Source organism: Pelobates fuscus, chromosome 13, assembly GCF_036172605.1.
Source record: "Pelobates fuscus isolate aPelFus1 chromosome 13, aPelFus1.pri, whole genome shotgun sequence".
In the NCBI taxonomy this organism is placed as follows: domain Eukaryota; kingdom Metazoa; phylum Chordata; class Amphibia; order Anura; family Pelobatidae; genus Pelobates; species Pelobates fuscus.
The window spans coordinates 87,794,088-87,866,176 of record NC_086329.1 but is presented as its reverse complement, the minus strand read 5'-3'; the positions used below and the strand labels follow the sequence as shown (position 1 = coordinate 87,866,176).

General features: G+C 44.7%; 1 protein-coding gene across 1 annotated transcript; it reads right to left on the bottom strand.

Moving 5' to 3' along the window:
- Window positions 1-44,281: 44,281 nt before the first annotated feature.
- SNX27 (sorting nexin 27) lies at window positions 44,282-71,050 on the bottom strand. Its single transcript, XM_063440134.1, has 13 exons — window positions 70,731-71,050; window positions 57,727-57,958; window positions 57,256-57,448; window positions 56,819-56,883; window positions 56,629-56,733; window positions 56,475-56,553; window positions 55,375-55,538; window positions 53,347-53,436; window positions 48,602-48,751; window positions 48,388-48,516; window positions 47,821-47,880; window positions 47,330-47,392; window positions 44,282-46,887 (listed from the first exon to the last, which is right to left on the bottom strand). The coding sequence occupies exons 1-13, from the start codon at window positions 70,994-70,996 to the stop codon at window positions 46,840-46,842; spliced, it is 1,644 nt and encodes a 547-aa protein (XP_063296204.1). The 5' UTR covers window positions 70,997-71,050; the 3' UTR covers window positions 44,282-46,839.
- Window positions 71,051-72,089: the final 1,039 nt, after the last annotated feature.

Sequence of the window (72,089 nt, the reverse complement as noted above, 5' to 3'; positions counted from 1 at the left end):
AATGCATTGAAAACCAATTAATCCATTCCGGAGATCAGAAAAAAGTCAAAATGAGCTGGCATAGAAACCAACCCACAATGCAGAACACACAGTAAAAGGCATGCAATCGACGAAGCTCAGCTCTCTACCTTTCCACCACTTGAGAAATGCTCCCAAAAAGTCCCAAAACCAATGCAAAACAATTCCAGAATGGCTACAAAACTCGATGCTAAAACACCTCCACACTCTACGCCACGTGCTACCCACAGACTCCAACATGCACGGGGGCGGTGCTATAAACCTCCCAGGCGCAATGCATCCTGGGAAAACTTGCTTCGTATTGTGAAAAAAAATTGTAAACTGAGGCATTATTTTCAATGGATTTTCATTTGTAAACTGAAAATTATGTTAACAGAGGCGTTTGTAAACCGAGGTACCAGTGTATATGATAACTACGTTCATATAGCCTGAGAACATGTAGCATAATCCCATATTTATTCGTCACCTATTATTTGTAAATTAAATATCACAAACATTGTCATCTAAATCTTGTTAGGGGCTCAAGCCAGTTTATGCCTTTGATGTAGATTAATTTAGAAATAAACAAATATGTTTAAATATCTATCTGTTCCTGTCCAAATCTGAGATGATTAAATTGCGTATACGCAAAAGTAAATTCACACTGACACACGGAGTTCAGGTTAAAATAACTTCGAGAAAATGTAATGGCATCTGATTAAAAGCGGGCTCGCAGACCCTTATAAGAGCAAAATTACATCATCATTGGATATCAAGATATCAGTGAATAAACATCATTAATTGGATTAAATGTTAAGTGGCTATGTCAATGTCCACCCATCAATATTATTAATTGGCTCAAGAACTAAGTGGTTAGCTAGGTGTCCTCCCACCGGGAGGTGGTATTGTTCTGGACACGGGTGTGGACAGATGGCTCAAGCGCCATCTTACCCAGCACGAGGCTTACTCGGTGGGAAGGGGGGCTTGGGCGTCATTTTGCGTAGTTAGTGATGTCAGACTCGTGGTCAGGTTCAGGGTTCTTTTTATGAATAGAACATTTCATTAGGCCAGCTTCCCATGGCCTTGGCTATACTTTGTTGCATGTTACAGGAGATTCAATAATTCCGGGGTTAGTCATGTCTTTATAGAAAATACAGTCTCTATTCATTACACTAAATGCTGTTAGGAAATTCTGTCATGTAATGTAGTTTAAAATGGAGGATCTGTCAGGTAATGTGGTTTAAAATGGAGTTAGTGCAAATATTCAACACAGGTTCAATACAGGTTCTTAATAATTCTACATCAGTCCCCCCTATGAAATGTTAGATTCTAAAAAGATAAACTTTATTTGTTAATACCAGAAGACGTGTTAGCCCAAAGGCACAGAAACCCCGTGGCCGCTAGCTAGGTGTTAATGCAAAGTGCAATTCTGTCCCTTTATCTGACCCTAGTAGGCTAACTCATCCGTCAGCATGGCTCTCGAACGCTTCACTCCCATGGGTGGCCCACACTTCTCCACACAGGAAACTTTACCCATTACAGACGGATGCTGTCCCTAAGATGGTCCCTACCTAGAACTCTTGCACTTTAACAAAAAAAGGAATAGTTTGCAGCGGTATACAGGGTGAGTCGAGATCTTGAAAATCTTGGTCATCAACTGCCAGATGTGCAAAAGTTGGTGTTGCTTGGTCTACAGTCTTCTGTAGGAATTTTCTCAGACAAGGGAGGACACAACAAACGAGAAGAGCAAAGATAAAAAGAGAAATTAGTATTGCTATACCAATATGCATTAAAGCTTTTTGCCATCCTGTCATCCAACCAAACCATCTTTCCCAGGGATCTTTTATCCCAGAATTCCTTTTTAACTCTTCAGAGAGCTCATTTAATTTTTCTATGGCTAAGGTGACTTTACCGTTAGGGCCTGTGTTTTCTGGGATGTAAGTACAACATGTCATGGTGTCGGGCAAAATTTTACATACACCCCCTTTTTCAGCTAGAATCATGTCTAAGGCCATTCTATTCTGGAAGGACATTTGGGATGTAGCCTGCAGCTGTTCGGCTAATCCCTGGAGGGCATCCCTGGTGTAGTTAACAAAGCGTTGTTGGTTGTAATAAATGTAATTTATCCAATTCAAATTCTTGTTTGCAGTAACTATGGTAAAAAGTGATTCAAATCCTGCAGCAACTTCATCTCTTGCTTTAAATTCATTGGGCACCCCCCTAGGCACCCCAATGGCATCAATATAAATGTGAGGGTCAAAACTGCCTTTCACTGGGGCTTCACGCTTAACCTTGGTTGGTGTGTGTTTGGACTCATGTATGTCAGGGTGTGTGTCAGAGATAATATGTATAGGCATGATGGCTTTAGCCAGAGTACACTCCCCCCACCATTCCTTGTCCATCCTGGATCTTAGCTGTAAATCCCCACACAACCAGTAAATATCCCCCAATGACCTAGTATGGAATTGCAGCAGGTTCATGGAGACAGTTCTGTAGGTGGCACAATACCCTTTGGAGAAGTTACCCAAGAATTTACCAATTCCATCATAATTAGCATAACAGGTGTAATTACCTTTATAGACTGTAACACCGTCTGGGGGTTTGACATCCTTGGCTAAGAGAGGATATTCCACTGTCCATGCTTTGCAGAGGGACCTATTGAAATTGTAGTGATAGGCAAAAAGACTCAAAACACATTCTTCTATATCTACTGGCAAGGTTAAAGGTACGGTGCCGAGGTGAGGCCGGGCACCACCACACACATAGCATGCGGTTCTGTTATGTTTGTTGGCATTATATTTCATCCATTCCAACCATAGATTAACATCATTAAAACCTGTTTCAGCGGCCATGGTATCTTCAAAGGTGGGGTTTGCAATGGCCATCATGTCTTTAAAGGACTGGATGTGTGGTTTTAATGGATTTGAGACCATATGGGTGGCCCCTTGCCACTCTGGAGAGTGGCACATATCTTTAAGGTAGAAGTGCCCTAGCTTGTTATAGGAACCTTTCTTCCAATACATTCCCATTACATACTGATCTGCATCTGTTGGACTGGGATGCTCAATATTTAGGATTAATTTCATGGGTGTGCCTCCTCCAGGCTTCCTTAGGGTCATTCTTTGGAGGAGGGATCTACCATGATCATCTACTTTAGATAAGGCACTTTTTGGTTTGTAACCCCAGGCAGGCCCGGCATTCCATGCCGCCGCCCCCCAATGGTTACAATTGTGCCCCCATTGTTTGTCAACTACACAAACATAGGGGTCCTTTGAATGAGGGATATCTCTATAGATATTTTGAATCTGTGATGTAGGGAACGGGCATTCTACAATGTCACAGTAATCAAAAGTATAAGTAGCCACACGGGTACATGAAGAATTGTACCAGAAGGTATACCCACTGGCATCTTTGGTGATGGCTACTTGCTGGGTCTTAGTTAGGCTAACTAAGGAGAAGATGTACCAGAGGTACATGGTTGTGCGGTATCCGCTTCCTCTGGGGCAGGAGCTTTCTTGCAATGGGAAGCGTGGATCCAATGTGGCCTGCCGGCCAACTTGACGGAGGTTGCAGTGATCAGGAGAACTTGGAATGGCCCGTCAAATCTTGGTTCCAGGGTATGTTTCCGCACAAATTTCTTGACCAGAACCCAATCTCCGGGAAGCAGGTTGTGGGTACCCGTTTCAGATTCGGGATCTGGAATTGAAGAGAAAACTTGGGCATGTATTTTGTTTAAGGCACTTGCAAGTTCAGTTACATAGTCTACTAAAACATCAGTTTGAAGCTGCAACTGTTGCGGGTAATAACAACCTAGTCTGGGTGCAGTCCCAAATAGAATCTCATATGGGGATAGTGAGTGCTTCCCTCTAGGTGTGTGCCTAACGCTGAATAAAGCTATTGACAGGCTTTCTGGCCAGGGCATCTTTGTTTCTTGTGACATTTTTAGCATTCTGGCTTTTAGGGTGCCATTCATGCGTTCTACTTTGCCACTACTTTGTGGGTGGTAAGGGGTGTGAAAAGCTAGGGTCACCCCCAGAGCAGTCCAAATTTATTTAGTCACTGTTGCTGTAAAGGCTGGGCCCTGTTCACTCTCAATGACTTCTGGAAGTCCAAATCTACATACAATATCTGTAAGTAGGCGTTTTGCTGTTGTTTTGGCAGTGATATTAGCCACTGGATAGGCTTCTGGCCAGCCTGAAAACATGTCCACTATTACTAGTGCATATTCATGAGGCCCACTCTTGGGCATTTGTATGTGATCAATCTGAATTCTCTGGAATGGGTACATGGGCTTAGCCAGGTGTTTCAAAGGCACTTTGGTTGGCTTTCCTGGGTTGCATTTTGCACAAATGACACAGGCCCTACAGAAGCTGTTGATCAATGTTGTGATTCCAGGTGCTTCATAATACTTTTGTATGAGGGCGGCCATTAAGTCTTTTGACAGATGTGCAGGTCCATGTGCCCATTGGACAACTGCTGGATATAAATTCTTAGGAAGGCAGAATCTAAAGTTGTTGTAATATACTCCATCCTTTAGGACTGCTCCTTTCTTCTTCCACTTCTGTATTTCTTCGGGGGTAGTTGTAGCTTGCTGTTCCCGTAAGATTCTTAGGTCAGTAGGAAGGGTCTGCAAGGCAAAAATAGGAATTTCTTCGTGTCCGGACACTTCTTCATCCACTTCCTGCAATTTTCTTGCCGCTTGCTTAGCAGCCTGATCAGCCAAGTGGTTGCCCTTTGCTTCATCTGTATCCAACTTCCCATGTGCCTTCACTTTCAAGATGGCCACTTCTTCAGGGAGTAGGAGGGCATCCATTAGTTCCTTGATTGCAGAGCTGTGTTTGACTGGTGTACCGGCAGTGGTAAGAAATCCTCTTGTTTTCCAAATTAGGCCGAAGTCATGTGCCACACCCAGAGCGTATCTTGAATCTGTGTAGATGTTGGCACGTTTTCCTTCGGAGATTTTGCATGCTGAAGTCAGGGCTTGCAATTCAGCTTCTTGTGCAGACATTGCTGGTGGTAAAGATGATGATTTGCTAACTTCATCTGTTGTGGTTACGGCATATCCTGTGTGGTATTTTCCTTCTTCATCAGCATACCTTGAACCGTCCACAAACAGAGTGAAATCAGGATTTGTTAATGGATTCTCATGTACAGTTGGTAAGTGTATTGTTTCCATTTTCATCTGTTCAAAACAGTCATGAGGTGTCTCTGGGTCATAATCATTCACTATGACCAGATCTTGAAATTCATTTTCCAGGAAGTGGCGTGGCCATGCTTCAAGATGGTCAGTTGTTGGGTATTTGACAATGCCATTTTCCTGTAGCTGTGATTCATCCATGGTGGCCCATAATTTTTCCATGGGCCCAAGAACATTCCATGATTTTGTTTTCAACTTGGTGACAGGGACATGTGGAATAGCAGTATCCCAATGATGGTACAAGTATTTGAGTTCTGAAGGCAGTTGAATCAAGACCATGCTGTTGCCTTCAGAGTCACAGTAGAAGTCTTGTGCAGTGAGTTTCACCTCCACCAGATGATAGAGTTCATCTTCATAGCAAGGTTCAGGAGTGATGTTTGGCTTGTACCACATGGTACAGAAGGCATATCCTGCTCCCTCGCAGAGAGGTGTTTGTCCATCATGAAAGGATAAATCAGGATGCATTTTCTTAATGGTACCAGTAAGAAGGTAGATGTAGGTTTCATCCATGATAAACCCATAGTGGATACCTCCCTCAGGTAGTGGGAGAAGAGTGGACGGATTGAGAACTTGACATCTTTGTATGGTAATGTTGTCAGGTAACAAGAGATGACATTGGAGGCGTAGGTGTCTTGCAGGAGACACATGCTTGAGTTGTACTTGGTTGATGATGGCAGAAATGTCATGAGGGGCCAAGACAACTAGAGGGTGGCCAAGGACCAGGTCTGCAGTTCTTTCAATGAGTTCTCTTGCTGCAAAAACGGCCCTAAGGCAAGAAGGGGTCCCTCTGGCCACGATATCCAGCTGGCAGGAGAAAAATCCAATAGGCCTTTGACGGCCTCTTAAGTCATTTGTTTGTAGCATGGCCTTGTCTTTCAGAGACAAACAATTTGAAGGGTTTGGTATAGTCTGGTAGGCCTAGAGCAGGAGCAGATGCAATGGCACATTTTAGTGTATTGAAATTATCCAGTGCTTCATTGGTCAGGCAGAATGGGTCTGACTTGAGTGCATCATAGAGTGGTTGCATGAGCAGAGAGGCTTCTGGGATCCATGCTCGGCAGTAGGAAATGAGGCCTAAGAAGGCATGTAGAGATTTTGAAGTCCTTGGAGGTGGAATATCCAGTACTGCTCTAACTCGGTCACGAGTGAGATGTCTGGTGCCTTGAGATAGACAATGTCCAAGGAAGATTACTGTAGGTTGACAGAATTGCAGCTTGAGAAGAGAAGCTTTGCATCCTTGTTCTGCTAAATAGCAAAGGAGACTAATTGAACATTCTTCAGTTGTAGGTATGTCATCTCCACAGAGCAGTAAATCATCCACATACTGGAGCAGGACTACTTTTGGATGGTCTGCTTGCCATGGATCAAGGATAGAGCACATGGCCTTTGCAAACTGACTTGGAGAGTTTTGTGCCCCTTGGGGCATGACAGTCCATGTGTACTGTTGCATTTCATGTGTGAAAGCGAACAGGTATTGGCAAATTGGATCCAGTGGTACACTGAAGAAGGCATTGGCCAAATCAATGACTGTGAAGTATTTTGCAGAAGGTGGGACCCCAGAGAGCAGAGTGTGTGGGTTTGGCACAATAGGGGTGTCCAGGACTGTTGCTTCATTCACTGCACGGAGATCCTGAACCATTCTATACTTCTCTGGTTCACCTTTTGGAGTTTTCTTCTTCACAGGAAATAATGGGGTGTTTGATTCACATTTCACGAGAGCACCCTTCTCCAAGAGTGCTTTGATTTGAATTGAAATAGCTGCAGCTTGAGCTGGTTTTAAAGGATATTGTGGTTTTCTTGGTAACTTTGCTCCTGGAATGAGCTTTACCACCACAGGTGGAACTTTTAGGTGACCTATGTCCTCTGGGCCTGAGGACCATAGTTTTGCAGGTACCTTTGTCTTTAGGGCATCTGGAAAATTGGACCTCTGTTCCTTTGCTTCCCCATGGGGTTCTTCTAAATGCAGCATCAGAGGCAGGGAGCACAAGGCTGAGGTGTCTGATACAGATAGAGGGGTAGATAGTTCTACCTGTCCATCTGGAGTGAAGATGATAGATGCCTGCAGGCGTGAGAGGACATCAGCGCCTAACAGGTTAATTGGGCATGTGGAGGATACCACAAAACGAGCAAGCAAGCTAGGGTAGTTGCCAACTCGTAATGGAGTTGTTAAGGGATTGTGTCTTGGTTGGCCATCCACTCCTACACAAGAGACATCGATATTTGACAGAAATGATGGGTCTGGCAGGTCTTGTTCTCGTAGAACACTTCGGGCTGCACCTGTGTCAACAAGAAATGTAGTAGGTTGTCCTTCAATTGGTAGAGTCACAGTGGCAAGTGGCCCCCCCTTATCCCCTGAAGACACTGCCATGACAGGGGTTAATGACACAGGCTTGACAATTTCCTAATCATCAGGTTCCTCAACTATTGGAACTGTTTTTGAGGCCTTGGGGCTAGCTGTAGGCTTGGACATCTTCTTGGGTTCAGGGCAGTCATTTTTGAAATGTCCTTTAGCTTTGCAATTGAAGCAATATCCATCCTCGGGTTTGGTGCCTTTTGGGACAGGTCCAGTGCGGGACACCATGAGAGGAGCTGAATTGGGCCTTCTAGGAGTCTGGGCAGATTCCAGACCCCTAGCAACTAAGAGTAAGGTATCCAGAGGGACTACCTTATATTCAGGGCGTGCAGCAATGATTCCCTTGCGTATGGAGTCTTTAACACCTTGGACAAATGCACCAGACAGCATTTGAGAATGGATCTTGTCTGTAAGATCAAATCCCAAATCTGTAAACATTTGAAACAGTCTTGCATGAAACCTTTCCACTGATTCTCCTTTGTCTTGCACAATATCAGTAAGGCCAGCAGCCTGATCTGCAAGTTTGTCCTTTGCCCACTCCTTTAGTTGGTTGCAAAAAGTTACTCCGGAGGGGTAATCAATGTCACTTATAAGCAGATCTGTACTGAGGTGGCGGGCCATGCTGGGCCAGTATGCATCCCCGGCTTTAATAGCACAAATGCTCAGTAAATCACGCCATGCTGCAGAATAAGTCTTTTGAATCTGAACTATTCCTCTGTAAAAAGGCATAGGTTGCTTTTCTGGGTCAGGGAGTGATTTAATCAGGGCACTAGCCTGAGTAGGATTAAAAGCTACATATTTAGGAGGGGCCCGATCCCCCCGGCCCGTATGTCCGAAAGGATCATCGAGGGAACGGCGGGGTGGGGGCCCCGTGGCATCCTGTGAGCCCTGGGATCCCTCCTCATACTCATCTTCATCTGTGACCTGGTCCCCTCTGAGTAATGGGGCCATTTGAGGTGTCAGAACCGGGGGAAATGAGGGAATCCCAGAAGCTGGAGTGGCCAGTGGATTATGAGCTTGGGGTGAGTAATCACCGGGAAGTACCGGCATTAGGGGTGCTGGATGACTGGGGGCCGCCATATTGGAGGCGTGAAAGGAAGCTGCGTTAGGGTTAAGGGAAGAAGTGGCGGCCATGTTGGATGTGGGCACATCCGGGGCAGACTGTGCCGGATTGGGCATGACCGGGGTCTGGGTCATGCCCAATCCGGCACAGGCTTGGTTTGGATGGGGCAGGGCCAAGGGGTAAGGGAAGGGGTAGGGCCAAGACAACTGGGTAGGGGTTTGGGCGGAACCTGGGGAGGGTGGGTTAGTTGGGCAGGGATTAGGGAAGGAGGTGGGACATCCGGGGTATGGATATGAAACTGAAGGGGTGGGAACCTGGGCTGTGGGAGGAGTGGGAAGGGGAGAGAACGGAGAGGGATTAGCAGAGGCAGGTGTAGTAGGAGAAGCCGGAGCGGGTGTAGTAGGATTGACAGTAGCAAGGGAGGAGGGGTTAGTGAACTGGGTGGATGCAGACGGGAGGGTAGGATTATTGACGGAGAGAGAGCGTAGAGAAGGAATGGCGGATGAAATGCTTGGATTAGGTGGAGAAGGTAGTGCAGGGATGGATGAGGATGATGGGAATGTTAGGGATGATGATGGGGAAAATAATGATCCATCAGAATTCAGGACCGGACAAACAGGGGAAATGACGGGATGGGTGATGGGAGGATTGGGAGTGGGGAACATGGTCAGCTGGCTGTCACTTATTGCTGACTGAACCTTGGGGATGGACATCCCCTGGGCGCCATTTTGGGGCGCTGGCTGAGGGAATGCCCCAGCAACACAATTATTATGATACACAAACAATTTTACACCTTTGTGATCTATTTCTTCCTCAACCCAACCTTCCTGCTGAATAGCCTTCGCTACTCTGTACCATGCTTCAGCAGTACGTAATAAATCATTATCTGTAAGCTTGCCTTTCTTCTCTGTCAGTAATCTACGCCAGTTTTCTGGCTGCAATCTACCACATGAAGGTACAGCAATTTTACACACTTTAGCAATCTTTTCAACTCCTTTAACCATCTCTTCACCCTCTCTATCCTCAACTAGATCACACGCTAACCAGCCCTTACCGGGCTTACTCAGTCCCTGTCCCATATCCCCCTATAAAAGGCGTCCCAGATATAGGGAAAGGAAAATGAAACAGAACGTCTACAATGCTCGACTGCCACTCGGGAGGGTGGGTCCCCCCAAGTGCGTCTTCCCAAAACATCACTAATCCCGCCTAGGAGCGAGGTGAGAAGTGTGTGACCAATCACTTCTCTCACAAGAGAAAATAGGAGTGGATAGTGTAAATAATACAGGAAGTAGAGTAAAAGTAAAGTGAAATTTAGAGACAGACACAGGAGTTTGAATGACTCCCAATTAAACAAAAAACAACAATTCAGGGGGGCGGGGCCGGACCGCCGAGCTGGATGGTCGCACTCGACACCAGCTCCTGCAAATTAGGCCCAAATAAGCAACGAAAATGCGATTTTGGGCAGACAGCCGTCCAGCATCGGTGGCCCCCAGCGGGCAGAGAGCCCTGGATCCAGGGAGAGGCTGGCCGAACGGGCTTCAGTCCCCAGGAGGAGGGTTCCTCATTGGCACCTTAAGGCCTACTCTGGAGGTGAGCGGGGTGGACGGCCGCTGCCCCGCTGCCTGCCGATCAGCACCCTGCCATGAGTCGGTCCCGTGGGGAACTGGCCCCGTACCCCCCCCCCCTACTTGGACCGGGGGGGTGATCCCGGTCCCCACCCTCAGGCCCCGAATACCGCGAAACACCGGCGGTGCCGTAGCAGGGCCCCCAAGACCTGTAACCCAAGCACTGAAATAAAGATGTCGGAGGGCATGTGCGATAACATCGGGACCACAAGCAGACCGGGACTACCAGCTTACACTCTCAAACCCAAACACGCTACTCACCTCTGCTACGACCGGAGTCTCGGAGGCCTTCTCAGCGCCACACTCAACATGGCGGACACCGCGTGGTCTCCACGATCCAGAGCTGGCCTAGCAGACATCCTCTCCAAGCTGAACCGGCACTTCACCGATTTTTGGCGGAGGTTGAAATGGCAGATGAGCTGTCCTGCCTCTCCACCAACGAGTACCACCTGCATAATGCGACGCACCTTCCTACCAGCGGGAAAATCACCAACATGGCGGCGGATCAAGCACCATTCCTCTCTGAAGCACACAGCGGCACTATGGAGGCGACTTCAAGGGCGCCAAACACGCTGAAACCGTAGCCCGAAACGCAGGGGACCGCAGAGGCGACCAACATGCCTGCAATCAGGGACAATGTCCTGCAGTGTGACTGCTCGAGAAGGGACCATGCGGTACCCCTGGCTGGCATAGGATAGCCTGGGAGCCAGGACTGAGATACGAGTTAGGCCCTTTGCCGCTCACCGTCACTACCAGCCCTCGTGGTGGTGCTGGAGCCTACTAATCCATAAATAGTGATGTTACTTATGATGAACAATAAGCAGTCTAATTAGAGGCCATGCAATTGTACCCTTCGTAATATATGCTTAATGTCTGTTTAGCATGCAACCTAACGTTTACTAATTAACCTGTCCCAATCGAGTACAGCCTTGCATGTAATCTAGCTTAATGTCTATCCAGCATGTAACCTAACGTTTATTCAGCAGGTAACCTAACGCTTAATACACAGTGACATAAGCCTGAACAACTAGCCTGCAAACTTACCTACTTTTCTCATAACACATCTTAAGCTAATCCTGTTTCTTACTTTTGCTAGTAATCAGTTTGAATACAATTCTGTGTCAAGCGTTAATAACTTAAAAAAAATGTGCAAAGTTTTTTCACTGCCTAACCAATGCAACTCTTTGTTTGACTTTACATGCTCTGACTGTTGTGGCAGGGTACGTTATATGTGATCTTCCATGCACAAATAAAATAAAGAATTAAAAAAAAAAAAAAAAAAAAAAAAAAAAACAACAATTCAATTGAAATACAGTGCATGCATCATAGTTCAAATAAAATCAACAGTAATCCCTTTCCTTTACTCATGTGGCCAAAGCCACCTCCCTCAACCTCGTAGTGTCCCCGCTCGGAGAACAACTTTCGTAAGTCTCACTACCAGCGGCCAAGGATAACAACTGACACCGGCCCGAAATCCATATGCCTCCCTCGTTACAGCAGTCCACTAAGTGTGGCCACCACTATCCTCACCCTAGTAGCGCCCCTATGAACCCACTCATAAGTCTCACTACCCCGTGGTGATGGAGACAGCAATGCCTGCCCGAATCCACGCACCACAAATAAAAATTGGAATGCCACCAGCCTCAGCGCTCGAAGCTGGAGGGTACCACCTCTCTGCAAGCAGAGCTATGTGCACAATGAGGCTAGCTAGGCTATCAAAGTGACACCATGGGGAATCCCCAGGAAGCAATGAGTCTACACCCCCTCCACAGATTCCCCCAACCTCTTTTTCCTTACTGCTGCAGCTACCCAGCACCTAAAAGAGGTAAACAGGCAAAGAAGACCCCCAGGAAAACTTCCACAGGTCCACCCCCCTTTTTCCCTACAGCCACAGCCACGTGGCTCCTAAAAGGAGTAAACAGGCAACAGAGGACCCCAGGCACACACCCCCAGGTCCACCCCCCTTTATCCCAAAAGGGGTAAACAGACAAACAGAGGACCCCCAGGCAAACTACCACAGGTCCACCCCCCTTGAACCCAAAAGGGGTACACAGATAAACACTCTACCCGGGCACTTAAGCTAAAGACAGACCAATACCAACACACCCAGGCAACAGATAGACTAAATGCAGGTAAACAGGTGGGTAACAACAAGACACCGGGCAAGATATTACCTGTCTTTGATGTCCTCCCGGTAGCAGTCACAGACACGTGGACGGGTCAATCAAAGGGGCTGGAACATACCGGATAGGCTCTGCAGTAGTCTCTACCGTGTACTGGGAGGTGATCAGTCTCCTTTCCTTCCCCCCGGATTCCTCCGTCCAACAGCGTCTTCCTTAGGACGGCTTACCGGCCAGAGGCCATAGCCCGGTGCCCCACGTTGGATGCGCCAAATTGATGTAGATTAATTTAGAAATAAACAAATATGTTTAAATATCTATCTGTTCCTGTCCAAATCTGAGATGATTAAATTGCGTATACGCAGAAGTAAATTCACACTGACACACGGAGTTCAGGTTAAAATAACTTCGAGAAAATGTAATGGCATCTGATTAAAAGCGGGCTCGCAGACCCTTATAAGAGCAAAATTACATCATCATTGGATATCAAGATATCAGTGAATAAACATCATTAATTGGATTAAATGTTAAGTGGCTATGTCAATGTCCACCCATCAATATTATTAATTGGCTCAAGAACTAAGTGGTTAGCTAGGTGTCCTCCCACCGGGAGGTGGTATTGTTCTGGACACGGGTGTGGACAGATGGCTCAAGCGCCATCTTACCCAGCACGAGGCTTACTCGGTGGGAAGGGGGGCTTGGGCGTCATTTTGCGTAGTTAGTGATGTCAGACTCGTGGTCAGGTTCAGGGTTCTTTTTATGAATAGAACATTTCATTAGGCCAGCTTCCCATGGCCTTGGCTATACTTTGTTGCATGTTACAGGAGATTCAATAATTCCGGGGTTAGTCATGTCTTTATAGAAAATACAGTCTCTATTCATTACACTAAATGCTGTTAGGAAATTCTGTCATGTAATGTAGTTTAAAATGGAGGATCTGTCAGGTAATGTGGTTTAAAATGGAGTTAGTGCAAATATTCAACACAGGTTCAATACAGGTTCTTAATAATTCTACATCACCTTATACTCGGCATGTTTGTCCTAATCTCATCCAGCATAGTCTTGGCAAGGGAGGTTGTTTTAGACATATTTTGCGTTACTATGTTGATAGGAACATTATGCAAAAGTTTGCTCAGAATTCTCCTAGTCTCCTGGCTCTTAAAAAGTGATGGCATTAATCACAAATCAATCAAAACCACAAAACTCTAAATCATATCTATCACCCAGGCTTACCTTGTGTAGAGATAAAATGTTAGATTATAAGGTTATACCATGGATAAATGAATGTATTATATATATATATATATATATATGTATTTTATAAATATTTACAAGGGTGAGGTATAGCAATCATCATCAGGCTTAAATGCAACAATTCCTATTTAAGATAACAAACCGTTCACAGATCCATGCCGCTATCGTCTCTTGACTTGACCTCTGAAATCTGCTTCTCAGTGTCGTAAGCGTTCCCAGCTGGCCCCGCTACAATTTGTAATGAAGGCGGCGAGGCTCATCTTTCTATCTGTACTCATCTCCCACCTCTGTCAGTCCTTACACTGGCTTCCCGTAAGATATAAGGCTCAATTAAACATTCTGGTGCAAATCTCTACATAACGCTGCTCCTACCTACCTATCCTCACTGATACACAATTATGTCCTATCCAGGCCACTACACTCTGCCTCTATTGCACTCTTCGTCTATTCTCTATTCGTACTCGCACCTCTGGTCCGACTTCAAGACTTTACTAGGGCTGCGCCGTTCCTATGCAACTCCCATTCCTGCTCCATTAGACTCTCACCCGGCCTCAGTTTCTTCAAAAGACTATTAACCCCTTAGTGACCAGACCGTTTTTCAATTTTCCTACTGGACAAGGGCTGTTTTCACATTTCTGTGGTGTTTGTGTTTAGCTGTAAATTTCCTCTTACTAATTTACTGTACCCACACATATTATCTACTGTTTTTCTCGCTATTAAATGATCTTTCTAATGATACCATTATTTTCATCATATCATTTACTATAAATTTTTTAAAAATATAATGAAAAAAAACAAACAAAAAAAACACTTTTTCGAACTTTTGATGTAGATTAATTTAGAAATAAACAAATATGTTTAAATGTCTATCTGTTCCTGTCCAAATCTGAGATGATTAATTTGCGTATACGCAGAAGTAAGTTCACACTGACACACGGAGTTCAGGTTAAAAGCACTTCGAGAAAATTTAATGGCATCTGATTAAAAGCGGGCTCGCAGACCCTTATAAGAGCAAAATTACATCATCATTGCATATCAAGATAGCAGTAAATAAACATTATTAATTGGATTAAGTGTTAAGTGGTCATGTCAATGTCCACCCATCAATATTATTAATTGGATCAAGAACTAAGTGGTTAGCTAGGTGTCCTCCCACCGGGAGGTGGCATTATTCTGGACACGGGTGTGGACAGATGGCTCAAGCGCCATCTTACCCAGCACGAGGCTTACTCGGTGGGAAGGGGGGCTTGGGCGTCTTTTTGGGTAGTTAGTGATGTCAGACTCGTGGTCATATTCAGTGTTTCCTTTTTATGAAAAGAACATTTCATTAGTGCAGCTTTCTCATGGCCTTGGCTATACTTTGTTACATGTTACAGGAACTCAATAAGTCCGGTGTTAGTCATGTCCTTCTAGAAAATACAGTCTCTATTCATTATACTAAATGCTGTTAGGAAATTCTGTCATATAATGTAGTTAAAATGGAGGATCTGTCATGATGTGAAGTTAAAATGGAGTTAGTACAATAATTCAATACAGATTTAATAAAGATTTTTAATAATTCTACATCACTTTGACCCCCCCAAATCTGTTACGCATCTGCAACCGCCAAAAAAACACCCATGCTAAATAATTTCTAAATTTTGTCCTGAGTTTAGAAATACCCAATGTTAACATGTTCTTAGCTTGTTTTTGCAAGTTATAGGGCAAAAAGTACAAGTAGCACTTTGCTATTTCCAAACCATTTTTTTTACATTGTAACACTGATGTTACATTGTAACACTGATCTCTGTCAGAAATCCCTGAATAACCCTTCACATGTATATATTTTTTCAAAGAAGACAACCTAAGGTATTAATCCTGGTGTATTTTGACTCTTTTCATGCAACCATTTTACCAGCAATCTATGCCAAATAATTTTTTTTAAAAATGGTGATTTTTTTTTTTGACACACATTGCAATTTAAGAATTCATGTACTGATAACTTTAAGGATTCCCAATATGTGTTCAGCAACATTTCCTGAGTACAGTGATACCACCCATGTATAGTTGTGTCGTGTTCTCTGGGGGGCTAAAAGCTAAAAGACCTTATTTGGAGAGTGCGCATTCAAGTTTTCCAGCTTGAAAGTTTCACAGCTGGTCATCATGCACCCATGTCCTATTTGTGACATTTTTGAAGCCAGCTAATGTAATTAACCCAATCAAACCATATATTTTTTTAAAGTAGACACCCTAGGGCATTGGTTCCCAACTCAATCCTCAATCCTAACAGTCCAGGATTTAGGGATTACCCAGTTGTGTCTAAGGTGTTTTTAGAAAGAAAGAGAGAAAAAAACACTTTAGACCCAACAGGGTAATCCCTAAATTCTGGACTGTTAGGGGGTACTTGAGGACTGGGTTGGGAACCCCTGCCCTAGAGTATTTCAAATAGTGGTATTTTAACACTTTCCATGCACTAATTCTACCACCAGTCTTTGTCAAACATTTGGGTAGTAATTTTTTTGTGTTATTTTTTACACACATTGTACTTTAGGCATGGATTCTCAGCTCCTGTTATGTATTACTGACAAAGAACATCCTAATATGTGTTCCGCAATATCTCCCAAGTACAACAGTGCCCGCAATGTACAGGTTTTATGGGTTTTTACAGGGGTCAAATCAGTGGCGTACATACCACAATCGCAGCTGCGACTGGGCCCGTCACTCCAGGCGACCCGGCCACCCTGCGGACCCCCGCAACCGGGTACCAGCTGCCATGTTTTGCGGCCCCAGCCCGTGCGGCAAACCACCGGGTCCATCGGGTGGCCCATTTGAGCCATTATCACTAGTCAGCTCCTGGATTCCATACACCATTCTTTTGAGTGTTTCCCCTGCCACTTCCCCTTTTCCATGTTTGCACATTGAAATTTGCCAGATTGGTTTGCTGGGCCTATGTTGCCTTTGAAATTGTATAGCAGCCCAGGAATGAAAATGAACCCCATCATGGCATACCATTTGTAAAAGTAAACAACCCACAGTATTCAAAATGGGGTAAGTTCAATCTTTTTAGTAGCCACAAAAGCTTGCCAAAGTTAGCATTTTTATTTGTTTTTTGCATTTTTTAACACAAAAACTGCACTTTACTGGTGATTTCATAGTCATGATAAGTTTTACTGTTTTAAACACTCATATATGTGTTCAGCAAAGTCTCCCAAGTATAACAATACCCCCATGTACAGGTCCTAGCTCCTGAAGGTAGAACGAACAGTTGGTCAGTCTTTCTGTATGACTTAGAACGAAACAAGTACATAGACGGACAGTTCTTAACATCCAAATGTTGCCACCTAACTTCCTCTTGAGAAGTTGGATTGGGGTAGAATGATGGAAGGACCACTTCTTGAGAGAGATGAAGCTGAGAGACCATCTTAGGAAGAAACTCAGGTTTTGGTCTCAGACACACCCTATCCTGGTAGATCTGTAGGCATGAAGACATGGTAGAAAAAGCTTTAATCTCTGAAATTCCTCTTGCAGAAGTAAAAGCCACCAAAAACAAAGTCTTGTAAGTCAGAAGGGTAGTATCCAAATTTTCAAGAGGAACGAACAGATCATCAGTCAGGTAGTTGAGATCAAGAGGAAGGTCCCAAGGAGGGGTCCCGGATCTGGAAGGAGGTCTCAACCTGAAAGTTGCCTTGAAGAATTTGGAGATCAAAGGATCCGAAGCCCATGAGATATTGCAGAATGCTGAAAGAGCCGAGGACTGAACTCTAAGAGTGCTGAGGCTAAGGCCTTTGTCCAGACCTTCTTGGAGGAAACCCAGGATCTGATTATTGCGAGGATGCAAGAATACAATGTTCTTGGCAGATGCCAGTGTTCTAAATATATCCCAGATTCTATGGTAGCACGAGGAAGTAGAACCCTTTCCTAGACTGCAAAAGGGTATTGACCACTGCTTCCAAAAGACCTAATTGTCGAAGTCTTTCCTTTTCAAAATCCACAGCCCCAACTTGAGGTGTTCCGGATGAGGATTGGAGATTGGGCCCTGAGTCAGCAGATCTTTCATTATCGGAAGAGGCAAAGGACGTTCCTGATTCATCAAGGTTAAGAGAGGAAACCATGGCCTTCCAGGCGAGATCGGGATTATGGCAATTACCTTTCTGCCTTACGACCAAATCTTCCGCAGGATCCTGGGTATCATGGGTAGGGGAGGGAACGCATACCCCAGATAAAACGATCAAGGAAGGGAGGGAGCATCCTGGCCCATCGCCCAATTGTCTAGACGGAGAGAATAGTAGTTCTCTGACAATTCTGGTAAGTCGCCATCAGGTCGATCTGGGGCATGCCCCACCGATGGGGAATCCATGAAAAGACTGCCGGGTAAAGTCTCCATTCTCCTGGAAGAATTTCTGTTCTGCTGAGGAAGTCAGCAGTAACGTTCTCAGAACCCGGAAGATAGATAGCCTTCAGACCTAGGAGACTGTTCATGACCACTGTCATTAAGGGAGCTAGTTCCTTCAAGAGCAATCTGCTTCTTGTGGCTCCTTGGTTGTTCACATACAAGGCAACTGCTCGGTTGTCCGTTTTGATCAGGACCCAAGATTTTTCAATCATTGGAAGGAATACCAAGATGGCTTTGGAAATGGCTCTTAGCTCTCTTAAATGTGAGTGTAGGCGACTCTCTTCTCGGGTCTACTTCCCCTGTTTCCATGTGGAATTGAAGTGGGCACCCCATCCAAAAGAACTTGCATCTGTTGTAATGACATTCCAAGGAGGTTCCTCTAACGGGAAGCCTTTTGCCAAATTCTTCTTGCCCCTCCACCAGTTCAACCCTTTTCTTACCGGCAGGGGCAGAGTTATCCTTTGCTCCTAATCAGTTTACACTCCGTCGAATTGAAAAAAGGAGGCAATTCTGAATAGGACGAAACTTCCATTGGGCCCATTTTAGAAGCCCAATCGTTGATGTCAAAGAACCAAGGAGACTCGTGACTTCTCTCGCTGAGGCCGTTTCGAGATATTGTAGTTTTCTGATTTTGTCTTGGATTTTTATGGCCCTCTCTGGAGAGAGGAACACATGGGCTGAGATCATGTCTATCACTGCTCCAAGGAATACGATCTTTTGAGAAGGAATCAGGGAGCTTTTCTCTATGTTCAGAAGCCAACCGTGATCTCCAAGAATGTTCATCGTCACCCAAGTATGATGAGCCACTATCCTTTGGGATGGACCTATGATAAGGATATCGTCCAAGTAATGGAAGATTTCGATACCTCTCACCCTTATGAAGGCTATCAAAGTGACAAGAACTTTTGAGAACGCTCTTGGTGCCAAGCTGAGGCCAAATGGGAGTCCCCGGAATTGAAAGTGTCATCCTAGAGCCAGAACCTGAGAAATTTTACATGATCGCAGTTTATAGGGATTTGGTAGTAGGTGTCCCTCAAGTCTATAGAGGCCATCTTATCCCCTCTTTTGATGCTTTTTAAGATGATCTGTAAGGATTTCATTTTGAACGTTCTCACGTCGAACATTGAGTTCACTCCTTTTAAGTTCAGGATTAGATTCCACTTTCCTTGGAGTTATCAACTCAGTGAAGACTGCATTTACCATCCTGCAGAAACACCCATCACTCTCAGGCCTTACTTCACAATCAACTCAGTGAAGACTGCATTTACCATCCTGCAGAAACACCCATCACTCTCAGGCCTTACTTCACAATCAACTCAGTGAAGACTGCATTTACCATCCTGCAGAAACACCCATCACTCTCAGGCCTTACTTCACAATCAACTCAGTGAAGACTGCATTTACCATCCTGCAGAAACACCCATCACTCTCAGGCCTTACTTCACAATCAACTCAGTGAAGACTGCATTTACCATCCTGCAGAAACACCCATCACTCTCAGGCCTTACTTCACAATCAACTCAGTGAAGATTGCATTTACCATCCTGCAGAAACACCCATCACTCTCAGGCCTTACTTCACAATCAACTCAGTGAAGACTGCATTTACCATCCTGCAGAAACACCCATCACTCTCAGGCCTTACTTCACAATCAACTCAGTGAAGACTGCATTTACCATCCTGCAGAAACACCCATAACTCTCAGGTACTGACTAAAGCTTGGAAGATACTCCACCCCCCGTATTACTGGATTGCTACAATATTCTCATATGTTACTATAGAGTTGTTACAATTTATACCTGTAGTTTGCCACTGTAATGTTATGTGCATGCAGTGTGTACCACTGTCATTTAATGATTCCGACCAATATTTCATGTAGACAGTTATTAATATTTTGGGTGATAGAATTTGGTTGCTAAACTTTTCAATAGTCTATAACACATGCCTACTCTGCCCCCCCCCCCCCCCCACACTCTCCTTTTCCCCTCCCCAGTCGTAAATACCTTCATATGACTGTTCCATCCCTATTCCTCAGGCCTTACTTCACAATCAACTCAGTGAAGACTGCATTTACCATCCTGCAGAAACACCCATCACTCTCAGGTACTGACTGAAGCTTGGAAGATACTCCACCCCCCGTATTACTGGATTGCTACAATATTCTCATATGTTACTATAGAGTTGTTACAATTTATACCTGTAGTTTGCCACTGTAATGTTATGTGCATGCAGTGTGTACCACTGTCATTTAATGATTCCGACCAATATTTCATGTAGACAGTTATTAATATTTTGGGGGATAGAATTTGGTTGCTAAACTTTTCAATAGTCTATAACACATGCCTACTCTGCCCCCTCCCCCCCCCCCCCCCACACACTCTCCTTTTCCCCTCCCCAGTCGTAAATACCTTCATATGACTGTTCCATCCCTATTCCTCAGGCCTTACTTCACAATCAACTCAGTGAAGACTGCATTTACCATCCTGCAGAAACACCCATCACTCTCAGGTACTGACTGAAGCTTGGAAGATACTCCACCCCCCGTATTACTGGATTGCTACAATATTCTCATATGTTACTATAGAGTTGTTACAATTTATACCTGTAGTTTGCCACTGTAATGTTATGTGCATGCAGTGTGTACCACTGTCATTTAATGATTCCGACCAATATTTCATGTAGACAGTTATTAATATTTTGGGTGATAGAATTTGGTTGCTAAACTTTTCAATAGTCTATAACACATGCCTACTCTGCCCCCCCCCCCCTCTCCTTTTCCCCTCCCCAGTCGTAAATACCTTCATATGACTGTTCCATCCCTATTCCTCAGGCCTTACTTCACAATCAACTCAGTGAAGACTGCATTTTTTCTCCCCACTTCCCACCCACCCAGGCTCCCCTTAAAGATATAGCATGCTCCCCCAGCTGCTTGAGATTCTCACCCAATTACCTCTTCATTCCCCTAACATCTTACCAATAGCTTCTCTCTGTTAACTCTTTCAGCCATCACCTCCGAACTTCCCCTGCTACCTCTTGTCTCAAATCCCCATGGTTTCCTTTAGATTGTAAGCTCACGGGCCATCTAGCCAAGCACTTTGTATAAAAGAGCTCCAATGGCTAGATATCAGCTTACGGGCAGGGCTCTCTTACCCCTTGTATTTGTATGTGTATATTGTACGTTTCTCAACTAATTGTACAGCGCTGCGGAATCTGTGTGCGCTTTATAAATAGCAATAATAAATAATAAATAAATAAGCCAAGAACACGGTGGAGTAAACCCCTTTTGAACATTTACTCTTTTGGAACTTCTTCTATAACTCTTTGTTCCAGAAGAGTAGAAATGCATTTTCTCATGGCTCTTGGTTTGATGCCTGTCAACACCTTCAATTTCCTGAAGCAAGCGAATTTTGGGTAGGAGGAAAACTCTATCCTGTAACTCTATCCTGTTTTTTTATAATGGAATTGAAACAGACGTCTCTGATATTTGCAGCCCACACCAAGTAAAAGAACCTCAGTCTTCCTCCCACCATCCCCGAATGGGCCTGAAGACCTTCAGAAGTTTTTCCCAGAGGTTCTAGATCCTCTCCCACTGGAAGCCTTATTGGTCGATGAATGGGAGAAACTTTTCCAAGAATAATTTTTAGAATACTCCCTTCTTGGTTTATAGCTTCTGCTGTCCTGAAAGGACCGATCCTTGAAGCGTTTAGTCTTCCAGCAAGAGGAAAAAGTCTTTCTCCTTTCTTGCGGCAAAAAAGCTTTTTTTGCCATTTGCGGCCTTTTGTATGGCATCCTCCAGAATCTTACAGAAAATTAGATCCCCCTGGAACGGAAGGCCACACAAAGATGCCTTGGAGGCATAGTCGGCTCCCCTTGAATGAAACTATAAGACCCTTCTAGAGGCCACAGACAGGGCCATACTTTTAGCAATCATACAAGTGATGTCTAGGGAGGCTTCTGAGCAGAATTCTGTAGCACGGCCAAAGTCCTTGAGACTTTCCAAGAGATGTTTCCCTGCGGACTCCCCGATCTATGTCCTCCTCCAAATTAGCGAGCCATACTCTTAAGGCCCTTGAGAGAGTGGTTAGAGCCACTGCAGGATGGAGAGCAGAGCCCAGGGCCAAATAATATTTTATAATATCCTCATCCATATGTTTTTGCATAGGATCTCTAAGGTAGGCCATGGAGTCAATAGGGAGCGTAGTTTTCTTCGCCATATGAATCACAGCAGCATCCATTTTTGGAACTGAGTTCCATAGTTTGCAGTCAATGATAAATTAAGGCTATATCCTTGTGAACTTATTTTCTTTCTGGCTTGTTCCATTCTTGAAGGATTGTGTCCCTGACCGAAGAATGCACTGGGAAAGTTGGCCTATTAGGCTTTAGGTCCTCAAATAACCTGTCAGCCTCTCTCAACTCTGACTTCTCTTCCATGAGACTAAGAGTGTCCTTGAAAAGGGTAATCAGTATATAAATAGACTTAGAGTCAAGAGACCTGGAGGTATATTCAACTTCCTCCTCACCATCACCTGAGACATCCCACATATAATTTCCTCATAGAGATTCATTGATTCAATTCATCTTTATGAGGAGATGCTGATTGGCCAGGGCTGTGTTTGAATTGTGCTGGCTCTGCCCCTGATCTGCCTCCTTGTCAGTCTCAGCCAATCCTATGGTGAAGCACTGTGATTGGATTAGACCACCCCTTCTGATGATGTCAGCAGACAGGTTGCTATTCTGAGGCAAATAGCATTCAGAGCTACAGCTTCAGGCTTGAATACAAGTAAGATTTTGCTATATTTAAGGAGGAATGAGGAGCCCAGGGGGGCTAGATGGTGGTTTTAACACTATAGGGTCAGGAATACATGTTTAACCCCTTAAGGACCAAACTTCTGGAATAAAAGGGAATCATGACGTGTCACACACGTCATGTGTCCTTAAGGGGTTAAAGCTCTCAGCAATAGCTTGGAAAATACAGAGTTTAAGGTCGTCCTGTTGGGAACTCCTATTTGAAGCATCCACTATTTCCAATAAGCATTCTCTGCAGACGTTCCTTCCCTGGGGTGCAGGAGACGAAAAGTTAATGCATTTTTTTATTTTTATTTTTTCCCTTGATTTCCTTGCAGGAGACTCAAAATGTTTGCTGGGGCTGAAAAAAATAATAAATAAACATATATTACAGGCTCAATCTGGCACTCTTTTTAAAACCCCCCAGAGTGTTAAAAATGATGGCTCCCTCCAGGCCGAGATTGGGGCCCTGGGAGAGCGTACCGCACAGCTAGAGGACTGCGTGGAGGCCTCGACTCAGGCCCATAACGCCGTGGTGGAGAGAGTAAACGGCATGGCGGCGCAACTGGTGGCAATGGATCTCGCATTTGAAGACTTAGCCAACCGGTCCCGGAGAAACAATGTCCGCCTGCGAGGCCTACCTGAGAGCGCTGATGAGGACCTGCAGGGGCTCCTCCTTACCGTCCTGAAGCCACTCCTCCCGCAATTACCAGAGGATCAGTGGCACATGGAGAGGGCTCACAGGGCCTTCAGGGGCCAGAGGAACGACGTCAATTCCCCGAGGGATGTCGTCGTCCGCTTCCTCTATTACCGCACTAAGGAGGCGTTAATGAAAAAGAGCCGAGAGGGGCCCATACGATGTGCCGGAAAGGTGGTTACCCTGTTCCACGATCTAGCCCCCTCCACACTGCAACGGAGGAGGGAATGGCGGCCCATCACGGAGGCCCTGCGTACAGCCGGCATCAGGTATGCGTGGGGGTTCCCCTTCAAGCTGATGGTGTTCCGGGGAGATCGAGCGCACGTTCTCACACCGGGAGGGGACCCCCACGGCATGCTTAACGGCCTGGGCATACAACCGCCTTCTGACCTACCTGATGTGGCGATGTACCCGGAGGATCTCCCTCGTCTGGCCTCGGAGTGGAAGGAAGCAGGACCGAGAGGACGCCGTTGAAGGCTGCTGGTATTGTATTGCCTTGCCGATGGTCTCCCTGGTTTCCCCGTCCTCTGCTGGCTATTGCCTTGCGGAAGGCTGAAGGTTTTTTCCCGATATAATTAATTGGGGTGGGGTATGGGACGGAGCCCTAAGTTGTTGGCGTGGGGCCTGTTTTTTCACCTGGTCCCCCCCCCCCCCCCGGATTCGCTGCTCAGCCTTTTCCTTGGGGCCTGCGGGGTCACCTACCTCCAGTTGCGGGAGGTCGGCGGAGTGCCCTTCTCCTCCTCTGTCACCGGGGTGTTTCTTGCCCGGGTGGGCTTGGGATGGCTTGCCGTTGGTTTGGGAGGGGGATTGGGTTCTGCTTCTGCCTGCGGCTCACCTGCGGTACATTGTTATGGCATGGGGAGTAACTCACCTGGAGGCGAACTTCCAACGAGAGAAGAACGGGCAGAACCCTCCCGGGTTTGTTTATTGTTTATCTTTTTCCCTGCTTTGTTTCCTATTAATTCACGCCCGGCGTCTCTGCTCCCCCCCTGGGGGGCGCCTTATACCTGGTCGAGGCTGCGCGGGGCTTCGGTTCACCTCCCCGTCCCGCATTGCCTGGGCTCCGGCCCTGTTTTTCTACGGCCGGGTGGGGTTGTTTGGACGGCTGGGGTTGTTTGGGTGGCACTGTCTACACCCTTGCGGTGTCTAAGATGTAGCGGTTATGCACAAAATAGAGACGGCTGGGGTTGTTTGAGTGGCACTGTCTACACCCTTGCGGTGTCTAAGATGTAGCGGTTATGCACAAAATAGTAATTTAAAAAAAAAAACAATAAAAAAATATATATATATATTTATGATAAAATTGTATGATAAAAACGGAACAAAAAGGACAAAAAAGCAAAGCAGTATAATAGCCTGATATATGCTGTTTGCCAAGTTACATTTTGCTTTTCATTTAAAAAAAAAAAAAACAAGAAAAACTAGGGGGATGGAGGGTCTGAGGGATGGTTGGGTTCCCTAGCGGGGGGCGACATGCCTGATACTAGTGTCCCCCTTTTTTCTCCCCAGTTTGTTTGTTGGACGGGGTCCGCTGCTCTACTGCCTACGAACACCCGCGTAACGCAGGGTTAACACCACTTAGTCGACACGGGGACCAGTGGAGGGTGTACATATTTTCTCGCTATCACTTTTACAAATTATACTTTAACATTCGAACCTTACTTAAACTATCTGGGACTCCTCATAACCGCCAATGTGACAGACATAATGGAGAGGAATACAATGTTTTTCATGAGAAAGATGAATTTCAAACTTAAAAGATGGAAAAATTTAGAAACTTCCTGGCAAGGTAAAATCAATATTATTAATTCATACATTTTGCCTAAATGGCTATTTATGTTCTCTATGATGCCACTCAAAATACCGGGGCCTTGGTTGGCTATGATCCAAGCCAGTTTTAACAATTTTATTTGGAATAATAAAAAACCCAGAATTGCTCAAAAAATCTTAACTAAAAAATTGTCTAATGGTGGACTAAATTACCCTAGTATTACCTATAGTTATTACGCAAATATTATTAGACATATTTATCTTCTTCAGGATCCTGTGCAGGTCCTCGAACCATGGTATATTTTAGAGTCTGAAATGGTGCAAACTGACACATTGCAATTCGCGATGTGGACAGTTACAAATAATTCTTTAACCAATATGTTCAAGAAATCTACGATATTATTTCAAATTTTGGAAGAGTGGATAAAAATTAAGAAAAAATTAGGCCTAATGAATAAGATACCCAAGACATGTACACTAGATATACTGCAAAGCCTTATAATAGATTTTTCTTTAAAGAATTGGGCTAATGCAGATAAAATTAAGATATTACAAATTATGCAAGGCGATAACATTTTGTCATTTCAGTCCTTAAACGATACTTTTCACATTCCATCTAGAGAAATTTTCACATATTTGCGGATAAAAAACTTTATACACAAAAACGTGCTCAAATCGACGTCCATTTTTGCTAAAAATTTGGAATTTATGTTTAAGTTGCAACCTATTAAAAAGAGCATGTCTGCTGCCTCAGCAATGTTGGAATCCCTTAAGGAGTCTCCCTATAGAGTGATCAAGACGTGGGAACTAGACTTGAAAGTGCAAATTTCGATAGATGACTGGAACTCCTCTTTAACGCGGGTAAATAAATATATCCACTGTTTAAATCTGTCAGAATGCCACTTCAAAGTTCTCTACAGATGGTATTATACACCTGTTAGAGTAGCCAAAATGTTTCATTCTGTCGAGCCAACTTGTTGGAGATGTGGAAGCCATTTAGGCACCTACATACATATCTGGTGGTCATGTCCAGTTGTTAAAGTTCTTTGGTCCTGGGCCTTCAATATTTTTACATCTATGTCCGTAGATAGAATTCCGGAGAATGCCGCTTCGGCTCTTATACATTTGAATTTGCCTTTTGATTCTCAAAAAGAGATATGTCTGGCTATCCATTGTTTAGTCGCTGTTAAAATTATTATTGCGAGAAATTGGAAAATATCCAAGCCGTTTAATAAACGATCACTGATAGAACAAGTAAGGCATCAAATATCAATGGAATATGAAATGATCAAAAACGCGAATGCTACTTCTAGAAAAAACAATTGGTATAGGGAATGGTTAGATAATTACAGTTCACTATTTGGATAAATACCCCATAGATGGTTATCTTTCAATGCGATTTATACGAGATATATAGATATCTGTTGAAATAGAGAAAGACCGCTTGAATTGAAAATAGAAGTCAATAACCCCACTATAGGTGGAAAAGAACATATTTTGATTATGTGCTCTGAGCTGGTGGATGTTTTTTTTTTTGTTGTTTTTGTTGTTTTTGTTTCTGTTGTGCCTTATTGTTGTTACTGTTGTTTTTGTTGGTATGTTAGTACTGATATGCCGGATTATGAGTGAATACTAATACGCGATTACTATTTGTGTGTTATGCATGTTAAACATAAAAGATCCATGTATTTATTGGACAGATGTGCATATATGCTAAGTATTAATTCCTGCATATTTGATGTATGTCAAAAAAATGAAAAAATGTTTGTCTAATAAAGATTTATTAAAAAAAAAAAAAAATAACATTCGAACCTTACAAATTTAAGAATTTATATTAAAAAAAAAAAACAAAAAACAACAAAGTAGTAAACCAAATAAAAATAACAAAAATTATTACTAATCAAACTTTGATGATAAAAATACGTAACTATAAACGAGAAAACCGAACAGCAAGGGGTACAACCTTTTTAACATTGTAATAACATACAATGCAGGTGGCCGCTCTTACACCCTGGGTGCGACATGTATTTCGATTTATTGTGATGAGACTGGGTGCCTCATGCCGCATACCCACCCATTCGACATTAATTGAGTGCCTTTTAGGGGGCCCTCTGAGTAGTATTGGCTCCTTCAAGCTGCATAGGCGGGGGTTATGTATCCTAGGTCTGGGATAATGCTGGTTTTGATACCTGAATACGTATATATTGTATGATATTTTATGTTTTCTCCTGCTTCCTTCTATGTCTCAGGACTAAATGTAGTAGGTTGACGAACATCGCGTAGTGCACCACTAGTATATGCCATGTAGCTCTCTTCTGATGCCTGTTTGACTGAGCCTCAGTGGCTCCTGTGTGGCCGGGGGGGTGGGGGGGAAGGTGGGGGGGGAGGGTGGGTCTCCTCGGTTGGGGATGGGTATGTTCAAGATGGAGGTCTACATAGGGAAGTGCGGTTAGGTTTTGATATCGCCCCCTCTGTCCCAGATATTCGCCTATTGCCCAGAAAATTGGAGCACTCCCCTCACTCCTTAGTCTTTTACACCTTAACCAACTATTAGTATGGAACTTTGTGAGGGATATCTATTGCTGACAGGCGTTGACTTCGCCCCCCATCAGAGCGCGGATTAGGCGGAGGGTAGGGACCTATGGTGAGATATCCAGGGTCTATTGTGTGGAATGAAGGGCTAGCCTGGGGATGTTGGAGGGGTGGACGCGGCCTGACTGGAAGCAGGGAGTAGTGGCCCCCCTTTAGCTGAGGAGATTTCAGGGAGGTGGGCCTAAATGGTGGATGGGGTCAGCTCAACAAGGGGGTCACCGCAGTTTATTTGCGCAGGGTGGGGATCCGAGATGGATACGGAGTGGGCTAACACTATACTATTAAGGTCTCTATAGAATATGTGGGGCGCGGGGAGGCGGGGCTCTCGCTACCCACTATGTTCTGGCAAGTAGTAAGACCAGAATTTTCACTGCATCGGATCGTATCCGGATGCCTTTCTTTCTGTACTTTACTTTCTTCTTCCTCTTTTCTTTTCCCTTCCCGACCCTTCCCCTCCTTTTTCGCTCTTGGGGGGTGGCGGACGAGTGGAACATCCCGATACGGAACCCGGTCGCTCGGGGGGTTCTTCCTACTACAAACAGAGGCAGCAGAGTCTTAGCGGTGTGTAATGTATTGCTCAATGGCGATTAAGATTACCACTTTAAATGTTAAGGGTCTTAACGCCCCTAAAAAGAGACGTCTAATGTTTAGGGCCCTGAAAAGCATGAACTCGGACATTGCTTACCTACAGGAGACTCACCTCCCCAAACAGGCAAATTTCCGATTGCGCGACCATGTCTACACGGGCTCCTTTGAAGCCAGGTCACATCGTAAACGGAACGGAGTCGCTATAGTTCTCAAACGCTCTTGCCCCTTCCAGCTGTCGGCCCAGGATGTGGACCCGGGGGGGACGATACATTATAGTTACCGGAACTCTGCATTCCCACGTCGTACACCTAAACATCTATGCCCCGAATCAGCCGGATGCTGGTTTCTGGTCTACACTGCGTGATAAGGTTGCCGCACTACTGCATGGCATGATTCTTCTGGGAGGAGATTTTAATGCCACTCCATGTCCGGCGATGGATAGGAGCTCCAGGGCTGGAGGTCCGAGATCGCAGGGACGAGGGGGGCAGGACCGTCAGCTTAAGACTTTTATAGCGGATACGGGACTGGTGGATGCTTGGAGGGCACAACATCCTGTGGACAGATTATCCGTTTTATTCTGCTCCCCATGGAACCTATTCTAGAATAGACCTATTCCTAGTAAATGCAACAAGCTTCTCCAGGCTCTCGAGCTCAGAGGTTGGGAATATCTCATGGTCTGACCATGCTGATGTCTCTATAGTCTTAGGTAATCTCTGTACGGCGAGCCCCTGGTCCTGGAGACTGAATTCGTCGTTGCTGAGAGATGAGTCGGTTCTGGACAGTATTCGGAAGGCTATTACGGATTACTTTCAGGTTGACACCACCCCGGACGTGAGCATCAGCACGGTCTGCGCGGCACATAAGGCGGTCATAAGGGGGGATTTGATTAAACTGGCCACGAGAAAGAATAGGCTGAAGCACCTTCAACTGGACACCCTACTTAAACGGCTACGGAACCTTGAGCAGAAACACCAAGCTACCCCGGACGCTGAGATACTCGGTCGACTGGAAGCAGTCAGACGGGACATACGCACACTTCTGCTGAATGACACAGCTAGGGCCATGACGTGGTCCAAACTGACCTATTTTGATAAAGCCAATAAATTGGATACGCTATTGGCCAGAACGCTACGGCCCAGGCAACAACGGCCCCACATTACGGCCATCAGACACCCGGATGGTACGACGAAAACTAAACCGACAGACATCGCAATGGTCTTCGAAGATTACTACAAACACTTGTATAATCACTCACCGAACGAACAATCGACGGAAGGTCAGGAGGACCAAGGCGTATCACAATATCTAGACGGTTTGGGCTTGTCCAAATTATCAAGGGTCGCTGCGGGAGACCTAGCAGCGGAAATCAGTATTGAAGAGGTGGACAAGGCCATATCGAGCCTTAAGGGGAACAAGGCACCGGGCCCTGACGGATATGATGGGTCGTACTACAGGCCTTTCGGGAGGAGCTCGTGCTTCACCTGGCGACGCTGTTTAACTCCCTAAGACAGGGAGGACGGTTGGGTCCTGACATGTCGATGGCTACGATCGTTTTACTACCCAAACCAGATAAGGATGCACACCTACCTGAAAACTACATGCCTATATCGTTGATCAACCACGATATAAAGATCTTGGCCAAAATACAGGCGGACAGACTGAACCCGCTTCTGACTTCTCTTATTCACGCCGATCAGGTAGGGTTCATACAAGGTCGACAATTGTTCGAAAATACCAGGTGAACGGTTGATTTGATCTGGAAACAAGTAGCGACGGGTACACCTTCCCTGGTAATATCTATTGATGCCGAGAAGGCTTTCGACAGGGTCAAATGGAATTTCTTATTTGCAGTGCTGTCGCACCTTGGATTTCCGGATGAATTCCTGCAAGTCACAAGGGCAATGTACCATAACGTAAGGGCTCAGATACAGATATCGGGGGCCCCGCTTACTCCTTTTAACCTACACAACGGAACCAGGCAGGGATGTCCTCTCTCACCCCTCCTTTTTGTGCTGGCCCTAGAGCCTCTTCTACAGGCAATTCGCAGGCACCCGAACATTCATGGAGTGGCAGTCGGGGGGGAAGAATTTACCGTATCCGCCCATGCGGACGACATCCTCCTCACAGTCACGAGCCCGCTCGAGTCGATGACAGCATTACAGAGAGTTATACGAGAATACGGGGACCTATCCGGATACAAAGCAAACATCCGAAAATCCAGCGCGATGCCGATCGGTATGACGGCGGAAGATGTGGCTCTGATACAGAACACTCACCACCTAAGAATGGAACCGCACTCCCTCAAATACCTGGGAGTTTACTTGACGGCAGACCCGAACCGACTGTACTCTAGCAACTACGAACCCATGCTACGGACTTTGATGAGGGATATGGACAATTGGACCGATAAATCTATTTCTTGGCTGGGTCGTATTCACTCTACCAAGATGAATATCCTCCCGCGCATACTTTTCCTTTTTCAAGCCCTCCCCATCCGCATCACGAAATCCCAACTGCAGCCGCTACAAAGGGCGATCTGTAACTTTGTGTGGCACAATAAGCGGCATAGAATAGCCAGACAAATCTTGTATAGGCGCAAAGACAGAGGGGGATTGGGGCTTCCAAATTTGTATTATTACTATTTGGCGGCCCAATTATCCCAGGTGATTATGTGGCATTCCTCTGTGGGGGAAAGGAGATGGGTGGAAATAGAATCTTTGATGGTAGGTCTCGACGTCCCCCAATTTACGATGTGGGTCCCTAAAGAACATAGGCCCATGATAAGGGCGACCTGCCCGGCCATCCTTAATTCTCTTCGATTATGGGATGTGAATTGCACCAAGTTCGGACTCACTTCATCTCCTTCCCCTATGACTCCGATACTTAGGAATCGAGCGTTTCCACCTGGTATGGCCCCTAGGAACTTTCGCAATATAGAAAAAAACGGGGTACAACGGTATTACCAACTCTACCGAGAAGGGGTTGTGATCCCTTTTCAAGACCTCCAACAAAACACCCACCTGACTCACCCAACTGATTATTTTAGATATGTCCAGATAAGGGACTTTGCTAAGAGACCAGATATCATGGCGGCGGCCCAGGGACAGTTTACTTTCTACGAGAGACTATGTAGAGATGAATCTGCCCCCAGAGGGATGATCACCCTCCTATACGCTCATCTTAGTACGGAAACTAAAGAATGGGGTAAACTGGCGTACATTGATAGATGGGAGCTGGACCTCGGGGGAAGAACTAGAAGGTATCGAATGGCAGGAGATCTGGGAAGCAACCAAGAGCGCCTCTATATGTGTCACACAACAAGAACAGGCATGGAAAACCATGCTCAGATGGTATACTACCCCGATAACTTTGCACAAAATGCACAAATTAGATTATGATGATTGTTGGAGGAGCTGTGGTTTCCGAGGTACGTATCTCCACATGTGGTGGGAATGCCCGACACTCAAAGGTTTTTGGAAGGCTGTTGAAAATTTACTAAGGCAGACATTCGGCAAACCCCTCCCCCTAGACCCATGGATCTAGCTTTTAAATAGAACTATCGAGGGATGGACGAGGAGGGAGCAGAAATTAGTGCGGACAATAACCTTGAGTGCACGCAGAGCTGTAGCAGCGGCATGGTTAACACCTGGGGGACCAGAGTTCGGGGGGGGTGATCTCTAGGATACGGGACAGCAGGATCATGGAGGATCTCACTGCCAGGATGAGAGGAACCATAGCAGCTTTCCAAAGGGTTTGGGAACCGTGGGACAATAGTGTCCTGGGCCCTGGGGATGCTTAATGGGACAGAATCAGGATTTCTATCTAGCTCCGATACTGCCGGATTGACGGTGGTCGGGAGTTCCCTAGCTCGTTCGCCTCCCCTTCCCCCCCCCCCCTCCTTCCTTCTTATTCCTTTTCTCCATTCTTTCTTTTCTCTTTCTCTCTTTTCTTCATATTTTTCTTCTTGTTACATAACCCTTGGTATATGAGGGTGTTTTCTTATATTCTGACTTTTTCTTACTTATATTGTCTCAGTTCACATGGACATTGTTCCTTCCTAGCACAGGCATATGTGTCCTGACGGAGAGATGGGGATCCCTAAGGCTCACCCCGATTTGGGTAGACTTGGGGCTCCTGCTCGGGGTACAAGGCCTGACTAGCAGTACAACATAGATGGGGAGAGGCAGGTAGTCTAGAATTCCAGAGGTAGCTTACCTATAGGATCAATCTTTAATTTGAGCTCTGGATGATGTTATTTAACATTGTCTACTTCTGCGTAAGCTTTATCATAGAGCTGTTTTTCGCTATGCCTCTTGTAAACAACAGTAAGGAACTTAAATGATGTCACTATAGAAAACGAAAATCCTCGATAGGGGGCAAGTGGTACGGAATTCATAAAGTGGCTTGTCGTATATGCTAAAGGTGATATATTTGTATTTCTATGTATGTTCTTGTATATTTTGGCTTCTGCGCAAGCCTACACGTTGTATTACTCTTGCATTGCCTATCGTGTGCAAAAATAAAGAATTCCAAAAAAAAAAAATGATGGCTCACCTATTTCTTTCTAGAGAGGGATCTTGCAGAGGCAGAGGGGGAATCCATATTAAAAGGGAAATCAAAAGAAATGTAAAACCACATCCTAGCAAAACTCAGAGGCAAAACTGACAAGTAAATGTCAAGAAAATTGTAAAAATCACAAGGAGAAAAGGAAGCCTACCTTCTGATAACAGAGACCCACTTCAAGCAGCCACAGAAAGGAGAAAAAACACCAACTGCAATGCACACACCAAGGGATGTGAAGCAGTGCGCTCAGGATTGCTATCAGCCGATGCAGCATGCACACAGAGACTCAGAACACATAGGTTTAAATAGTGCCGGGGGAAAATGGCACTTCCCCGCATGCGCAGAACGCTGGAACGCACGCTTGCGTTTTGCCCGCGTCACTTCTTGTCCTGGCGAATACAGCCGAGATGACACTACCGCCCGCTGGAACGCACTGCCGCATTCCAGTGATCAAAAAAACTTAACCCCTTAAGACCGGAGGGCGTACAATTACGTCCTTTTTAAAGCGGCTCTAAACGCCGCAGGACGTAATTGTATGCCCTCCGTTTTTTTGTTACTTACCCGGTCGCCGGCGATCCCACGCTGGCGATCGCGGTTGGGGGGACTCCCAGGGAGCCCCCCGCAGCACCTCCGTCTTCTTCAGCCCCCCCGGCCATGTGAGAGTGAGGTCCTTGCGAGGACCTCACAATCACATGGCCGGGATAGCTGCCTGCAGCAATGCCAGCAGGGGGACTAACTGTAATGACAGTTAGTCCCCCTGCTGGCTTGAAATCAAATTAAAATAAGTGTAAAAAAAAAATATATATATACTTAGATCATATATATATTATATATATATATGATCTAAGTATATATATACACATATACACACACACACATACACTGTCTAGGTGTATTTTAATATTAATATATATATATTAATATAAAATTACACGTAGACTGATACTGATTAAATATATATATAATTATTGTTATATATATATTTATATATAATATAAAAAAATTAATATGTAAATACATAATAAAAAAAATAATTAAAAATAAAATATTAAAAAATATATAGATGTGTTTTATTTTGTCTAACTGTATTGTGATATTAATATATATATTTATATCAAAATACATGTAGAACGAAATAATATATATATCTATATACATAAATATATACGTATATATCACTATATATATATACCTATATATAAATAATAAAATTATATATATACGTATATATACACATATGTATACATATATTAATTCTACACATATATTTATGTAATAATTTTACATAATTAGGTATCCTAATTAATTACAATTAGCGGGACCTGCCTGACAACCCATGCCGAAAGTATAGGGAATTTAATTTGCTAGCACTATATTTAACCCTATAACTTTCCAAGACACCATAAAACCTGTACATGGGGGGTACTGTTTTACTCGGACTTTGCTGAACACAAATATTAGTGTTTCAAAACAGTAAAATGTATTACAACGATGATATCGCCAGTAAAAGTGACTTTTTTTGCATTTTTCACGCAACAGCACTTACACGGACGATATTATTGCTGCAATACTTTTTACTGTTTTGAAACACAAATATTTGTGTTCAGCGAAGTCTCCCGAGTACAACAGTTGCCCTCATGTACAGGTTTTATGGTGTTTTCAAAAATTACAGCGTCAAATAAAAGGCTTGTGTTTCATCTTTTTCACATTAAAATTCGCCAGATTGCTTACGTTGCCTTTATGACCCTATGGTAGCCCAAGAATGAAAATTACCCCTATGATGGCATACTATTTGCAATAGTAGACAACCCAAGGTATTGCAAATGGGGTATGTCCAGTCTTTTTTAGTAGCCACTTAGTCACAAACACTGGCCAAAATTGGCGTTTTTTGCATTTTTCACACACAAACAAATACTAACGCTAACTTTGGCCAGTGTTTGTGACCAAATGGCTACTAAAAAAGACTGGACATACCCCATTTGCAATACCTTGGGTCGTCTACTATTGCAAATGGTATGCCATTATGGGTGTAAATTTATTTCCTGGGCTACTATACAGTTTTAAAGGCAACGTAACCAATCTGGCGAATTTCAATTTCAAATGTAACACGCTATATTTGACCCTGTAACTTCCCAAAACACCATAAAACCTGTACATAGGGGGTACTGTTTTACACGTGAGACTTTGCTGAATACAAATATGTGTATTGTATTGCAGTAAAAGCAAACAGTATTATGACATTGACAGTTAAAATGTCATGTAGAACTAAAAAAATAAAAAAAATCTTATTTTCTCCCATTTTTTCATATTAAATTATGTTTCATAGCTAAATATTTGATATTAAATGAAAGCCCTGTTTCCCCTGAATAAAATTATATATAATAAGGGGGGGTGCATTTAATATGAAAGAGGTGAATTACGGTTGGACAGACATTCAGCGCAAATGCCAGGTTTTGTTTACATTTTGTTTCGTTCACAACTTGTACATTTGGCTGCGGTCTTAAGGGGTTAAAGATCAGCTGCGGGGCGTGGCCTGAATGGGAATGGAGTAGGTCGCATCTCGAGCCTGCTCCGCGGCCCCAGCTCACACTTGCACCCATCAACGAGCACTTACCGAGCCGGGATGGGTAAATCCCGGAGACCCCACACGCCAGGTCCCTCACAAGCCGCTTCCCCGGGTCGCACCTCGGGCCCCATGGACGGCTATGTCTGCACGCCGCGAGACATGCGGTCCGCGCCGGCCGCAGCCAAAATGGCGCCGGCATCCCCAGGAGCCTGAGCTCAGACAGCCAGACGCAGGGCTCGCCCAGAGGGGAATCCCTAACCCAAATTGCTGCAGATGTGGCCCAGATTACGGGGCGGACAAGGCCGACATGCTGGCTGAAATCAGGACTGCAATAAGGGAGGAAGTGATGGAGGTGAGGAGAGACCTGACAGCCCTTGAACACCGGGTTGAGGCCCTGGAAGCAGACAGAGCCCAGACTGTACAGCACCAACAAGCCACAGACACAGCCACTTCCAGACAGGGCAATGTCCTCCTAGACCTGAGGAGACAGCTTGAAGATCTGGACAACCGTGGGCGGAGAAATAATATCCGCATTAGGGGCCTACCCGAAAACGCCAACGAAACGCTACCCGCTCTCCTAACTGACCTGTTCACCCATATTCTGGGGGACAGAGCTCCGGTAGAATATGGCATTGAACGAGCCCACAGAGCGCTGAGACCTATGTCCACTGAGGGACCACCGAGAGATGTAATCTGCTGCCTGCTCTCCTACGCCTTAAAAGACGACATCATGAGAGCGGCGCGAAATCAACAGCACATCGCTTTCAGAGACGGACAGGTATCGCTCTATCAAGACCTCTCCGCGCTCACGCTGGAGGACAGGAGGGCGCTACGCTACGCCCGCTAACTGCCATCCTCAGAGAACGGAGGATCCCTTACAAATGGGGCTTCCCCTCCAGCCTGCAGGCGAAGGTCGGCACTACCTGGCACATTATCCGCTGGCCCGCGGACGTACCGCGCTTTATACGAGCCACTGGCCTACCCGCAGTGGCAGTCCCCAACTGGGTCCTGGAGCGACAACCACAGCATCCACGGTCCGCTAACGACAGGCCGGGCACGGGCCTCACAGGCAGCGGGTTTCGGCGGGGCGGCCCAGACAGCCACGAAGAATAATGAAGCCCTACTCTACAGGCCACTAATCACCCTCCCTGCTGCCCCGACCGCTGCCCTGCCCCCACGTCGGTGACCTCCCAGCCACTGCAGGATGAAACCACGAGACGACTCCGGTGGCCTGGCCACCAACCTATGGAAGCACCTGTGGGAGTTGGACGCCTTGCACGGACACTACCCCCCACTGGTCCGACAGAAGCCGCGGCACATCTTGGTATGTACTCTACCCCCTGACCCGCACCCGAAACCCGGGGTTATGGCCCACACTAGCAAGGGGTGGCCTAGCCGCAACCTCACATCCATTGGGGGTACCCCCCATGGGATAGACTCTGCCTGAACATGCCACGCTAAGACTAGCTCAGCCGCCACGGCCCGGGACCACTAGCTAACTTTGGGTGGGGGGTGGAGTGAGGGTGGGATCCGGGGGTCTACCACCAAGCAAAAGTTTTTTGTTGTTTCTTTTTTTTTTTTTTGCGGCCCGCCAAGAAGATTTAACACCAAAGATTTAGCCGGTTGGGCCGGTTTGATAACCCGGACTCATGCACCTTCTGGACTGCTATGGGAGTCTCAGAGATGGGGGGTGTCGCTGGGGTGGGGATACGGGGAGCACACGGGGGTGGTGGGGTTGGGGACCCGCGCTCCACAATTGTTTACTGTACATGTTATATGGTTTTAATATGTTTGTTGATGTTTGCTTAGGCAATGTACGGAATGTTTAGACATAGTAGCACACTGACGTAGACTCGGGGGCCCTTGTCACCTTGGTAGCTCGCCCATGGGCGGCGGAGGGGGGGACGATTGGAGTGGATGGGGTTCCCGGGGTCGGGTGCATGCTCGGACAGAATTACCGCCCGACGCGACTGGTGAGCTGGGAGCCAAGGGAAGAGCTCGCCACGACATTTACAGACGACCCAGACCAGAGGGACCACATACCCCACGTAACGGACTCACTTGTACATATACTCGGAGGCCACTGAGGTGACTCTCCCCTTAGGGACCTGACACCGGTAGGCGACAAAACCCGAGACGAGTCAAAGTTGCCCTATTCTCGGACAGACTTTCCCCCTTCCTAGACTTCGGACTAACCCTATCCCTCCTTCCCTCCCCCTATTATCTACGCACATCCACCTGCACACACACTTCACACTACACACCGCCAGCGATGGGTTCCAACTATAGGCCGACGCCACTGACCCTATGGTCCAACAATGTGCGAGGCCTCAATATCCCAGAAAAGAGGTCCCAACTACTCCGCACACTGTGGACTGAACGTGCCTCTGTGGCGTTTCTACAGGAAACCCACTTCCATGGCGCGGACGCTCCGACTGTTAGAAATGGCCGATACCCCACAGGATTTTATGCCAATCATCCAGACGGGAAAAAGGCTGGGGTGGCAATCCTACTCTCCAGCACGGTCCCATTCGTCTGCTTAGAGCAGAAGACAGACCCAGGGGGTAGGTACATCTTTATTAAGGGAACAATCGCACAGACCACATACACTTTTGCCTGCTTGTACACACCTAACAGACGCCAACACGTCTTCCTAGCTAAAACACTTGCCTCACTAAACAAATTCAGGGACGGCCTCCTGATAGTGGCGGGGGATCTCAACATGCCCCTGGACGCTAGGTTAGATACATCCAGAGGTGAAACCTCGATACCAGGCCACTGCATACGCTCAACAGGGAGGGCGCTGGCCCGCTGTGGCTTGACTGACTGCTGGAGGGTGGCGCACCCGGACACCAGAGACTACACCTTCTATTCGGCTGTCCATCAGCGCTACAGCCGAATTGACTATATCCTAATGGCGCAGGAGGCCCTGCCACTGCTCCAGCGAGCCCACATAGGGCTTATAACGGACTCTGACCACGCCCCTGTTTCCGTACGCATCCAGTCCCCCCTACATAAACCCGCGGAACGACAATGGAAGTTGAATGAAACCCTACTGCTTGACCTGGCCGATAGGGAGCAAGCCAGGCAAGTCCTGACCCAATACTTCGACACCAATAATATACCGGACACCCCCCTCCCCCCTCACCGTCTGGGAGGCACATAAATGCGTCATTAGGGGCCACTACATTAAAATATGCTCGCAGCGCAAAAAGGAGCTCGCACAACAATTGACCAACCTACACGCACAAATCGCCACCTTAGAACAGGCACACAAACAAAACCTGAGGGACGATGAGTTCCACCAACTGACGGAGCTTAGGAGGCGGAGACGGGACATTTTAGCTAAGGGACTCTTGCGCACTCTGAGGAAGTCGGCCCGACACTTCTTTGAGTACTCTAATAAAAGCGACAGGCTCTTAGCCAGACAACTCCGGGACAGACGTAGATCCAACCACATACACACACTCAAAACGAGAGACGGAACCGGAATCAGCTTACCTGACGGTATCCAACGTGCCTTTGTGGACTTTTACACCGACTTGTATAACATCCCTCGGCCTGCACCGGGCGCCGCACAGGCCCAACGCCGCAACCGAATAGCCAAGTACTTGGACCAACACATAGTACGACAACTGACCCCCGAGATGGTAGAGGACTTAGAACGACCCCTCACGATAGACGAATTAGCAGCGGCATTAAAAGTCTCCAAAGCCCACAGAGCACCCGGCCCAGATGGCCTCCCGCTGGCATACCTGCGGACGTTCCGTGATATCCTTTTGCCGGGGAGCGGTTTCCCACCGACACTCTAGCGGCCATTGTTACGGTAATCCCCAAAGAAGGCAAAGATCCAACGCTCTTCGCTAGTTACCGCCCCATATCCCTGCTTAATGCCGACCTCAAACTGTTCGCCAAGACCCTGGCCCTCCGAATTGCGAAACACCTGCCACACCTAGTACACTCGGATCAGGTTGGGTTTATCCCCGGGAGGGAGGGACGGGATAATACCATCAAAGCCCTCAACATTCTGCAAGTAGCCCGGTCGCAACGTCGGGAGCTACTCCTGCTCTCGACGGATGCAGAGAAGGCATTTGACCGCATAGACTGGGTGTACTTAGAGGAAACGCTCACACATATGGGATTCGGTCCACACATGCGAGCTTGGGTCCTCTCCCTGTACACGAGCCCGACGGCTCGGATACGGGTGAATGGAGCATTGTCCGCTCCATTCGAAATGGAACCCGTCAGGGGTGTCCACTGTCCCCCCTCCTGTTTGCCCTCTCCCTGGAACCCTTCCTGGGGGCGGTCAGACGGGATGGGGGTATCACGGGGTTCACTGTCGGTCATCGAGAATACCGGGTGGCCGCGTACGCGGACGACATGTTGTTTTTTCTCACCCTGCCGCGGGTCTCACTCCCTAATCTTCTGGCCGCGTTCCACAGGTTTGGCCTTCTATCTAACCTTAAGCTCAACACAGATAAATCGGAGGCCCTCCACCTGCCTGCCCCACAGGACCCACCCTCGACGCTGCATACCCAATTCCGCTTTAAGTGGTGCCCCGCCAAATTGAAATATCTGGGCATCTGGCTACCTAAAGACCTGACCCTATTGTACCATCAAAACTACCACCCGCTGCTGCAAACGATACAGGCAGATATGAGAAAATGGGCCCCACAGTATATCTCTTGGTTTGGACGCATTAATGCAGTCAAAATGAACCTACTGCCCAGATTGCTTTACTTATTCCAGACGTTGCCGATCGCGGTCCCGATCGCGGTCCCCAGAGCATTTTTTCGTTCCCTGACGACCGCCATCCGCAAATTTGTCTGGAATTCACGCCCCAACTTAGTTGAAACCTGTAGTACACCACAACACTCACCCTGCCTTTCAAGGACATAGACACCCACCACCTATCCCTCTCTGACAACCGACAGCCTTCCCCGCGACCTAGACTGATAACGAGACAACTTGACTCCCACCTGACCTACTCACCCATATTGCAGGGACCTGGAACTGTCCAGGACTGACAACCTGAATCAACCGGTAGCACAGCACAGGCTTTGAGAAACAGAACCACTAGGTCCCCGGCACATAGCCGGATCCCGATGCTCCCGTGACTTGCCCTACATAGCGCATGCACAGCAGGCAGAATGACACTGCGTAAAACTGAGGCTCTCCCCAGACATTGGGTTACTCAGATGACCTCCCATAAGCCTACCTTGACACGTTTCTCAGAAGTCTGCTGAGGGGAAGGTACACTTTAAGACGACAGGTCCTTATAGGGACGCCGGGAAACTAGGTAACCTGGCCCAAACGTTAACTGGACACCCCAAACAGCTCAGTCCACCGGAGTGATAGCCCCTGACGGATAACCACCGCACAGACCTGGGACACTACCCGGACTTCGTTAGAGGGTTGAGAAAATGCGGGCACACACCTCACAAGCTTGGGGACCCTACGCGCATCAAAAGAACAACACTGGAACTACCAAAACTGCGGGGGGAACTGGCCTGCCCTCCATAGAGTCCTATTACCGAGCGGCACACCTACACAGACTCATAGACTGGCACGCACAACATCCCACTAAACAATGGGTCACCCTAGAATTAGAACAGTCGGAGGGGCGTATACCCTCCAAATTATGGTTACACACGGCCACACACGCAGACTTACAAACTAAGAATCCCTTCATAGACGCAACCCTGAGGGTTTGGACGGCTACCCGATACCGTCTCCAACTCACCACTGCACCCAGCCCCCTAACCCCGCTCACACATAACCCGGACTTGGCAGATACGCTGACGCGCGGGGACCTAGCCGGACTTCAGCCGTCGGACTGGCCATATCTACACCAGTGGCTCAGTACCAACGGTCTCAAAACGCTCGGAGAGCTTTGCCCCGACAGAACACCCTCATTTCTAGAACAGTTCAGGTATTGCCAAATTAAATCCTACTACTCCTCCATGCCGGGACGGGGGCACATACACAGACCCCTAACCGACTTCGAGACCCTGTGCGTACACCGCACACACATCACCAGGGGTATCTCAACTCTTTACACACTACTCATGGCCCGGATGACCAGGGATGTCGAGCTTAGGTTTAAAGACCACTGGGAAAGAGATGCGGGAGTGACACTCACTACACAAGACTGGGACAAGATATTCACCCTCACGCACAAATGCTCCATTAGCTCTAAATTTCAGGAACTGAACTATAAAGTGCTCACTCGCTGGTACAGAACGCCGGACACACTGCACCGCATGCACTGCGCCACATCAGACGTATGCTGGCACTGCGGTACACACCCTGGCACCTACATCCACTTGTGGCGGTCATGCCCAGTAATCGCCCCCTACTGGGAACAAATTAGAAGGGAGATCAACAACATCACAGGCTCCGACATTCCCCTGGCACCCTTGAAAGTAAGAGAGGAGAAGGAGGAGAGTTTAAGAGCTGTAAAAGTAAAAGGAGTAAAAAAAAAAGTGATAATGAAGAAAATGAATAAGTATGAGGGTTTAAGAGAGGTGCCCCCATTCAACAAGTGCAGCATGTCTCTTCGTTGAATAGTATGAGGAATGATGATAATTTAAAGAAGATTTCAATATGGTATGCATGCCTTTAAAATTTCTACAACATACATGTATTTGTTATGCTTTCATGTTGTATTTGTACTTCATAATTTAGGTTTTCAATGGTAAAATTTGTTGGTCAGGAACGGAACCCGTGTTTATTACATTCTGTCTATGGGAAATTAGTTCTCACTCTATGAACTACGCTGCAGAACCAATTTGTTCGTAAAGTTGGGAACTACCTGTATGAACATATATATCAGTGATGGCGAACCTTTGGCACACGGCCATAGGTTTGCCATCAATGCAGAGTAGGCGCCTACTCTTTCTTGTCGGGAGGACCGGAAGCAGGGGGAAGGGATCTAGGAAACCGCTCTCCTGTCCTCCCACGAGCTGTGTGGAGCGTTGCCATGCGTTACCATGGCAACGCTCCACACCACATGGCGCGGGAGGACAGGAGAGCTGCAGGACCTGTCCTACATACTTACCACCACAGGACCACCAGGGATGGCTGTGTTCCCCCCCTCCCCTTCACAAAAGGTAAGAAGGGAGGGGGGATACGGATTTAATATGCTTTTAATTTTTTTTTTATTTTTTTTAAATGATGTATCTTCAACCCTTACACACAGCACCCCTCACCCCCCCCCCCACCCCATACACACACACACAGCACAGCATCCCTCAATGCAGTATGTGTGTGTATTCAGCAGTCTTTATGTACTCAGCACTCTGTGTGTATTCAGCTGACTGCGTGAGTCTTCAGTAGACTGTATTCAGCAGTGTGTATATTCAGCGGACTGTGTGTATGTTTGTGTGTGTGTGTGTGTGTGTGTGTGTGTATATTTAGCAGTCTGTGTGTATGTATTTCATTTGTTTGAGATACTAATAAAAATAAGCTATATTTTATCTATTTATATGATTTAAAATTTTTATCATTGAACTCTCTGTTGTGTTCTTTTAAAACAAAAGATGTTAATTAGTTTGGACAACTGTACAAGTTGTTTTTTTCTAAACTTAAACCTCAGTATTCAAATTTAATTGCACTGTTGGCACTTTGAGGGGAAAAAAAAGTTGGCATGTATTGCGGTTTGGGCACTTATGCTCAAAAAGGTTCACCATCACCGATAGATACACACACACACACACACACACACACTTGTTTTTACTATTTTCACCAGCAGTAAAGCACAACCATGCTGGCAGCACTATGGACACCTACTGTGGCCATGTGACCGCTCTTTTACAGCGGTCACATGGCCCCTGTGGGTCTTAATTTGCAGAGGGGGGAACTGAGTCCCCCCTCAGAATAAGACCGATCGCCGGCATTCTGTGAAGTGGAGAGGAAGGGAGTAAGAAGGGGTAATTTTTTTTTTATGCAAATCTTTACTGAGCACAGGCAGAGCATCAGAAGCCTGCCTGATGGCTTCTGATGCACAGCACTATACTGCCGGGCACCATGTGGGGCAACCCGGAAGTGATCACTCCGGGGGAAACGATCACTCGGGTGCCCGGCAGTAAAGAGAGGTATTGCATGATGCCTCGATAGAGGCATCGTGCAATACTATTAGAGCTGCTGGAAGCGATCAAGATCGCTTCCAGCGCTCAAATTTGCCGGAGACGTATCCAGTACATCCGTAGTCCTTAATGACCCTTTTTTGTCCAAGGTCGGGAAGGGGTTAAACACTAATTTCTTTAGGAAAGCCTATGAAGTAAACTGTGAATAGCATTCTTTCCCTGCATTGGTAACCCACCATGCTTCCTCTCCTGCAACTGTTGCATCCAATAAACTAACCCTTCATTGTAAACTATTCAAGTAATCTACTTTTTCCCAGACATAAAATATATACTGCCCTTACCTCTTGTGGCACTTTACCCAACTCCCTCTAGGATGTTAGCGCGTTTGAGCAGGGCCCTCAACTACCTGTGTTAATGTGCGTCCAGCTCATATTGTTGCAAATACAGGTCTGTTAGTCCACCTATTGTACAGTGCTATGGAATTTGTTGGCACTTTATAAATAATAAAGTCTCACATTACCAGTCCTAGTGTCTACTACACCTTTTGCAAAGCCAAACTCTTTCAGAGTTTTTGGTTATTTTACAGTCATTCATTGGATAAAAAGCTTTCTTGTAGAGAAAAGATTTCAAAATAAGCAATGTAAAGCCAATATAGTCTCATCAATAAATCATTTTATTTAAAAGAATATGTTACAATTAATTACACTAAGGTGGCTTACCAAACAACAGAGTGGTTAGGTCTAGAATGAGAATGAAAAAAAACAAGAAAAAAAAAAAAACACACTGATGTGAGCTGGAGACTCTCTCTCTTTACAACTTTTCACATTGTTCAAAACCACAAATAAAAATAAGATATACTGCCAGAAATAATTGTTAGATTTCTAGGAATAATAAATTAAAAAACAAAAACACAAGAGTTTGTGAAGACTTCTGACGTGAAGCTGGGTAGAAAAGACACAAAGGTGGGGGTGCACACTGTATTGTTCCAAGCCGTCTGCTAATGATGTAGTAGTTACAGTCTGATACTGTAGGTGACTGTCTTATTGCTGTCATGTCCGCGTGCAGGTCACCATTTGAAGAGTTTTGTTCTGATTTTAAAGGAGCAGATGAGCTTGTGCCAACACTTCCTAGTTATCACCAACTGGTTGTCCAACCTTGTAATAATTTCCTTTTGACGCCTCCTGTGTTCTTCTTTTGCTTGACAAGAGACAATCAACATATTGCCAATCCATTCAGTGCAATAATGGATCACTGCATTTAAATCAAGGAGTGCTGGACATTTTTCCTTATTTTCTATAAGAAGAAAAGATCCAGATCTTTTCATTAATAAACATTCCAAAAATCTCAAAGATCATCTGATCAAGAGACTTCAAACAAATTCAGAGTCTACTCTAAAGCCACCAAGAGATCCTAGTACAGAGTCTATTCTAGACCTTCCAAAAATGTAGAGCGTTAACATTTTGTTCTAGCCACCTGATTGAATACAGTGCTCCTACCTATTCTAGACAACCTTTCTTTCTTTTGGATTGTGACTTTTCTCATAGTCCTTGAAAATTGCACACTATTATCAAAATGATACATAGAAATCTTTAGTTTTCAGGTATTTCAAATAAGTATTTAACTAGTTGAGCTAACAAAATAACAGGAAACCTCTGAAAGAAATTCTTTTTAAAACTGACCTATATAAAGGCATCTGTCTTAATTTGAAAATTTATCTTTAAGGCAATCTGAAATGCAATTCATGCTGGTCACAGTTATATACAGTCAGTCATTACAGGGCCAGCTTGGGTAAATTTCAGGCAAGGTCCCAATAATTGTAACACCATTAAAACAAGCAGAATTTTCACTCATTTGCTCCTCTTTTTAGCTTTGCTCAAGAATTGTTTTTCATACAGAACCCCACTGTCTCTCACCTAAAATGAGAAACTAGTATTCTTACCACAGTCTAGTAGCTACCGTTGCTCAATTCAAGTTCGGCTCTGGCAATCTTTCTTTTCAAACCTTAACATGCCAATGTAATTGGCATTGTATAGGCACCCCATAAAAGTCAGTTGGTATTGTAACGGTTACTGCATCTTGCCAAAACTTCCCATAAACTGAGCAAAATTAATGCAATGTGACACACAACTATCTGCTGCAGAATGTTGATTTCCTAAAAGAACCATGTGCATAACTGACTTCTACACTGAATACCAGATGATGTGCCAAGTGGTCCATTAATCCAGCCCACCCAATTTGGCACACTGGGCCAACACAGCCCCAAACTAAGCCTAGTTTTAGGAATATGGCTGTAGTCACCAATCCCCAAAATGTAGTGGCAATTCATAAAAGTAATATAACACTATTCTGGATTAAAACAGGATCTGTCACATGCCACTTTATAATCTCAAATCCTAAATGCCTAGAAAGTACCCCAAAAAACCTTGAGATCTGAGAGAGAGAGTGGGCTTGGGTGATGTTGCCTGGTGGCAAATACTGAAATCCTTCATCAAAGAGCGGTGCATACTGCAAAGTGACCTAAGTTTAACAGAGGTACACAGCAGCCTATCCCAACACGTCTCATTGATTACTTATGAAATGTAAAAAGGAGGAATGTGTCTATTTACAGGGAAAATAAGAAATCAGGGAAGCGTTTGGCCTCTACATGCTGCTGTGTGGGAGGTTGAGGAGGTAAAGTGGAAGAAGCAGGGGGAAATATAAATGGAACCCAAAACACTTGGACTCTTACCATCCACTCCATCCTAAGCTTTCCAATTAGTCCTCTATAAACTATTTTAGGCCAAGACAGATACATATAAAAAAAAAATCTCCATTAGGAGCCTGCTGTAAATTGTCCGAGTCTGGATTCTAACTCGATCAGGTAGTAGTGTTAGATGGCTGTAGGGTTAAACATGCAGAGAACAAAGTGTCAGGACTAATAGTGGAGCACAAAAAGAGGGGAACAGTTTACAAAGCGCTTGTAGGACTGATAAGATTGGACATTTGACTTAGTCATTTAGGAGATGTTGAAATGGACCCTCAAGGGAGGAAAATAATGGATGTGGAATTTGCACCCATGAAAGGCCGTACAATGCCCGGAGTGCTGCAGAGGTTACAATGATTCAGTCCGCCTTTTTCCTTCTAAGACAATGAGATGGATTTCTGGTGTGACCAAGCTCCATTGGGCAGGGATGGGTTAGGTTCTTATCCGGCAGAGCAGCAAGAAAGCTGCTAGGTGCTAGTATCCTTGTGTTGTAATCGTACAATCTGAAAGATGTTCTGTGGAGAAAGGAAAAGCAAATCATTAAAAATTAAAACACACAATGTATAGTAACTATAGGTTACCTATAAAGTATTTATTTTATTTATAACATTTTACCAGGATGATTTCTCTCATTTTCAAGTATGTCCTGGTGCCTCTTATTAAAGAGTTAACTGTAATCACCAGAACAAATTTGCTTTGTTACAAAGGTTATGATTCACACGGTACTACTTTGTCTCCCTGCCCAGAGTGGCATATATAGTGTGGTGTTTTCTGGGATACAGAGGAATTATACATGAAAAGGAATACAAGCGACTTATTGTTAGTGAGGGGCAAAACCTCCTTCTTTGCAAAGCAGAGAGAGAAAACCCCTCAATTACATCCAACTAAAGATAATCTATCACATACAAAATTAATTAAAGAAGGAACTTTATTGTCCACCCCAGGGTACCATGTTACCTTGTTGCACGTACTGTCATTACTGCAGTTCTTGTTGTCTTTATCTGTGGCTTCCTCTTCAACCTTCATGAAGTTAGAGGAGGGTAAAAAAGTGAGCATTTGACCTCATGTTTATATGACACTCAAAGACTATAAAATATCCATTCAGACACCAAAAACACTGCCTCTGCACAGACCCACACTAATCCAAAATACATATTAAGGAACAACGCGCACACAAAAATACAGTTTACGTTTTACAAGGTTACTTAAAATCACCTATCTCAGAAAATATGGGGATTCAGTTCCACCATATGGCCTTGTGAAATGTAAAACTAAATTTTTTTGTGTACGCTTTTCCTTATTGGGTATTTTGTATACATTTTGGACTCTACGGCAGCAACACCGATGCTCCACTGGTTGTGCCCCCAATTACCTTTTTTTCCCCCCAACTCATCCAAAACATTTATTAACAGCACAATCCAACCCCTGATTTATAAATTTAGATTTACCTCTTTTCTCCATTTCAGTTCACAGAAAACCCTCTCAAAGCATTCATGCATGTAGTTAAACTGTGAAAGAGAAGGGAGACAACAATCAGTAATAGGTTCCCTAGTGGGTGGCAAGAAAAATTACAGGGGTCAGTACTGTACACAGGGAGACAAGGGATCAAGAAGAAGACAGGGGTAGAGAATTCATTCAGGGGAGAACTATACAGAGGTCACAGCACTCCTATGACTGCAGGAACACAAAAGGGGCTTCAGAGAAGCAAAGCAAATAGGAAGAGGGTAGAGGAAAACATTGATCGGGGCAACAAACTGAAGGGTACAATAGACAGATTTTAAACACACAAAACAAAACAGGGCTGCTAATCAATCAATAGAAGGCATGAGGTCAGAGTGAGACAAGAAATAGACAGAACAAGGGATAAATAAGGACAAAGGCAATATCAGGGTAATAATGCAGGAGAAAGAGGGATCATTTAAATATATATATATATATATATATATATATATATACACATATACATACACACATATTGAGACTTTAGATTTAAAAAAATAAAAACAAACACTTACGTAGGGAGTAAATATTTTCACCCATCTGGGTTTTTTCTCACATCGGGCATACTCAAAGCAAAATGCCATGCCTTCTTCATCTGTGTCCCACCTCTGCATTTCATCCCACTCAAACGCAATCACCTGGTTCTGTAAGAGTAGAAATTAGGCCAGTAAAGCAGTGTTGAGGCAGCTCAAGCGCACTATTAGCAAAGTACCTCCTAGTCTTGCTCACCTCCAACTGTCCTTCCTCTGTGCAGGCCAACAGTTTAAAGTGCTTGATGCTGATGGCAGTGATCACATGACCTTTCCTGCGAGAGTCACATGAGCAGTGCGGAAATATTATTTCATTGTATCCGTCGCAACTCCGTAACATATTCAGATACTGTGAGAAAAGACAAAGCAGCTGTTCAGTTGTGACCAAAAATTGACAGAAAAGGGGTAATTGCACAAACAAAAAAAAGGAAAAAAAGGGTGACTACTACAGTAACATAGAATGTGACGGCAGATAAGAACCATTCGGCCCATCTAGTCTGCCCAATTTTCTAAATACTTTCATTAGTCCCTGGCCTTATCTTATAGTTAGGATAGCCTTATGCCTATCCCACGCATGCTTAAACTCCTTTACTGCGTTAACATCTACCACTTCAGCTGGAAGGCTGTTCCATGCATCCACTACCCTCTCAGTAAAGTAATACTTCCTGATATTTTTAAACCTTTGTCCCTGATTTAAAGGGACACTCCAGGCACCCAGACCACTTCTGCCCATTGGAGTGGTCTGGGTGCCAACTCCCACTACTCCTAACCCTGCAACTGTAATTATTGCAGTTTTTTATAAACTGCAATAATTACATTGCAGGGTTAACTCCACCTCTAGTGGCTGTCTACTAGACAGCCACCAGAGGTCACTTCCTGATTTCTAGCAAGGATTTTCCTTGCTAGAGCGTCACTGGACGTCCTCACGCTGTGTGAGGACCTCCAGCGTCGCTCATTTCCCCATAGGAAAGCATTGAAATTCGTTTTCAATGCTTTCCGATGGGGAGACCTAATGAGCATGCGCGGCATTGCCGACAGAATCAGAAGGAGGAGCGGCGCGGAGGAGTAGACAGCGACGAAGGACATCGTCGCTGCCTCAGGTAAGTGACTGAAGGGGTTTTCACCCCTTCAGTAACCGGGGATTGGGGGGTGGGAGGGAGCCTCCAGTGCCAGGAAAACTGATTGTTTTCCTGGCACTGGAGTTTCCCTTTAAGACTATGTCCTCTTGTTGTGGTAGTTTTTCTTCCTTTTAAATATAGTCTCCTCCTTTACTGTGTTGATTCCCTTTAACCCCTTAAGACCGCAGCCAAATGTACAAGTTGTGATCCAAAAAAACGTAAACAAAACCTGGCATTTGCGCTATATGTCTGTCCAACCATAATTCACCTCTTTCATATTAAATGCACCCACACTTATTATATATCATTTTATTCAGGGGAAACAGGGCTTTAATTTAACATCAAATATTTAGGTATGGAACATAACTTAATATGAATACAATATAAAAAAATGAGAGAAAATAAGATTTTTTTACATTTTCTTAGTTCTATGTGACATTCTAACTGTGAATGTCATAATACTGTTTGCTTTTACTGCAATACAATACACATATTTGTATTCAGCGATGTCTCGCGTGTAAAACAGTACCCCCTATGTACAGGTTTTATGGTGTTTTGGGAAGTTACAGGGTCAAATATAGCGTGTTACATATTTCAGTTTTTTTACATTGAAATTCGCCAGATTGGTTACGTTGCCTTTGAGACCATATGGTAGCCCAGAAATAAGAATTACCCCCATGATGGCATACCATTTGCAAAAGGAGACAACCTAAGGTATTGCAAATTGAGTATGTCCAGTCTTTTTTAGTAGCCACTTGGTCACAAACACTGGCCAAAGTTAGTGTTAATATTTGAAAATGCAAAAAACTAATTTGAACGCAAATTTTGGCCAGTGTTTGTGACTAAGTGGCTACTAAAAAAACTGAACATACCCTATTTGCAATACCCTGGGTTGTCTACTATTGCAAATGGTATGCCATCATGGGGATAATTTTCATTCCTGGGCTACCATACGGTCTCAAAGGCAACCTGGCGAATTTTAACGTGAAAAAACTGAAACGCAAACCTTATATTTGACTCTGTAACTTTTGAAAACACCATAAAACCTGTACATGAGGGGTACTGTTATACTCAGGAGACTTCGCTGAACACAAATATTAGTGTTTCAAAACAGTAAAACGTATCACAACAATTATATCGTCAGTGTAAGTGCCATTTGTGTGTGAAAAATGCAAAATATTTCACTGTCACTGACGATATCGTCGTTGTAATATATTTTACTGTTTTGAAACACTAATATTTGTGTTCAGCGAAGTCTTCCGAGTAAAACAGTACCCCCCATGTACAGGTTTCATGGTGTCTTGGAAAGTTACAGAGTTAAATATAGTGCTAGACAATGTAATTCCCTGAACTTTTGGCCTGGGTTGGCAGGCAGGTCCTGCAAATTGTAATTAATAAAATGACCTAATTATGTAAAATTATTACATAAATATATGCGTAGAATTATTATATATATATATGTGTGTGTATATATATATATATATATATATATATATATATGTATATAATTTTTTTTAATTATTTTTATTTATATATAGGTATATACATAGTGATATATACGTATATACTTATGTATATAGATATATATATTTTTTCGTTCTACATGTATTTTGATATCAATATATATATATTAATTTTAAAATACAGTTGAAACGAAATTACGCATGTTTATATATTTTTTATCTATTTTTTTTATTATTTTTTTATTTATTTTTTTAACGTATTTATATATTTATTTATTTTTTATTATATATAAATATATATATAATGAAAATTATATATATATTTAATCAATATCATTGTACGTGTATTTTGATATTAATATATATATATATATATATAATTATGTATATATTAATATTAAAATACACGTAGACAGTGTATGCATATTTATGTGTATGTGTGTATATGTGTGTATATATATATATATATATATACTTAGATCATATATATAATAAATATATATATGATCTAAGTATATATAATTTATTTTTACACTGTTTTAACATTTTTTATTTTTTTTTCAGACAGCAGGGGGAGTACCTGTCATTACAGGCACTCCCCCTGCTGGCAATGCCTTGGACGGCTATGCCGTCCATGTGATCGCGGGGTCCTCGCAAGGACCTCGCGATCACATGGCCCTGGGCGGCTGAAGAGGACGCATGGGGACTCCCTGGGCTCCCAGGTAAGTCCCCCATACCGCGATCGCCGGCGTGGGATCGCCGGCGACCGGGTGAGTACATAAGATCGCAGGACGTACTATGCCGTCCTGCGGCTTTTAGAGCCACCAAAATAAGGATGGCATAGTACGTCCTGCGGTCTTAAGGGGTTAAGTATTTAAATGTTTCTATCACATCCCCCCTGTCTGGTCTTTCCTCCAAGCTATACATGTTAAGATCCTTTAACCTTTTCTGGTAAGTTTTATCCTGCAATCCATGAATCAGTTTAGTAGCCCTTCTCTGAACTCTCTCTAAGGTATCAATATCCTTCTGAAGATACAGTCTCCAGTACTGTGTACAGTACTCAAAGTGAGGTCTCACCAGTGTTCTGTACAATGGCATGAGCACTTCCCTCTTTCTACTGCTAATACCTCTCTCTATACAAACAAGCATTCTGCTAGCATTTCCTGCTGCTCTATTACATTGTCTGCCTACCTTTAAGTCATCAGAAATAATCACCCCTAAATCCCTTTCCTCAGATGTTGAGGTTAGGACTCTATCAAATATTCTGTACTCTGCCCTTGGGTTTTTACGTCCAAGATACATCATCTTGCACTTATCCACATTAAATGTCAGTTGCCACAACTCTGACCATTTTTCTAGCTTACCTAAATCATTAGCCATTTGGCTTATCCCCCTGGAACATCAACCATGTTACATATCTTGGTATCATCAGCCAAAAGACATACCTTACCATCAAGACCTTCTGCAATATCACTAATAAAAATATTAAAGAGAATGGGTCCAAGTACAGATCCCTGAGGTACCCCACTGGTGACAAGCCCAAGCTTCGTATATACTCTATTGACTACAACCCTCTGTTGCCTGTCACTCAGCCACTGCCTCACCCATTCAACAATATTGGAATCCAAACTCAAAGATTGCAGTTTATTGATAAGCCTTCTATGTGCAACAGTGTCAAAAGCCTTACTGAAATCTAGGTAAGCAAGGTCTACTGAACCACCCTGATCTATAATTTTAGTTACCCAATCAAAAAAATCAATAAAATTAGTTTGGCATGATCTCCCTGAAGTAAACCCATGTTGTCTCTGATTTTGAAATCAATGTGTTTTTAGATGTTCAACAATCCAATCTTTTAACATGGTTTCCATCACTTTCCCCACTACTGAAGTAAGGCTTACTGGCCTATAGTTGCCCGACTCCTCCCTATTACCTTTCTTGTGAATGGGCACAACATTCGCTAACTTCCAATCTTCTGGGACTACTCCTGTTAACAAGGATTGGTTAAATAAATCTGTTAATGGTTTTGCTAGTACAGCACTAAGCTCTTTTAATAGCTTTGGGTGTATTCCATCAGGTCCCAGTAACTTGTGCAAAGGCAGAAAATGAAAGGCGGAGACAGAAGGGTGAATGTGATGGAAGGGACAGAAGCATGGGAAAGTAAAGAGTCATCCATAGTAACCAATTAACAGCTATAAAAAAAGTTCCCACAAGCCACTTCAATATTGTCAGGCATAACCTAAAGGGATTCCAACTCCTGACAGCCTACCCCAGGGATTTCTGGCATTTACTGCTATCAAACACTCTACCCTGACCACTTTCCCTCAGTCACTTATTGGGAGTGCTGAAACTGCCCTCCAGCTCACCATTAGCATCTTGCGCTGCTCACATAACTTCTGTAACTGGTAAGATTTGTCCTCTGCTTTGATGTATCCTCTCTTCACATCGTCCACCGCCTATATAAACACAGGAGAATTTTACATCTTACTGGACCATTCTATTATGAACCATCTTCTAAGCAAACTGCAAAGTCATGCACTAAATTAGTCCATAGTCCACGAGTATACCAAAACCACTACCAATCACCCCATCACTTATGTTGTTCATCTGTTCTATATATGGGTGTGCTTTATACATCTATTAAAACATTTTTTCATATATACATATATACATATATATATATACATATATATATATATATATAAAAAAGGCAAAGCAATAATTTTTACTGGATAATAGAGGGGGAAAAAAAACAGCTGAAGTAAGAGAAGACAGGAAAGGGAGGGGGAGATTTACTGTGCCTATGAGTTATGGAGTAAATGGCAGAGCATGGTTCTTGTGTTGCAGCATCAATAATATTCAGGAGGAAGGCTGTTAAAATTTGTTACATTACATACAATATATATGGTTTTTTTTTTATGGTGCAGAGAGGGAAGATTTGAAGTCTGACCAACATAGCAGGATTTGCTATTCAGGAGTGTAATCAACCGATCAGGATATCTATGGTCATGTAAAAAAGTTAAAAAAATTACTCTAAACAATTTCCTGAGAAAGCAGGCTGACGTGGATATGATAACCATGTATGCAGACATGTGCCATGGGGAGCTAAAGGAGCAGGGACAGGTCTGGATGAGTACTTTTAGCTAAGGTGATGAGTCCAGATGCCATCTACCCTTGATTAGAATACAAGTTGTAATTTTGTGTGTATAGCAGAAAGTCAGTCCAGTTCTCTGTTAGATCTAGATTGAGATCCAATGTCCATTCTAGTTTTTTTTGCAAGGTAATCTTTAAAAGTGTTTATGTACCATACAGGCAAAAAGTGTAGTAATTGCTTATTTGCATTTAGTGAAGTGGATGCACTAGGCTCTGGAGTATGGCCATGGGTTCTAATGATCTAATTAAAGGATCACTATAGGATCAGGAACACAAACATGTATTCCTGACCCTATAGTGTTAAAACTACCATCTAGCCCCCCTGGGTCCCTCATGCCTCCATAAATATAGCAAACTATTACTGTATTCAAGCCTGAGGCTGCAGATCTGCATGCTGTTTGCCTAAAAAAAACAAGCAGTGTGCTGACATCATCAGAAGTGGTAGCCTGATCCAATCACAATGCTTCCCCATAGGATTGGCTGAGACTGACAAGGAGGCAGATCAGGGGCAGAGCCAGCATGATTTAAACACAGCCCTGGCCAACCAGCATCTCCTCATAGAGATGAATTGAATCAATGAATCTCTATGAGGAAAGTTCAGTGTCTGCATGCAGAGGGAGGAGATACTGAATGTTTGGATGCATTTTAGGCAGCCATGACCCAGGAAGGATCTCTAACAGCCATCGGAGGAGTGGCCAGTGAAGTTATCACTAGGCTGTAATGTAAACACTGCATTTACTCTGAAAAGACAGCGTTTACAGCAAAAAGCCTGAAGGTAATGATTCTACTCAGCTGAACAAATACAATAAGCTGTAGTTGTTCTGGTGACTTAAAGTGTCCCTTTAAGGCATCCCTGGTTGTAGTGCCCCAGTATCTTGTAAAAAGTATCTTGAGACTTTTTATGTTTGGGATGTCCTGTTCTGCTTAAAGTTCAGCAAAATAAAGGACATTCTCATCTGATGTTGGAACAGATATTGTGTAAGTGTTCAACCAATTAATAAATTGGAGTGCAATTAATAAACTCTCCATATAACATCACTATTGTCTCTACATTAGCAGGACATTAACTCTGGAAGATTTGTGAAACTAGGTGTAATTTACCAGAAATCTGTGGTATTTGTTAATTTGCATGAAATGCCCTGCTATGCCTGATCAATAGGTCGTTGTGACGTTAGTGATTTTATTAATCTGTAAAAGAAAGCATATGTGCCTATACAACATTTACCTGCCAGCGTGCTTACCTGATGGAAGAAATATGAGACAGCCAGGTCATTATCCTTCAGAAGAGCCTCCTCTGAGGTGGTAAAGAGCCATTTTCTAACTGTGAGGCAGGTCCCAGGGACTGCTGATGTGTAATTCTGTACATACAGCTTGTGCGGAAATTCGTTGGGGGCCAATTTCCTCACTAAAAATATACGGTACAAAAAAGAAAGAAAGATGAAGAAATAAAATAAATAAAAAATGTCTTGGTCACAATAGAGTGAAGATGCTACATGAACCAAAAAAACCCAAAAAACCTTCAAACTTATTTTGCTTATAAACAGCACAGAAAGAAAGACATACACCAGAATAAACACTTTTGACCAGTTTTGGGTTGACTTCAAGATATGCACTGGTGCAGATCTATCATGTTATCAGAATTCACATCACTTCTAAGTCCTGTCATGGAGTGCATACATGCTCAGTTTCACAAGAAATTATTTTTTTCACTAAATGACAGCATGTAGAAGTGTGCTTTAGAAACCCATGGCAAATCATGCATGAAGGAAATGAAGGAATGAGGAAGTGTAGAACGTCAAATATTAGGATTGGTGATTTCTCCACAGTTCCAATTGAGGAAATTAACTGGAATTAGGCCATAAAGCTTAGACGGGAAGGTAGACAAGCAATAAAGACTCATTTACCATATTTTTTCCATAAACATTACAATTTTGCAGCTAATCCACCACCATTCTTTTTAGAGAAGAAATCGTGGTTTCAAATCAATGTGTTCAAAAATCAGTTTTTAGAAAGGCTACGATTATGCGTGATAAGTTGATGAGAAACTACAGTGAAAGATAAACTAGTATATTGCACAGGAAGTGCAGTATTGTGAAGTGAAGTATTAATTGAACTCTGGGGGAGGGAAGCCGAGCAGACACATGGATTTTGCACTCTGTCCAGAAATCAAGTCATTAGCACTTCCTGAGTCTATTTCAAGCCTGGACTCAGACTTCAGTTGTAAATCAAAAGCACATCAAATATTAACACAAAGTTAACCTGATTTGCAACATAGTGCAAGCTATACTATTACTTTCATCATTAATAGAACTTAAAGGAGAAAAGAATTGTGGGTACTGACCAAAGGAGTGATTAATGACCTCAAACAAGGCAAAGTAATTTGCTGTAATGGCATCCATCCCAATCTTGGCAGCCAGAGCCTGTAGGGAACAAGACGGTCAGAAAAGTCGCCAAACTTAAAAATTGCCGCTTGTACACCTCATAGGTGAGGTTACCTGATAGACCTGGTCTGTAGTACTATTCTTCTTTACTCGAACAGTTACTGTGCTTTTGTCAGGCAAAGCCACTCGGAGCTCTACATCAGACACCCCATTATAATTCTAGAAAGAAGGAGGAGGAGTTTAGAGCACACACGCACACACACTTTCTCCTGACCACTTACCACCTCCTCATAAGAAGACTTACCTCGTCTGACTCAGACAGAAACTCCTGCATTATGTCACTCTCTCCAATTACTCGTATGGAGCAAACTGCAAAACAATGAGAGCAATGTTATCTTCCAGTCTCACATTATTTGGAAGGTTCCCCTATCTTCTTTAAATTCCAGGTCAGCCACTGACAAAACTTAAATCTAGTAGTAAACTAACGTGGGAAAACAAAAATGTGCATACCATCTAGCAATACTGGACCAACTTTAAATAAAACAAAAAAAAAATAGGAGACAGATATGTTGTGATCAGAAAAGCATAAAGGAACATAAATAAATAAATATATAATCAAGAAGTTGGTTAATCTTTTAATCCACCAGGCTTGGTGGAGGGAGTACATACCAAGCGTAACACATAAAATGCCTCCTCTATCTGCAATTTCCAAAGAATTTCCAATTATCTAGAAATGATCACCTTTCTCCAAGTACTCCTCTAAGCCACGCCGCCGGGCATCTAGCTGCTGCTCCGATAAGGAGAAGGGCCACTTTCCCGGAATTCGGGGAAATGTGAAATTAGTAAATTCTCGTTTCAGGTTCTGGTTTAAGATGGCAAATTCACGGTATCGCTTGGAGCACAGCTGCCTACCAGCCATATAGACATTGTACACCTGTAGAGGGGCAAAAAAAACATTAACGCAATAAGTTCTATCTAATCTTTTTTGTCAAAATTTTAGCAATTAAACTGTCAAAAAGGATTGCTTATAATCATCACGCCATGCTGGTTTTGAATAGTTTCAATGCAAGATATAGCATATGTATGGCTAAGAATGTAGCCATCTTAATGTTAGTGTTTTGTACAATGCAGCCAAATCTTCATAATGAATCATTTCTAATCATTGCATCAGTATATTTACAATCTTGCATTACACTTGCTGCAATTTCTCACCACAAACTTCTCGGCATTCTGTTCCACATGTTTGTATGTGGGGATAGAGATGGGAACAGCCTGCTTCTCTGTGTAATCGTAGAAAGACTGTCCAGAGGAGTCATCACTGGGGTCCAGATTTTCCGCTTCATGAGGAGGGACAGACAGCACTGTCAGAATAAGCTCCTTCTCACCAGCCCGGATCAGATCGACCACCTGCTTATGTGTGGCTCCTTCAACATTCACACCATTTCTGGAAGGAAATTATTGCAGTCAGTGGAAGATTTGATACAAAACATACAGAAACACAGTTATTCACTGAAAATTGTCAAGGATTCAACGTGACCAAAATAGCGAAACTGGAAGCATAGTAAATTGTGGAATGTTTCCAGTTTGCTTATTTTACTACTAAATATAAAATTTCCCAGAAATCTTCACGTTAAAGAGTAGCCCTGACAGTTTCCTAGAGAAAAATGCAGAAAGGTGAGAATACATAAAAAAAAAAAAAAACAAACCCACAAATTACACGAATCATAACCCAACACTACTGACAGAAACGAACTAGAGCAGACACACATCAAAGTATTTAGTATAAAATTTAAATGCTGAAACAGAGCATCTAGGACAAATAGCCAAACCATATATCCCCATTTTATCATATTGCGAGTTACAATAGGGGTTTATGCATGAAAGGTATGATGCACTGAAAAAATGGCCAGCAGTACTAAAAGTGAGGCAGGCAGCCAATGGAATCAGCAGGCACAGTGAATTGGTGACTCTATGTACCTTTTCCATGTTTGCACCATTTTTCAGAACAGACTTTTTATACATAACCATATAAAAGTCTGTATTGTGAACAAAAATAAGCTGCAAGAAGCATAGTCAGGGATGTAAATATATACAGATGACATGAATTTTTTTTTTTTTAAATTACCGTATATACTCTAGTATAAGTCGACCCGAATATAAGTCGAGACCCCTAATTTTACCCCAGAAAACTGGGAAAACGTATTGACTCGAGTATAAGACTAGGGTGGGAAATGCAGCAGCTACTGGTAAATTTCTAAATAAAATTATATCCCCCAAAAATTATATTAATTTAATATTTATTTACAGTGTGTATATAATGAATGCAGTGTGTGTGTGTATATGAATATGAATGCTGTGTGTGTGTGTATGTGATGCAGAGCCTTGGTGGGGGGTGGGCATTTTTCTTCTTTTAATTATTATTATTCATATTATTTTTTTATTTTAATATTAATTTATTTATTTTCGTGTGTCCCCCCCTCCCTGCTTGTTAGCTGGCCAGGGAGGGGGCTCTCATTCCCTAGTGGTCCAGTGGATGGGCTGTGTAGGAGGGGGGCTGGCAGAGAGCTCTTACTTACCTTTCCTGCAGCTCCTGTCAGCTCCCTTCTCCTCCACTGCAAGTCTCGCGGTGTGAGTGCCGCGGGGAGCGTTGCCACGGTAATCCATGGCAATGCTCTGACCCCGCGGCTCTCGCGAGACTTGCAGTGGAGCTGACCGGACCGGAGGAGAGAGACGGGAGCTGACAGGAGCTGCAGGAAAGGTAAGTTACGGCTTGCTGCCAGCCCCCAACAGGACCGCCGGGCTTGTAATTAGCCCGGCGGTCCTTGTCTTTATTATGACAATGTAAGTTGCCATAATACAGACACTCACTCGCGTACAAGTCGAGTTGGGGTTTTTCAGCACAATAAAAAATGTGCTGAAAAACTCGACTTATACGGTATGTGTGCTTAAAGGACAATTGTCACTACAAAACTTTTTTTGTATTATTTGTATTGAAAACACTGCACATTTTGTAATATAATTAATCAAGCGGAAACAAGAGATGATATAGTACATGTGAAAGATAACTTTAGCTTATTGGGTAAGTTGTATGTACTAATTTAAAGGGACACTATAGTCACCAGAACAACTACAGCTTATTGAATTTGTTCTGGTGAGTAGAATCATTACCTTCAGGCTTTTTGCTGTAAACACTGTGTTTTCATAGAAAATGCAGTGTTTACATTACAGCCTAGTGAGAACTTCACTGGCCACTCCTCCGATGGCTGTTAGAGATCCTTCCTGGGTCATGGCTGCCTAAAATGCATCCAAACATTCAGTGCCAATCCTATGGGGAAGCATTGCCATTGGATCAGGCTAGCACTTCTGATGATGTCAGCAGACAGTGGGCAGGTCTAAAGGAAACAATGACAATGCAAGCAGCTGCAGACTTGATAACAAGTAAGATTTCTATATTTAGGGAGGCATGAGGGGACATGGGGGCTAGATGGTTATAACCCTATAGGGTCAGGAATAAATGTTTGTGTTCCTGACCCTATAGTGCTCCTTTAACTTGTGAGTAATAAACATAAAATTAATAAGGCAAAAAGAAAAATAAGAAACCCCCGGAGGTGCCCCAGCCATGAGTCCCTAACTGAACAAGCAGAAAAAAAAAGTTCCCCTATTTTGTGCTGTAACTCAAGGTGTTTTGTCAGGACACCAAGCTAGGAATTGAGAGTCCTGATTCTCATTGTAGTATTCACCCTATGCCTCGTTGGGGCTGCACAGTGTCTTGCCGTGGATGTCCCTGAAGCCCTCTCGTGTAAAGCCACTCGAATGTGTCGAAATTGGTCCCATAGGAATGAATGGCAAAATGTTCAAAACTAGAGTGGGAGCTGGCAAAAGCTGAAAAATCAGGACATGATTTCTAAACTGCCACCACTCCCTCATTTTCAAGGCCACCTACACAAATCTTATATCAAAACGTTCAGCTATCCCTGCTGCCACTGTGATGTACAAATGAGTCAATAATTCCTGTATAACGAAGTACTCAATTTATTAATACATATATAACAGCATATTCATATTGCAGCCTTGTTACACAGTGTTTCTACAGCCGCCATTTCAAATCCCTCTAACATTCCACCAACTGCCAACAGGAACTAATAGATTAGTTCCTGTTGGCAGTTGGTGGAATGTTCAAGGGATTTGAAAGCTCTTCTCTGCACTTGCTGTAAGAGTGAGTCAACCACACTCAAACCTTTCCACAGTTACTCCAGCCGCTCCAACCACACAACAGTTAGTAAAGCCACTCCACCCAGTTACTCCGCCCACTCTAGTTGTAGACTACTGGTGGATGCAAGAACACTTCACACAATTTCCCCAGAAATTGTAGCTTTTCTAGTTTACCTGTCAAATCCTACTCTGGAATGTTGGCTCACTCTGTACTTTAATATAATTTTTATTTTGTTTGTTTTAATCTATTTCTTTTCACAACTTGGTGAGATGACTAACAATTATTTAAAAAATTACTTTGAGGTGCCAGTTGCCCTTAGAATACAAAAAGAAATTCTGAAATGGGGCAGAGTACAGAATATTTAATGAGTCCTCACCTCAACATCTGAGGAAAGAGATTTAGGGGTGATTATTTCTGATGTCTTAAAGGTAGGCAGACAATGTAATAGATCAGCAGGAAATGCTAGCAGAATGCTTGGTTGTATAGGGAGAGGTATTAGCAGTAGAAAGAGGGAAGTGCTCATGCCATTGTACAGAACACTGGTGAGACCTCACTTGGAGTATTGTACGCAGTACTGGAGACCGTATCTTCAGAAGGATATTGATATGGGAATTGTTATAGACAAACTATGCAACAATGTGCAATGTCAATCCGCAGAGGCCAAGGCCAGTAAGGTATTGTCATGCATGAAAAAGGGCATTCATTCTCGGGACGAGAATATCATTTTGCCTCTTTATAAACCACTGGTAAGACCACATATTGAATATGCTGTGCAATGTTGGGCACCTGTTCGAAAGAAGGATATTATGGCACTAGAAAAAGTGCAGAGGCAGGCTACAAAATTAATAAAAGGAATGGAACATATGAGCTATGAAGAAAGGTTAAAGGGACACTATAGTCACCTGAACAACTTTAGCTTAATGAAGCAGTTTTGGTGTATAGAACATGCCCCTGCAGCCTCACTGCTCAATCCTCTGCCATTTAGGAGTTAAATCCCTTTGTTTATGAACCCTAGTCACACCTCCCTGCATGTGACTTGCACAGCCTTCCATAAACATTTCCTGTAAAGAGAGCCCTATTTAGGCTTTCTTTATTGCAAGTTCTGTTTAATTTAGATTTTATTATCCCCTGCTATGTTAATAGCTTGCTAGACCCTGCAAGAGCCTCCTGTATGTTATTAAAGTTCAATTTAGAGATTGAGATACAACTATTTAAGGTAAATTACAAATTTCAAATCTGTTTGAAAGTGAAACCAGTTTTTTTTTCATGCAGGCTCTGTCAAATCATAGCCAGGGGAGGTGTGGCTAGGGCTGCATAAACAGAAACAAAGTGATTTAACTCCTAAATAACAGTGAATTGAGCAGTGAAATTCCAGGGGAATGATCTATACACTAAAACTGCTTTATTTAGCTAAAGTAATTTAGGTGACTATAGTGTTCCTTTAACAAATTTAAACCCATTTAGTTTAGAAAAACGTCGCCTGAGAGGGGATATAATAACATTATACAAATATATTCGGGGGCCAATACAAACCATTGTGTGGAAATCTCTTCACAAATCGGACTTTACATAGGACACGAGGTCATGCGTTTAGACTGGAAGAAAGAAGATTTCGTCTAAGGCAAAGGAAAGGTTTTTTTTTACTGTAAGAACAATACGGATGTGGAATTCGCTGCCTGAAGAAGTGGTTTTAGCAGAGTCCATACAGATGTTCAAACAGCTACTAGATGCATACTTCCAAAAACAGAATATTCAAGGATATAATCTTTCAATGTAGGGCAATAACTGCTTGATCCAAGGATAAATCTGACTGCCATTCTGGGGTCAAGAAGGAATATTTTTCCTAGCTTGCTGCAAAATTGTGCTTCAAACTGGGTTTTTTGCCTTCTTTTGGATCAACAGCAAAAAACAAATGTGAGGAAGGCTGAACTTGGTGGGCGCAAGTCTCTTTTCAGCTAGGTAACTGATATTTTAGAGAGAGTTCAGAGAGGCTACTAAACTGGTTCATGGATTGCAGGATAAAACTTACAAGGAAAGGTTAAAGGTTCTTAACATGTATAGCTTGGAGGACAGACAGGCGGGATATTAGAAACATTTTTTTTTCAATTTATGTTTTTATTAGAATTGGATATTCATAATATAACTTTGTCATAATATGAGAGTAATACCAAGAATTAGGTAACATAAGATTATAACAATAATATTAGAAACATTTTATGGGATACTCCAGGCACCCAGACCACTGCTGCCCATTGGAGTGGTCTGGGTGCCAACTCCCACTACTCCTAACCCTGCAACTGTAATTAGTGCAGTTTTCATAAACTGCTATATTTACATTGCAGGGTTAAGTCCTCCTCTAGTGGCTGTCTACTAGACAGCCACTAGAGGAGACTTCCGTGTTCAGAGAACACGAAAAGTGTTTTAAAACGACGCTGGACGTTCTCACGTTATGTGAGGACCTCCAGCGTCACCGAAATCCCCATAGGAAAGCACTGTATAATGCTTTCCTATGGGGAGGTCTAATGAGTGTGCGCGGCCATTGCCGCACATGCGCATTAGGTCTCCCCCGACGACGGCCACGCATGCGCATTGCGTCTCCCCCACCGGCTGACGTCGGCGGGAAGTAGCGTGGGATGGAGCCTGACCCAGCGCCGAGGGACATTGGCGCTAGACTCCGGTAAGTCACTGAGGGGGTTTTAACCCCTTCAGCAACTTGGGATGGGGGTTGGGAGGTAGAGGGGCACTAGAGGGTCGTGCAGTGCCAGGAAAACTAATATGTTTTCCTGGCACTGGAGAATCTCTTTAAATACATAAAGGGAATCAACATAGTAAAGGAGGAGACTATATTTAAAAGAAGAAAAACTACCACAACAAGAGGACAGTCTTAAATTAGAAGATTTAAAAATAATATCAGGAAGTATTCCTTGACTGAGAGGGTAGTGGATGCATGGAATAGCCTTCCAGCTGAAGTGGTAGAGGTTAACACAGTAAAGGAGTTTAAGCATGCGTGGGATAGGCATAAGGCTATCCTAACTATAAGATAAGGCCAGGGACTAATGAAAGTATTTAGAAAATTGGGCAGACTAGATGGGCCGAATGGTTCTCATCTGCCGTCACATTCTATGTTTCTATATTAAGAATGCAGGGGCCTCTAAACCCGTTGGTGGAAAATGAAAACTTGTTTTGTTTTTTGTCAATCTTTATTTTTTGTTGTGCATATAGGTACAAACGAGCTTACAATGCCACACCAGCTGTTGCAAGCTGCAGGAAAACAGACATAGTATGACAGCATGGCATTCTTAGGAGGTGAACAATTATATGAAAAATTATGTGCAAGTAATTAACATTCAAAACAGGAAAACCGATACTGCTAGCTTCATATCACAAGTAAATCTGCAGAATGGAAGGCTGAATACAGATTCATTTAAAGCCTATCCCTGCAGAGATTGAGCAGAGCCAAGTTGAGTGTAAAGTTCATTACAAGTAGTCAACCTTAGGTACTGGTATGTCGTGATATTAACAGGCTAAATAGAGGTGTAAGTAGAATATTCATAAGTTTGCCATAAGATTACAGAGGCTATCTAGTGCCTATAGTGAGAGTTAGCAGAAAGCATAAATGTGACACATAAAATGCAATAAACAAGAGAAGCTTAGACTATGAAAGACCACTGAGGCCACGCTGGTAAGGGCACGCAGGCAAGCCTGCTGGGTTCTCTCGGTTCCCGCTTCCGACTGGGGTGTAGTGCTTATGAAGTCCCGACATATAGGCAGGTCTGGTGAGTGCCACTACGCCAGCCCCAGGCTCTGCATGAGCCTACCACCCGTGCCCCCGGTTCTGGCTCTTCGAGGGGGCACCGACGGAGATCTGGGCTTTGATGTTTCGCCTAGGAGTGGTTTGAGGGGTGTACTCTGGGTGCCCAAGGCCCAGGAAGGCAGTAGTGAGGACCAGGCCTGCTCGCCATGCACGAAGGCTGGGCCATCCGAAATGTTCCCGCTGATCTTTAGTGCAGGCGTGGAATATCAAGAGCAGGCATGGGAGATCTAATCCAGCATAAGCCATCGCTGGTAGGGCTGCCTGCAGATAGGTGGTGCGGCCTTGCCCAGTGTGAGCCACAAGGATGGCTTGATAACAGAGGCGTGGGACCAATTTGGCAGGAGGTGTTGGGGCAGTAGTGCCTGCGGTCTTTGGGTCTCCTGCGTCCAGGTGCTTGCAAACTGCCGATATTGCTTGGCAAATAGTTCTCCTGTGCCAGTGCCATGCAGTCTTGTGGCCAACTTAAAGGGTGGGCCGGCATGCACTGGTGTAGCAGCCCCAGATCAGCAGTGCGACCGCCTCATCAGGACCAGGATAACCCCCGCTGTTCCAAAAAGGGGGAGGGGGGGTGAACGATACCAGGAAGGCGTCAGGTAAGTTGCTGATGTGCATTAGTCGGGGCAGAATGCGAGGCACTCCCCTCCCGGGTACGCCTCAGTCTTCAAGCCTCAGAGTCTCTCTCAAGGGTATTACAAGCTGAGTAAAGCAGGTATTTAGCAGAAAATAGCTTGATACCTCTGGAGTCATAGTAACTTGCAGGTACACTCCACTGCCCAAATTATAAAGAAAAATATATATAAATCATGGTTTAGCAGATATACCCCCAATGATAACATGTATGAAAATAAGCCCTTTCTTTCTTCCCCAGCCCAGACTTTGTCACTGTCCAATCAGACTTCCTCAGGCAGCTCAATGAGTAGTCTTTGCAAAGCATGTGTGGTCTCTTGAGTTTAGCTCCACTGGGCTAAATAACCAGGAAGTTGCAGGACTTGTGTGCTTGAAAGCCAGGCAAATGTAACAAGGTTAATTCAGAAGTGACAATTGCTATTGAAATCTTTTTTTATGAAAAGGAAAAAAAATTAAAATAAAAGGAAGTACACAAAACCTTAGCTAAAGTGATTAAAGGGGTTCAGATTGAACCTTTAAACAAGCAAAGGGACAATTAATAAACCTATCAATGAAGAATAACACAGGCAGCACTCCAGGATATAGGAGGTGAATTTATTCGTGGGTTCACCACCTCACCAAAATAAGTGCCATGTTTCGGTTCCTAGGAGCCAAAGCGTCGCACTTATTGTGGTGAGGTGGTGAACCCACAAATAAATTCACCTCCTATATCCTGGAGTGCTGCCTGTTTTTCTTCTTTGATACTACATTGGTGGATTCAGCGGTGTCCATCCTATACACAGAGCGCCCCCTTGGTGGAAGACCGTAGCATATGTGCAGGACCTGAGTGCAGGGTATTCTGTTTTTGTTGAATTAATAAACCTATGTGACCGGGACCAACTATAATAGAAGTTGCACACAAGAGGTAATTTTGTCTGCCTGATTGGGAGATTCCTGAAAAACAGCCAGTTGTCTTGAATGGTCTTCCATAATTAAAAGTGTTATTGAAACAGTTATTTAAAAGTTAACTGCTTTGTGCACACCACTTTAATATTTACTCAATAGTTACCAAATCTTGTTCTACGATCCCTAGTTTCTCTTACAAACTGATTCAGAGACACGACAGAGGAAGCGTCAGGTCACACTTCCTTCCTGCGGCCAAGGAGTCCTTAAGTTTGCTATTTTTGTGTCACTTGTGGAACAAACTCCATAGTCCAAATTAACTGTGCACAGTTACGCAGCCCCACATACAACACAAGGCATAACAATCAAGCTCAGACGTATCACTTGTGGATTAAGATACGGTCTGCATTTTATAATAGAAAAAAAAAAAAGTGACAAATATAAAATCATAGGAAGGACTTTCCCTTATACATCAACCACAATTAAGTTAGAGAAGACCAGTATAATTATTATTTTAATATATACCTCCTAGAAACTATTTGAAGGGTCTCTGATACCCAATCCGCCACTCTTCTAATTCTAATTTTTTACTGCAGGGTATCTGTGATAATCTATTAGTGATGCAAGCTCACCATTCATTAAACATACCTGCCCCCTCATCCCCCAAATACCATTATTGCATTTTCCCCCTAACTCTTCATTCTTCCATACATGAATGATCCTGCCAGCTCTTGCAACTCTCCATTACTCAGAACACTTCCATGCTGCAGTCCTTCAGCAATAACGGTACAATTCCGAAAAATCACTTTTTCCAAGACAAATCCTACTATTATTGTCAGTTTCCTGGTAATAAATACCCGCTTCTCCCCCTGTGATACAACCCAACACACTTACAGCTATATATCCTCATGCTCGCATATTTGGGATGCAGGATACCCCTGCAGCAACATCCCTGTTTTTTTTTGTTTTGTTTTTTAACTCCAGAATATAGTATACCCCACTGGAGCAACATTCTCAGAACACCAAAATATAGTCTCCTGTGTGATAACACCCTTGACACTTCTGAAAAGATTCAGTCTTTGCCTCTCACATCTCTAGGCTAAAGTCTCCCGCACTTCCCAGTACTCACAAATTCAAGACAGGCTAACCTTTTCACACCTGTAAGGTTTATGGTACTCGCATGCAGTCTCACCGCCCCCAATGCTCTACACGACATTCTTCCTTACCATAACTCACTGCACTGGGATACAGTCCCTCCACAAAACTACCACCGGTGCTCACTCCTCCAGGATATAGTCATCATGTCAACTGCCACCCGAACTCACTCCTCACGGAGTCACCTTTTCAACAGTGTTAACCCCCCCCCATTCCCCGGATACATACCCCCTGTGTTAACCCCCCCCATTCCCCGGATACATACCCCCTGTGTTAACCCCCCCCATTCCCCAGATACATACCCCCTGTGTTAACCCCCCCCATTCCCCAGATACATACCCCCTGTGTTAACCCCCCCCATTCCCCAGATACATACCCCCTGTGTTAACCCCCCCCATTCCCCAGATACATACCCCCTGTGTTAACCCCCCCCATTCCCCAGATACATACCCCCTGTGTTAACCCCCCCATTCCCCAGATACATACCCCCTGTGTTAACCCCCCCCCCATTCCCCAGATACATACCCCCTGTGTTAACCCCCCCCCCATTCCCCAGATACATACCCCCTGTGTTAACCCCCCCCATTCCCCAGATACATACCCCCTGTGTTAACCCCCCCCATTCCCCAGATACATACCCCCTGTGTTAACCCCCCCCATTCCCCAGATACATACCCCCTGTGTTAACCCCCCCCATATTCCCCGGATACATACCCCCTGTGTTAACCCCCCCCCCATTCCCCGGATACATATCCCCTGTGTTAACCCCCCCCCCATTCCCCGGATACATATCCCCTGTGTTAACCCCCCCCCATTCCCCGGATACATACCCCCTGTGTTAACCCCCCCCATTCCCCAGATACATACCCCCTGTGTTAACCCCCCCATTCCCCAGATACATACCCCCTGTGTTAACCCCCCCCATTCCCCAGATACATACCCCCTGTGTTAACCCCCCCCATTCCCCAGATACATACCCCCTGTGTTAACCCCCCCCATTCCCCGGATACATACCCCCTGTGTTAACCCCCCCCATTCCCCGGATACATACCCCCTGTGTTAACCCCCCCCTTCCCCGGATACATACCCCCTGTGTTAACCCCCCCCATTCCCCGGATACATACCCCCTGTGTTAACCCCCCCCATTCCCCGGATACATACCCCCTGTGTTAACCCCCCCCATTCCCCGGATACATACCCCCTGTGTTAACCCCCCCCCCATTCCCCGGATACATACCCCCTGTGTTAACCCCCCCCATTCCCCGGATACATACCCCCTGTGTTAACCCCCCCCATTCCCCGGATACATACCCCCTGTATACCACCTGTGTTAACCCCCCCCATTCCCCGGATACATACCCCCTGTGTTAACCCCCCCCATTCCCCGGATACATACCCCCTGTGTTAACCCCCCCCATTCCCCGGATACATACCCCCTGTGTTAACCCCCCCATTCCCCGGATACATACCCCCTGTGTTAACCCCCCCCATTCCCCGGATACATACCCCCTGTGTTAACCCCCCCCATTCCCCGGATACATACCCCCTGTGTTAACCCCCCCCATTCCCCGGATACATACCCCCTGTGTTAACCCCCCCCATTCCCCGGATACATACCCCCTGTGTTAACCCCCCCCATTCCCCGGATACATACCCCCTGTGTTAACCCCCCCCATTCCCCGGATACATACCCCCTGTGTTAACCCCCCCCATTCCCCGGATACATACCCCCTGTGTTAACCCCCCCCATTCCCCGGATACATACCCCCTGTGTTAACCCCCCCCATTCCCCGGATACATACCCCCTGTGTTAACCCCCCCCCCATTCCCCGGATACATACCCCCTGTGTTAACCCCCCCCCCATTCCCCGGATACATACCCCCTGTGTTAACCCCCCCCCCATTCCCCGGATACATACCCCCTGTGTTAACCCCCCCCCCCATTCCCCGGATACATACCCCCTGTGTTAACCCCCCCCCCCATTCCCCGGATACATACCCCCTGTGTTAACCCCCCCATCATTCCCCGGATACATACCCCCTGTGTTAACCCCCCCCATTCCCCGGATACATACCCCCTGTGTTAACCCCCCCCATTCCCCGGATACATACCCCCTGTGTTAACCCCCCCCCATTCCCCGGATACATACCCCCTGTGTTAACCCCCCCCATTCCCCGGATACATACCCCCTGTGTTAACCCCCCCCATTCCCCGGATACATACCCCCTGTGTTAACCCCCCCCATTCCCCGGATACATACCCCCTGTGTTAACCCCCCCCATTCCCCGGATACATACCCCCTGTGTTAACCCCCCCCCATTCCCCGGATACATACCCCCTGTGTTAACCCCCCCCATTCCCCGGATACATACCCCCTGTGTTAACCCCCCCCCCATTCCCCGGATACATACCCCCTGTGTTAACCCCCCCCCCATTCCCCGGATACATACCCCCTGTGTTAACCCCCCCCCATTCCCCGGATACATACCCCCTGTGTTAACCCCCCCCCCCCCCGGATACATACCCCCCCCCTGTGTTAACCCCCCCCATCATTCCCCGGATACATACTCCCTGTGTTAACCCCCCCCATTCCCCGGATACATACCCCCTGTGTTAACCCCCCCCCATTCCCCGGATACATACCCCCTGTGTTAACCCCCCCCCATTCCCCGGATACATACCCCCTGTGTTAACCCCCCCCCATTCCCCGGATACATACCCCCTGTGTTAACCCCCCCCCATTCCCCGGATACATACCCCCTGTGTTAACCCCCCCCCATTCCCCGGATACATACCCCCTGTGTTAACCCCCCCCCATTCCCCGGATACATACCCCCTGTGTTAACCCCCCCCCCCCCCATTCCCCGGATACATACCCCCTGTGTTAACCCCCCCCCCCCCCATTCCCCGGATACATACCCCCTGTGTTAACCCCCCCATCATTCCCCGGATACATACCCCCTGTGTTAACCCCCCCCATTCCCCGGATACATACCCCCTGTGTTAACCCCCCCCATTCCCCGGATACATACCCCCCGTGTTAACCCCCCCCATTCCCCGGATACATACCCCCCGTGTTAACCCCCCACTCCCCGGATACATACACCCCTGTTAACCCCCCCACTCCCCGGATACATACCCCCCGTGTTAACCCCCCACTCCCCGGATACATACCCCCCGTGTTAACCCCCCACTCCCCGGATACATACCCCCCGTGTTAACCCCCCCACTCCCCGGATACATACCCCCCGTGTTAACCCCCCACTCCCCGGATACATACCCCCCGTGTTAACCCTCCACTCCCCGGATACATACCCCCCGTGTTAACCCTCCACTCCCCGGATACATACCCCCCGTGTTAACCCTCCACTCCCCGGATACATACCCCCTGTGTTAACCCTCCACTCCCCGGATACATACCCCCAGTGTTAACCCTCCACTCCCCGGATACATACCCCCTGTGTTAACCCCCCATTCCCCGGATACATACCCCCTGTGTTAACCCTCCACTCCCCGGTACTCACACCTCCAGAATGCGGTCTCCTTTGCGGATGCCGGCCCGGTCCGCGGCCCCCCCGGGGAGCACGGCGCTGACATGCTGGAGGGGGGCATACAGCTCCCCGTTGATGCTCCGCAGTTGGCCGCCCTCGCTCACCTGACCCCGCACGTTAAACCCGTAACCGGACTCAGATTTCACTATCCGAACTACCCGCGGACCGCCAGCGGGACCGAATCCTCCGCCCCCATTCCGCTGGCTGGACAGGATCCCGTCCCCGTCCTCGTCCGCCATCTTTACCAGACCGAGAGGAACGAGGCGGCGGGGATCACGGGACCGGTGCGTCACCCGCAGGACATGCCGGGAAATGGAGTCCGGAAACGTCGACTGTCACACGAAGGTGGAGAAAGACAGAGAGCCAATGATAGCCAAGGCAGGCTGGCTGTTACCCAATCAGAACAGACCTGGGCTGTCAGACTGGCAGAGAAGAAGACAGCCAATAGGAGCAGTGACAGGGACTAAAGTAGCCAATCAAAGATAGATTCTAACCCTTTCATTATCACTAGTAAAATGCCCTCCTCACTGCCCCTGGTGGCTGAGTTGGTGAGTGTTGTCCCTTGCAGGGATATAGTAACACACCCATGGAATATATCATATTTGGACCAATGTGTCTGGACATCCTTACTAATTAATGAGTTCAGATGTTGCAGTCTCACTCAGATGCATAACATACAGTACATGACAGACATTATTTATTTATTTATAAAATATTTTACCAGGAAAGAGATATTGAGATGTATCTTGCTTTCAAGTATGTCCTGAGTCCACAGAACATTGCATTGATACAATAGGGTACAATAAAATACAAAAACAATATTAATAAACAATATATACACAATTTAACATAGAACATAATCAACTATGACAGGTGCATTCTGATTTGAGATATGTAGAGTTGAGTGGACACCTGGATATTAGGGTACGGTGGGTTCGGCCGAAAAAGTATAGGTTCGTGATCGAACCCAAACCCCATTGAAGTCAAGGGGGACCCGAACTTTCAAAAAGTCTTGGAAAGGGCTAGAGGGCTGCAAAAGGAAATAAAATGAGGGTAAGAGTAGGACAAGTGCCCTGCAAACAAATGTGGATCGGGAAATCACTTAAAATAAGATAAAAAATAAAAATACAGCCATAAAATAGCACTAGATGGAATCTTTGATTTTAGCTTTGGAAGAACATAAATCAAAATCTAAAGCATGGCTGTCAGGAGGATCAACAGAATTATCCATTTGAGAGAGGGTTGGAGTGCAGGGTATTCTCTTTCATTGTTCAAACTGAGCTCAACTCATGATGCATGGAGAAAAGGCCTTCGCAAGCCTCTGCTATTGTG

What these genes read in the sequence shown, in the direction of transcription:
- SNX27 (XM_063440134.1), bottom strand. Translation starts at nt 70,996, where the DNA reads ATGGCGGACGAGGACGGGGACGGGATCCTGTCCAGCCAGCGGAATGGG. An exon ending in AGAATGCCGAGAAGTTTGTG is followed by an intron (nt 57,449 to 57,726) that starts GTGAGAAATTGC and finishes GCCCCTCTACAG; the next exon opens with GTGTACAATGTCTATATGGC. An exon ending in GGTCATTAATCACTCCTTTG is followed by an intron (nt 55,539 to 56,474) that starts GTCAGTACCCAC and finishes GTATATTTTTAG; the next exon opens with TGAGGAAATTGGCCCCCAAC.